General features: G+C 41.7%; 2 protein-coding genes across 2 annotated transcripts; one reads left to right on the top strand and one right to left on the bottom strand.

Annotated features, from left to right (window-relative positions):
* Nucleotides 1-35742: 35742 nt before the first annotated feature.
* On the bottom strand, nt 35743-41530 carry LOC124170829 (serine/threonine-protein kinase pim-1-like). Its single transcript, XM_046549812.1, has 7 exons — nt 41275-41530; nt 40995-41107; nt 40519-40566; nt 40167-40430; nt 39719-39818; nt 38227-38403; nt 35743-37635 (listed from the first exon to the last, which is right to left on the bottom strand). Exons 1-7 carry the CDS (start codon nt 41342-41344, stop codon nt 37412-37414), a joined length of 996 nt encoding a protein of 331 aa, XP_046405768.1. The 5' UTR covers nt 41345-41530; the 3' UTR covers nt 35743-37411.
* Nucleotides 41531-57019: 15489 nt separating this feature from the next.
* Nucleotides 57020-65798, top strand: LOC124171231 (uncharacterized protein K02A2.6-like). Its single transcript, XM_046550373.1, has 2 exons — nt 57020-57119; nt 62305-65798. Exons 1-2 carry the CDS (start codon nt 57020-57022, stop codon nt 65796-65798), a joined length of 3594 nt encoding a protein of 1197 aa, XP_046406329.1.
* Nucleotides 65799-72089: the final 6291 nt, after the last annotated feature.

The raw sequence follows: 72089 nt of genomic DNA, 5'->3' as shown, positions 1-72089 counted from the left end.
AACCGTCCTAAACTAAGAGCATTTTTTAAAAGTCCAATTATAAAATGAATTTCACACAAAAAAGCAAATTATAGAATATTAGACCATAAATTACGGCTGACTACAAAAATCACAAACACAGTAACATGTTCCTAGGTACAAAATGGGCTTGTGTGCCTTGCTACAAGAGGTAGTCATTTTTAATGTCGGCTGAATTTACTGTTGAATATTACGTGTAAAATAGCGAATAAGTAGCTAATCATAATAACCATTGTATATCGAATTCACCTATGCTACTATAGCCACTGTTGGAATGATCAATTTTTGGTAAAAGACTTCAATATGCAACCAAAACGTTTTACTTTCCAGCGTCAAAAACTTCGAACTAGCGTCTTCTTTGTAAACATAATCCAAATGAACTCAATTTGACCTATGCTACTATATAGTGCTTCTTTCACGTAATAGCTTACTTTAAATCCCCTAGGTCGTAGCACTTGCCGATAGTTTCAAGTGTTCCTAGGCACACTATGCCCTAGGCACACCACCCTCCCCTACCCATTATATGTCATTTGTAGATATTTTGTACCGTTTGAATAAATCATCAATCGGTAGAATGCATGACCTTCGTTAGTTGTCGACGCACAGAAAATGCTACAAGATTAAGGCTGAAAAAGCAGTCCTTGCAACCAGCCAATTTATCAACATAGGTATATTTTGCGATTTGTTGCGAAATATTTTATGGAAACAGTGAAACGCATCAATCTGCAACAATGCTAAGGGTATGAAATGTTTCGAGTGATGCAGGTGTGCGCGTGGATTGAGACACGGCGTGGACTGAAAAGGCCAGCCCATGAAGCCAATCTTCCCCCCGTGGTCCATTTTGTGCTCTGCCGAGGAATGCAAGGCAAGGATAAGCCTCAGTTCTACCAACGAATCGCTCGAGCTGAAGGAAAGAGAGCCCTGTGTTTACCAGTGCTGCGCACCTCGGTGCGAAGACCACTTCAGCCGAGAATTTGAAACGGAAATATAATACGATCGCTTAAGTTTGTATTTTTCCATAAATTACTAAAGGATGAATAAACGTTGATCAACTATACCATGTGTTTTCTTAATCATCCAAGCGAATAAAGTATTTACTGAATTTTGGGAAGCAATGCCAAAAAATAGGTATGCCGTTATATCAGAAATTTTAGTTTTGCGCTTGGATGAATTTCCTTTAATTTTTTATACTCATGTAAAATCGTAAGCAATACCGTTTCGCTTAAAACGGGCTACCTCTCTCTTCTGGAGTTCTGGCGTCATATCCTATCACCGGTTATCTCAGCGTCGTCTGCGTACGTGCTAAACTTGTGTTTGGCGGCAGTGCGTTTGGATTGAGTGAATATCGAAGATAATTTCTCGCAGTTGAAGAGGTGGTATACACCCAGCGAAGGAAAGGGTGATATTTTGTTCCTCCGCGGAGAAAAATGAGAGCGTGCACGCCGGACAAGGAAATTTTCGCATTTCCCAGTAACGACCACTTGAAATGTTCTGCTTAGGATGGCAAAATCGGCTTCATAAACTTTACGCTGTTTTCTGATCATTTCAATTCAGGTGCATGATTTATGCGAAGAGACTTTATAAATGAATGAAAGTATTTGCAAGCGTGATAGTATATGCTAGTATTGGCTTTGAATGAAATATATTTGGAGGCCGTGGATTTTACATGGAGTCAGAAGAAAATAAGCCGGGAATTCCTTGCGAAATACCAAATTTTTCATTGCATATTACAAAGTTATGACGCTGAAATGTAAAACAGAGCTTCGGGCGTTGTTAATACCCGTATTTAAAACTTTATGCTTGAAGATAAGAAAAAATAACTATTTCATATATAATTTCCATCGAGTAGCATCGAACTCTTAAACTAATATTTATTTACCCAGCACCTATAATCAACACTTTACCTCTGCTAATGACAAATGTTCATGTGTTTTATAGAAAAGAACGGAAAACTACGATTGGTTTAAGGTGAATATCGTTTTCTGCAAAATGTAAGCAGTGGAATAAAAACTTTGCATAAGAATGTCCAACATCAAAGATTATCGTTGGGGTTTTCAGCGTCAGGATAAGCTTCCTATCCTCTTATTGATGGTGAACTTAAAAACACTATAAGAATTCTTAAACTTGAATTCCGAAGCCAGAGGCCGTTCGTCAATAACCAGGAATTGCCAGCAGTTCTGTTTAAAGTGAAAGTCCGGGTATGCCTCGCAAAATATCCCAGACTTCTCCTGAAAATTTTTTACTTAGGAACTGTAATTAAAAATTATTAAGTTTTACAAATAAAATTTCTATATTTTAACATTATCTATGGTACCTGTTATAATAAGTATTATGAACTTTTTGTTTTCATTGGAGTGTTAATTAGAGTCACATAATTTTTAACGGTCCGTTCTAAAGTCGCGCCATTTATTTAAGAACGAGGTCGAAGCTGAAACGCGGAAAATCATTTATCCTTTTTGTAAAGAAACCAGGGGCTAAATTATGACAATAACAGACAATTCTGCGGTAGCCCACCTTGACATCTTCATAACTCTTCTAGAATAATCTATTTGCCACTTGGACTCCCACCAATCGGAAAAGCAACAACTGGACAAATATTCGAAAAGAATCCATTTTCTGATATAAAAAATCAGAGAAAAATATCATTATCTCTTTCACAGTATTTTAATGGAGCGTATACGGCAGATTATAGGAGATGTGTTCTCCTAGCGAGGATTTTCGATTCCAAGATATTGATGCGAAAAAAGCCATAAACGCTAATTATTATCTAATAAATACTGTAATTAAAGCTGAAAACTAAGTTTTATCACGCACAGTGGCATAACCTGCCAATTATATTAGTTTTCGACGCTATTCCTTGCCAATGCAAGAACTCTGCATATATTGCTGCAAGAAGTTGCTCTTAGAAACTTAACTTAAGCGGGAAAACGGCTACACCTACGACCTCGTAAAATGTAATATGTCACCTACCACGCTGAACTTGATTGCAAGACTTGCAAAAGTAGAAATGTGTGTCCATTCGCACTGAAAGTAAAAAATCGAAATCGAAAGTAAAAAAGGGGATCTGAGGGGATCCAAATGAGCGTCATTAATTTGGCACTATAATGCATTGAGCTTTTATTGCTATTACTGACCCGTACGCCTACGTGAAGGAATCATAGGAAATATTTTTACGTTTTTTAATGTCAACCTTTGGGATCAGGTATAATTTAATAATGTTACGAGCATATGGATATGTGCGATATAAGTCAGTAAATAATTTTATAATCACGTATCATTATATTTTTATTGTATATTTACTCAAATATATTTTAATCTAGTTTCAGATATGGTGAACGGTGTTTCCCGTTTGATAGCAATTTCCTTAGAGGATCAATTATCCGTGAGTATAAAATAAGATATATTTTATACCCAAACAAGGTTGCAAAATGTCAATGTAGATTCATGACCAGGTTAATATTTTATAGGCATATAAACCATATTTAATTTATCATATGTGCATGGTTATTTCCTTTGCAGTTGTCAATAAAATGCTCTCTTTAGAAGTTTCAGCTTTTGCACATAAGGCATATATTCTACGGATAATTAAAATGAATAATGCAATGCAAATGTTAGCGCAAGATAGTGCGAGTAGATAAGGTTTAGAAAATACTACGAGACAGCTAGTGCAAGTGTCATTACAAAGATGAGCTACTCAAATCCTGTGCTTGCCTTCACTAGAGAAATGAAACAGGCTTCCTTATCTGATTTAATCTCGAATTTTTGTCCAAGGATTCCAGCCTTTCTTTTCCATATTGATCACCTGTATTCATTAATTTATGATCAAAGACACGAGGCAGTGAATAGCGCAACCTTTTTCCAGTGGTATCATATTCCGGTGGAATTAAGTGAAGAGGAATATTTTGCCCTTTCATGAAAGAAGGGACAATTTAATAGTCATCCACCAATTTTAGCCGTGAAAAATTCAGTGAAGACGACATGATAATTGGATTTAAGACATAAGCTTTTTCTCGATTGTTGGTCGCTCTATCTCCTCCTTCATGTATAAGTGAAGAGACTGTAAGGATATTTGCCTGTGCTTCCCTCACCTATGATCAGAAAGTCTTTGAGTTTTAGTATAAATATTCGCCTAAAATTTAGATAAAATTCGCCTATTCTAATCCCACCTCCATGTTGCCAAATATTTTCACTGGAATGGAATGGCTTTACTGTAGTATAATTTGCTAGTATGCGTGACGTCATTTGGACCGTGTGGTGGGCATGTGGGAGTCCAATTGCATACTGCATGCTGGTGATTGATCACCCCCTGCCAAACACCCTAGAGGTGGCTCGCACGGTATTATGTAGATGCAGATACGTAAGCGTATCTACGAATTCATTACATATTCGATTGGAAATGTATGGGAACTTGCTTGATATCCTGTGATAAGTGACTCCTCCGCATGCTCTTCGTGGCTGGCCTGGATGCCCATGAGCGAGCAACGAAACGGCCAGCTGCCGTTGTCCGCCGCCGCCACCACCTGTCCGTCCCAATGGCTGCAATGGACGCGCTAGAACGGAGGCGCGTGGGGATGGATACCCATCCCGACCATAATGCACGCACGCATTCTTCGGAAACTGGTAGTGCGATAGCATGCGCGAGTGTGGAATACATATTCGGAGGGACAAGATCAACGGTGACTGTAGTAAGGTTAGGTTAAGTAAATTTTAATGTGCACACTTCATGGTCGCAGCGGAGAAAGCAAGGATAGAGGCCTTTGAAATGTGGTGCTGCAGAAGAATGATGAAAATCAAATGGATCGACCGAGTTAGTAACGAGGAAGTCCTAAGAAGGGTAGGAGAGAAGAGAAGCCTCATGAAAACCGTAATAAGAAGACGGAACAACCTTATAGGCCACATCTTGAGACATGATGGCCTGATGAAGACAATCGTCGAAGGACAAGTGGAAGGCAAGAATGGAAAAGGAAGACCCCGAACAAAATATATGGAACAAGTAAAGAGAGATGTGAAAGAGAAGAAATACGTATGTGTGAAAAGATTAGCTGATAGGAGAACTGAGTGGAGAGCTGCGTCAAACCAATCCTAGGATTGTTGACCAGTGATGATGATGATGATGGTAAAACGCTCCGAAAGCCGCGATTTTGCTAAGTATCGTGCATTGAAATATAAAAGGATATTTGGACTGTTAGTGGTTAAGTGAAGACACGGAAAAAAATAATAATTGACAAAAAAAAACAGTTTCTATGACTTTTTAAGATAATAAAAGGACATAAATATATCTTCTTTCAACAATAAAATCGGTTTTATTCACGTTAATATTTAGGACACCTATCCTAGATGAAGAAGAAATATTTATCGACCGTGAAAAACTGCCACGAGTATTAGAGACGATTAATAACTGAGCAAAATATTATCGAATTGACGTTCCGTATTGGCAGCCGAACGCACTCATTCGGAAGCACGAATGTCGGATGCAGTAGTCGCATTAGCATGAGACATCCCACGATAGAATGCCGGCGATAAAAAACTGCTAAAACACTAATGTCGATGTTATGTTATAATGTTTCAGCTAACACCATGTTGCAACCCAGAATCCAAGGCCAAATTCCTGCTGTCCTCGTTAAAGACGCATTTACTTTCGACAGCAGCGTATTTCACTGATTAATCCCGTTCATTGAAATTGACAGCAGGGATACCCCGTCCAATCTTCATAAATTGCACTATAATTTCAATGATTTCAATTTATTTCCCCGGATGCTGTGTATTTCTCCGTTTATTGTACCATATAATTATATTTGATTTGGACTCCAGCTGATTGTAATTTCAGAATTTGTCGAGGACGATCACCAGTCTCATGCTTTCAACCATTCGCACATTATTCGTGAAATTATCATTATTAATATTAATATTTATTGTATTCTTGCTAGCTTTAGACGAGGTACGGGTTATTATTCTGAGTTTTAAAAAAATCTGACTATTCGATCTCTGCATAAAATTGCTATTTTTTGTATGATAAGGAACAGTTTTTTCGGTAATCCGATATTTTTGAGACTTTGTTGCATTGAGTGAGGCACTATAACTGTGGAAGAGATAATAATTGGTGTTTTGTGTGGTTCCTCTGATTTCCATAATCTCGCAATTTCCTCTTTAATTTCTTCATATTTTTTGTTTGTTTTGGTCGTAAAGATTTTCGTGATATCGTGTGTATTAGGTGCCGTAATATCTATGGAGATGTTGTTTTATTGTTTTTATCGTGCAGCAGATTGTGTCTTTTTGGAATAAGTAGGTGCATCCACCTATGATGAGCTGTATCTTTTCGGAGGTATTATGACATTTTCTGTATCTGTCATTCGATACTTTTGGGTTTTTTATTATATATTTTTCATAATTTTTTGTTTCTGGAAAGATATAATTTTAAGTCTTAAATTTTAAGTCTTAAGTCATTATGGATGTTTGGGTAATATTTAGATTTTTCTCAGTACTTATTTGCCTTCACCGAAATCAAATGGCCATTAATAATATTTCGGGTGGCAGTTGTTCATGCTTAAAACAAACCGGGACAGCAACTTTTTGGTATGCGGCTTTACAGCAGCTATGCGGCTGAGCTTTAAGCCCATTTTTTCCAGTATTTAATTGCGTATTTTCATGACAAGTATGAAATACAATAAAAATAATGATGAATTAAAATCACTTCAAGTATTACACAGGGATAAAGGCTGCCAACGTCTGCCGCGACCAAATATCAAGTGCAAGTCGGCATCTCAATGGTCGTAGGTTTAAATGCTAAAGTGCCTACTTATCGCGGTCAGACCATTAGCGACGGTAGTAGGCAGCTTAAACGCTAGTCATTTCCTCAAACCGAGGGGGGGACGCACCTGGCTTCCTCCTGTGCGAGTCTATTGGTGAATGAAATGCAATATTGTACTTTTTACATAGGCTAACTTCATAACTTCAGCAAATGGAAAATTACTTGTCATTCATTAATACATCGTCATAATGTTTGCTTTGTAGCTCGTAAATAATGAAACATTTCCATCGCATGGACTTGAGCATCTTAGCATATAACTCGGGTGATTCCTAATGAATTACACGCCCAAAACAGTAAAACAAAAATATAGCTACATAAAACAATAACGCTACACGTAAAAATAAAAAGCCAAAACGTCGATTACCAGAAACGGCTGAACATCGAAAACATAAGTGATAGCAGTTACCATATTTAGCGTAGCGTGAATTATACTCTCTGGCCGGCAATTGTTTCACGTGATGTTCTCGGATCAGATAAGTTTTCGCGTAAGTTTATGAGGACAATATAACAGCTATTCAAAGCCCTTTTTTTGATCCTTGATGAAGCGGGCAAACCTAAGGACTACCGCTCAATATCAATGCTCATATAACCATAGCTTCCTTTTTGGGCATTTATCCTGGACTGTAGGTAAAACCTGGGTTAATAATCATTTATAAACACTACCACTGGGCATTAACCCGGTCAAAATCAGCAGGTGGTGTTTATATTATCAATTGTGTCTTATACTTCCTACGCTTGCAATAAGTTTCTTTGAAGGAAATATTTACGTGGACAGTGCCAAATGCTAACTGCGTGTGTACTCAATAGACGCATAGAGGCATCATCCAACGGTGAGTGGATCTCGCTAATTTGACCATGAACTCATGAGACATAATTAACTCTTAATGAGTATGATGAACGGGAAGGAAAATGTACGCAAGGAGGCGAGGGAGGGAGGGAGGATGGGCGGTCTGCGCTCATTATATTGGACATGTAGCAGAGCTGTGTGTAAATGTGTGCAAATGAATTAGTACATTATATGGTTAAGGCTTGCGTTCCAGCAACATTTGGTGCGTATGAAATATTGGAATTAATAAGGTTATCTAATGTGAAACACTACGAGAGACGTGAAGCGTGTTCTTCCTGTCACCATCATCTATTTACCTTGGTATTACGCATTCAAATCTGCATCAGCTATCGTCATTATCAGCGGTTAATAACCTTAAAGTTTGTTTCACACAGCGCTACACAATTTTATTTTATTGGCTGAACAATTCATATTTACCTTATCCTCACAATACTTTCTATCAAGTCACCTCTTTCATATATCTTATCCGATTTCTAGCCGTCTTCTTTTCGTGCGACGATTGTTTTCGTCAGACAACCAAAGGCTCGCACAAGGAAAATTAAATTAGAATTATTACTCGATAGCCCGATGCACAACTATGAAACCTGGGGTCAAAATATTTATGACATTACATTGGTTCACATTCGGTCGGAATTTTGTCAGCATTATTAGCGGAAGATTATAGGAACCTTTCACGTACCGCTGTGGATAAGGTAATGAGCATAGTCGCATTTTATTGACTCATTGAGCGACGAGATGACGAATGCTATTTTCTCTCATTGATTATTGATACTAGTTGGATGAATCAATGTTATATCAGTATTTGATCTGTCAATACGGTTCGTTAAAATGTATTTATAATAATATTTGGCCTGGAAACTAATACGCTTCATTGATAAATGCGCGTTTTTAGGATTTGGGTTCTATCCATTTTCAAAGAAAGGCTTTTTAATTATTACCCCCGAGAGATCTTACATCAGTAAATTATATTTATTATCATGGTGTGCGATTACAATTTATCTGAAGTTTTTTTCCTCATTTTTCTCTTCCTCCTATTTTTTTCTGTATATTCTCATCGCTCATTTGGGAAATTTTTGTTTCGGTGTATTTTCTTTTGCTTTTCCTGAATTTTGCAAATAGAATTGTGCCAGGTGTGTTTTTATTTTCGCCGTTTGAGCGGAATTTGTTTTTTGTGATTGTGTTTGCTCTTATGGGGAAACACAGGACATTCATAAACTTCCATTAATTCATTCATGTTTCTGTCGCTGCACTCCGTGAGGCACCATTCAGATGTTACATCGAAGGCATTCCTCCCGGATTTTTGGGTCACCTAAAAAATCACCCGTTGCGCCATTGTCATTTCTTGGATTTTGGTGCAGATGCGAGTGGGTGGAACTTTGATGGCCCTTTGAACGGGGCCCGCGTGTGAGGCTCCCATGACTGCCGCCGGACAGCTAGGGACTGGGCTTCTGTTCACGGACCGGCAACCATCGTCCTCCGAGCTGAGAGTGTCGTGGGCGAACTACGCATCTGCACACTGCTGGCCTCTACTGGCACATTCAGTCGCACTGGTGGTCACGTGACTTTTGATTGGTACTCATTAAGGGCTAAGGCTCTGATTGCTGTCAGTCTTTTCGTCTCGACAGACTGATCATACAGAGAGACATATTCAATGTAATAAGTCCTGAAATAACCCCTTGACAATATCCGCCCTGATGACGATGGCTGTCCAAACGTTGCGATCGCGTCACCAACATTCAAGTTCCTTGCGGGATGCGATTGACTCTAATCGGAATTATTCCGATGGGTTTACACCTCGAGTTGTAGATCCCGATAGGTAGCAACGGAATTGGATTCTATTGTGTTCGAAAATGTTCACTCCAACGACAAAGAGATCAGGACTCTTAGGTGGGTCCTCTGAAGGATAGGAGCCCGACGACGCCTCTTGGGTAGGGATAGGATCGGAAGGGAAGGGACGGGGTAAAACACCTTGCCACTATATGTATGAGCGGAAAGGGCCCACTCACTAACTAGCGAAACCCAGCATCAGCCATTAATGTGCCAACGATTTTGGAGGATTTTCCTATGAAAGAGAAAAACCCATTAATCAAATCGTAAACTCCAACGACAATCTGAGCACTCGCCGTGAATCGTCGGAGTGAACATTTTGAAGCGCCACGAATTCCGGTTGCGTTGTAACCAATCGTAAAGAACCGCTCGGAAATTTCCGCCCAGTGTCGAGCAGGCCGCTCCCGACCCGGTGGCAGTCCCAAGAGCTTTTTGCATTTGCACGACGAGAAATCATCCTCTCATTCTTTTTGCGAGCTGTAGAAAATGGGCGAAAACGAAGCTATGGCGAAAGCCACAGTAAGGCAAGCAAATTTATTTTTATAGCCAATGTACGGCTCTAAAATGTCCTTGGAATAAATTGGTTGGGATTCCGCCATTAAGTATTTCGTGGCATTAAAATAAAAAGACAGACGACGGGAATCAGAATAAAACTGTGAATGAGGAGCGCTCCAAAGGCATCGTTGACCTGCGTGATCCATATCATCAGATCCATACAAACTGGCAGAAATTGCTGAGTCACTGGAATGACGCGGGACTTCGTAAAGGAGACTTGAAAGAACCCTATCACACTCTCCATCCAAATATTTCTTCTCTCTAGCTTCACTCTCTATTTTTTGTTTACTTTTTTTTGAGCCAGGCTCGCAATCTGCCGTTGCTTTAGTGAAATCGGTCAATCGGTCTTCGCTCAGCGTTAAATATATTCCTTTAGTGAATTGAGGTACTCAATTTGAGGTGTTTTACAGATTAGTAATGGTAGAGGCACAGAAAATGTAGCTCACTTATCCCCATGGTCGTACCCAGAAGCGAAAATAAATTTAGTTCACAACAAAAGTTATGAACAAAGTTTCCTTTTGAAGAAAAATGGTATTAGTATAAGACATGGAATAAAAATAAAAATTATTTTTCTTCAAGCAAATCATCATGAAAACTAATAAATTGCTGTCATCATTTCCTTTAAATTTTGATTTCATTAACCTTCTCCGTGCAAAAAAGTTAGAACTTGAACGACCAGGGCTAGTTTTGTCCCCCCCCCCCAGTTTTGATTCTGGGTACGCCCATGATGCTTATCCCTATGGAGATTTTGAAGGAAGTGCGCTTTTCTTCTATTTATTCAAATGTATCCTTTTGGCAACATTCATTAGCCAAAAATATAATTTTAGCGAGTAAAATCTCGTCACTTGAAAACAGTAAATATTATGGGCATTGCCAGCATCTAAATTCTCGTGACAAGCCGATACACTGTAAGGTATTATAATGACAGTAAAAAAATACTATAGCTAACTTTTTCAGCCATTAACCTAGAATGTCGCTGATAGGTCTTTTAGATATATACATATGAGAAAATTAGAATAACGGATGGAAAGAATGAATTGCATTCTAGCCTTTATGAATCCGGTGATTACGTCCTAAAACACTCAAGAGTGGCTGATATCTCCATTCAACCTTTCAATTTAATGCTGTTTTAACCATGTTGCGGTGAATGATGGGAACGCTATTACGGTGAACGTTTTGCCACATGCTTTTCGCAGAATGACCTACCTCTCCAATTTCAAGGGAATCACCAACGTATTTTTGGCTAAGTTTGCACCTACGGGAGGACAATAACTGTGGAATGCAACCGCAATGCCATCGTGAGGGATAACAGAATGGCATTAGTCTATTTATGGAATGCTTGATTCTTTAATTCCAAACTATTTTCATGTAGATGAAGCGCATGCACTAGTTTGCCTTGGGGGTATGTCATACCTCTCTACTATAATCAATCGTCTATAATCAAACTACTATATTCAATCGTCAGCCAAGCGATAACCGTAACTGAGACCAGCGTTGAATCTGTGTGGTGTTTAATTAAATGTCCAAAATTCAAAACTATTTTATTATGTTCGTATTACAGACCACCTAACTCAGATATAACGTCAATGCTGGATTTTCAAAATCAAATAAACAGCGTAGCATCCAAGTATCCTGAAAGAAACTTGATTTTGGGTGGAGATTTCAACGTACCTTCTATAGATTGGGAGACTTATAGCTTCATTCCTGGTGGGAGGGATAAAGTGATCTGCGAGGCTTTATTACACACTTTTACATCTAATTCATTGTTTCAAATAGCATCCGCACCAAACAGAGGAGAAAATATTCTTGATTTATTAGCGACAAATATACCACATCAGGTAATAAACGTTGGCACTGTCGAAGGAATAAGTGACCATAGGGTAGTAACTTTAAAGTTTTCTCTAAATACCGCTGTAAACTTTAAAAAAGAGCGTAAAGTTTTCATTTTTAAAAAAGCTGATTTTGATGGGTTTAAGAGTCATCTGAAAAATGCTTTCCCCGAGTTTCAAGAATCAGTATTAAAGTTAAATGTAGAGAATACTTGGAAAGCTTTCCTTTCGCTCGTAACTTCGGGAATAAATAGCTACATCCCTAGTAAAATAGTAAAAGAAGGCAGCGAACCGAGATGGTACGACGCGGAAGTGAGAAAATCATTGAGGCGACAGAGAGCGTGTCATGCTAAAATGAAAAAAGTCAGCACGGATTTATCCGCTAATGAACGCGAGCTAATAATTAAAAAATATAGGATGACTAAAGCCGCCAGGAATGCGTTCACGAATTTTAAAAGAAAAACACTAGTAGAGCAGTTACAGGATAACCGTAAAGCATTTTGGTATTATGTTAGGGAAGTTCAAGGTAAACGATCTACCGTATGTTCGCTGAGAAACGACAATGGAGATGTGTTGACAAGCAGTTACGATAAAGCCAATTTATTAAATTCCTACTTTAAGAGCGTGTTCACGGAGCCTTCCGAAAACTCACCCGAGACCGATGACAATCCCTGTATAATAAGATGCCAGCTATTGACATTAGTACGCTCGGAATAGAAAATAAATTGAAATCGCTTAGTCCAAATAAATCACCTGGTCCAGACGAAATCCCTTCTCGCGTATATAAAGAACTAGCCTCAGAAATTGCCCATTACCTGCAGTTAATATTCAGTAAATCCATCAAGCAACACGAAGTACCTAATGACTGGAAAATCGCTAATGTAACGCCAATATTTAAAAGTGGAGACAAGGAACAGCCATCTAATTACAGGCCGATATCTTTAACGTCCATCTCTTGCAAAGTCCTTGAACACATCGTAGTCAGCTCGATAATGAAACACCTAGACGCGCAAAACTTATTAATGGGAACTCAACATGGATTCAGGAAAGTAGATCGTGCGAAACTCAGTTAGCACTTTTCGCCCACGATATTTTAGTCTCCGGGGAAGACAACATTCCAGTAGACGCGATTTTTCTTGATTTCAAAAAGGCATTTGATAAAGTACCCCACGGAAAGTTAATAATAAAACTGAAATCTTATGGTCTAGACGAAGATGTCATTTCCTGGATTAGAGAATTCTTGAGCGACCGCGTCCAAAGAGTAGTATTAGTCGGTGCAGTCTCCAATGAGGTTAGAGTCACTTCTGGCGTTCCTCAGGGTAGTGTCGTTGGCCCACTCCTATTCCTTATTTATATAAACGACATTGGCGAAGTAGTACACAGTAAGTTACGATTATTTGCAGACGACGCTGTAGTTTACAGAGAAATCCGTTCCAGCAAAGATATAGATGAACTAACGAATGACCTTGCTGCTATCCAAGCTTGGTGCGATGCTTGGCAGTTAGAATTAAATTTGGAAAAATGCGTCGTAATGAATTTCTGGAAGAAGAATAACTCCCTACAGCGTAACTATATCATTCGGGGCACGCAGTTAAAGGCAGTTGAATCCGTGAAATATCTAGGGGTTGGACTCAATAATGATCTATCGTGGAATAAACATATTCGAGAAATAACCGGTCAAGCTAATCGTAAAATGGGTTTTGTTAAAAGAATATTAGGAAAGTGCGACGACAAAGTGAGAGAAATTAGCTACTTTTCCCTCGTTAGGCCACATCTGGAATACGCTGCCAGTGTTTGGGACCCTCATGAAAAAGGCTTAATAACAGAGTTAGAACGCGTGCAAAGAAGAGCTGCCAGGTATGTGAAAGGTCGTTACGATAGTCTTGTTAGTGTAACTGACCTCTTAGATAAACTCGGATGGGAATCTCTGTCGGACCGTAGATTGAAAAATAGACTAAACCTTTTAGATAAATTCAAGAGCAGTGTCTTTTCTGACGAAGTTAACCATATCTTGCGGACGCCAACGTACTACGGAAGATCAGATCATATAAATAAAATAAGAGAGATAGATTGCAGAACAGACAGATTCCGAATGTCATTTTTTCCACGATCAATAAGAGATTATAACGGCAGCAATAGAACTCGTAAATAGATTGCATGACTTGTAGTGTAGCCTACTAACCTATGTAAAACTTAATGCATGTTTCTGAATTTCTATTCTATATTCTATTTCAAACAGCATATAGTAGTATAGTTTGTTATTATACGGGACGTTGCTTGGACGGTGTGGTGTGCATGTGGGAGTCCAAATGCATGCTGCATGCTGGTGATTGATCACCCCCTGCCAAACACCCTAGAGGTGGCTCGCAGGGTATTATGTAGATGTATAACGCATCTTGGGTGTAATAGGCGTAGATAATAGATCCAGCTTTTAGATATTCATAAAAAAATTATAAATATTTTTTCAACATTAAAGCTTGTTATATATAAAGCTTTCTTTGGAGAACCACGCCAGAGATAACCGTCTTTTCAATTTTACCATAAATGACTCGGCCTCCACAATGCACCCCGCTCCTTTTAACCGCCACTGCAGGGTACAAAAAGACTTCGTTTATTAAAGGGAGACGTGACCCAATATTTATGATGAGATCTCTGTTTAATTAGTTCAATTTTTCCTCCCAAAATGTGTTACATTCAGTCATAGTCGTTGGTGGAGACAGGCCGACATTCCATTTTCGGCTTTGGATCCGTGTGCTCAATATCAACAAATAAGGACAACACAGATCATAGATCTATGACGCAGACCCACCCAGATCAAAAAAAAAATGTCACACACATGGAACTTGTAACCATCAACGTTTTACAGAACGCTTCGCTAGTCGACCAACCGAGGTTCTTAGCACGCGTACCGCTGAATAACCATTTCATAAGATATTCTTGCTTCCTCAGAGCTACTAGTTTGCCTGTAAGTCTCAGCTGAAACTTTTTTAATCCCACTCATAAGAGTGTTAGGGTCCTTTCCGTCACATTTTCCTTTGGCATATCACCAAGAGTGGATGCAGTAATATTTAAATACGTGCCCAATATCCCCACGCTGCAATCACTACCGCACTGAGAGAACAGGTTTGGATGCTACACCCTAAACCCTTTTGGGCGGGGAGGTTTGGATGCGCCATCAAGAATCATGCGACGTCAGAACTAACTCTTTGGATGTGAGAACCAAAGTCAAAGAATGTCACACCAAACACGTCCAGTCAACGTCCTTTGGATGGGAGAACCAAAGTTATGGTTAGTGCACTCTACCGGTTTAGGTGCGAAATCTAAATCCATTGTTACGCGCTCTGGTGGCAATCTCATGAAGCTCTCTAGCACCCGCAGTTCTGTGTTCAGCCGTAGACACGTGTGGACTTGTTGTGGGTAAAACGGGCGAACTCTGCTGCCGCTTGTGCTTCGTTGCTCTTGCTGCTCGAGATTATGGACGAGGGGACGGCGAATTTCTTATCGAAGGCTGGACTTGGAGCCTATATCCATGTGTTCGCTGGTAAGTTGCGAGTTGTTTATTCTCACGGCCATTTTGTGTTTATTCTCACCGCCATGTTGCATTAATTCTCATGCCCGCACTACCACCCTTTGCTTATGAGTTCTTCAGATTCCTATTGTTATCTCTATGTGCTTATTAAAACAAAGTTCAAACTCTCAGATCACATTTTGTCGGAAGTGCTGCTGTGCTTATTAACATTGACCTTTATTTATTGAGGTTAAATTGTCTCACGTTTCTTGTATTTCTCGATGATATTTATAATATGTTGTGATTGTATTTTAATAATATTTTATGTTATTGGCATAGAATTTGATGGTGATATTAATTCACTGTGTTTTGTGCACTTTTTATGATATTATAACCGTGGATTCATCGAGAGCCTTGCGGAGTAATCATCGAGAGCGTTGGCACGGAGGTTATTGACGAGGAAAGGAGAATGAACAAGAAGAGATTGAGAAAAATTGTGTTTTTGGAGTGAATCTTATGTAACTGTGTGTTTATATATTGGAAATAAATGTTCTTTCTAGTGTTCTACAAATGGGAATATTTATTTTTCACCCACGTGCATTACAATATGTTGAATTATGTGATAATAGATAGGTATTATGACAACTGCAGAGCTAGGTTTTCTCATTTTTTAGTTGCACTGTCCTAGTGGCCTATTTAGGAAAGGGTTGAAAAAGAACAATATTAAAATTTAGTGGGCTGAATAGGAGGGAGGAAGGGGTAGGCGCCCAATCCTTTGGGCAGGTGATCTAAACTTTTCATTCGGCCTCCAAACATTGTTCTGATGAGCTACCCAACGCTTTGGTTCTCACACCCAAAGTACTCGTCCATCTTCTTTGGATGTAGCAACCAAAGGAGTAGTTGGAACATCCAACTCCTCATCACCCATTCCCTTTGGGTGACACAACCAAATGTATGGACAAGTCCTTTCCTTCACCTCAGCTTTGGGTGTGACACCCAAACCTACGAATCTCATATCCAAAGTGTTTTTTCAGTGCGGTGATTATCTGTGATGGTACAGGTGACTGACCGGTGGGCCATCACCGTTAATCACTCACAGGCTCTTATCAAGCACATGAATTTAACTATTGCCCACCTCCTGTGCTGTTCTTTCATCGGTTTTTCCGTCATTAGACCGACCCTTTTACTCTTCTGCCTCCAGTTGCCAAGTTGCTAAAATACGCGAAGTAGTTCATCGACGTATTTTAACAATTTGCATTTTTTTAAACCAGCAAACGACTGGTCTCTCTCCATCCTTTCATGAGCGACCAATCCTTCCTCTTATCCCTCTCTCATCTCCTCACTCCACCCTCATTGCTTCAACGCGGAGCTTTGCTCACACTGTTGGGCTCATACACTCCACTCAACTATGCCATTGAGAGTCACATATTATATGCGCGAAGCTACATCATTTACCTGGAACTGCTCCCACGGTCATAATGGTTTTCATTTGTGATGATGATTCCAGGGATCCAATTCTATCGTGTCAGGCGAAACATGATGGAACTCCTTCATGATGTATCAAAAAGGAAAGAAAATGGCAGGTTCAACAATTTATTAAATACTGCGACCGGTTTCAATGCATAGCATCATCATCAGGCATAATTTGCTAGATGTGAAATTTTTGTGAGTATTACCCAGCATATCTTTTTAAGTAATATAGAAATGCGTATGATATTAATAGTCTTGTGAACATATTATTAGAAGTCATTTTGAGTTAGGAAAGTAAAGTAATTAATTTTCCTCTGGAGCCAATACTTTGGCAAATATCAATAATTTGATAAAGCAAGAAGGTTGTAAAAATGGCATAACTAGCTTCGTGTTAAAATATTGCGGAGATTGTTCCAGGGGTATGCTTTTTGATAGCTCTTGTAATGTGAGTATTCATGTGGAAGATCGATTGGACTCAGGAAAGTGAAGTTTACCTCCAAGGAAATAATGCTCCATGTCGTATCGCCCTCGCGAATCCTAAAGTAAGCAGCAAGAAAACCAAGCGGAAGTCTGCAATGCAGTCCGATCAGGTGGAGGTCATCATTGAGAACGATATTTTGGGAAAATGACCAGTCGTAATTTTTTGTGGTACTGTTAGTGACCCGTTCACTTTCATCGGTCTTGCGCCATTCAATCACGCAAGCCGTTCACTTTGATTGCAAGCATAATTTCGCCCGGAGACCCCCCCATTTACTTGACGGATGGAAGAAATCGCTGACGAGGTGATTGCACAGACCAGATTTCCTTGCTATGCCCGCGATATTCCGGTCCAATATTCAATCGAGCGATCTTTTGGTAAAAATAGACTCAATTGGAATGCAATCGTTTTGGTGATGAAAATGGTGATGGGATGGGGAAGGGTGCAGCCGTGGCGGCGGCTTCCGCTTTCTGGCATACCACGAGATGGCGGCGACGGCGCGTCCGGGGTTGGAATGAGAGCCGAATTCCGCGGAAGGAATCTTGTTTGGCGAGTTCTGTTGTACCCCAACCTTTGAGCAAGATCAAGGAGATGGAATAATTGAGCTGCATGGCGAAGACGTGGGAACAAGTCGAAACCTTGCGAATACTCCCCTCTTGAAGGTTTTTCACCTGAGAAAGCCTAAATCTACACGATGCCCTTCGAGCCACATCTCGGGTGTTTGGCAGGGGGTGATCAATCACCAGCATATGCAAGACGATCCCAAAATGCACATCACACGGTCACAAATATATTACGCGTGCTACTTACAAAGTTAACGTTCACATTCGTGAAAAGGCAAAGCTTGCCATAGGTAAGTAATCCCTACGGCAAATCCATGCCCTTTTAGAACAATGGAAAAATATAAACATGCAATGAGTCATCTTAGCGAGTGACGCCATTAATTTCATTTATAGAGACAGCGTTGCTAACATTAACATTGAGAGGAAAGAATGATTTATGATTGCCCTCTCACATTATTAATCAAGTAATTATTTTTTCCTGCATCCTGATATCTCATCCAGCATCATTGCTGTTCCCTAACTTTATTAGGCGTCAAATCATTTACATTCACTTTCATCTTATTTATTTCATGTCTACGCGCTCCTGCTAAAACAGCCTCTTGATGAACTTTTGCATCGTCAATTATAGCAGTGAAACAGTAAACCACTATCTACCCTAGCTTTGGACAAGGAATAGGAAGGAAGGAAGTCAAACACTCGGCCTACGGATTTAGAGAAAATCCAGCCGACGACAATGCCAGAAAATCATGATCATGGTACAGCATATCACTTCTTGGACTCTATTCAACTTGTAACCGCCTCTCGACCATCTATTTTGTATTAATTTTGACATATCTTAATTGTCCGATATTTACTCGTCATGTTGAGATAACTTCGTCCAAATTGACACTTGTTGCTTGTAGAGGTCTCATATTTCCATGGATTTATCGGCTGAAACGATGCCCTCAGCACCTAAGAACTTCTAATAAATGCCAAATATGTGAATCTAGTGTGGTTACAATGCAGCAACAGAGTGTCATTCCTTAAAAAATCTCTCTAGCAAGCGTCCAGTGCATTTCGTGGCTTGACAATATCAAGATATGCTCGCGAGTACTAAACACACGCCATCGCTCGGAATTTTTCCCCAGGGTAAGGAACTAACCTCCCTTCCTTGAATGCGTGAATGTCACAGACCACTGGCTTAGTCCGGGGTGAGCAATACCGTTGCCTATCCAAACTAAGTAACGGGTTGATATACTGAGTGGGTTAGTGCGCAAATTAAATGATATTAACCCCCATGTTACATTACTTGTCTTTCAAACAAGTTCTATTAAATGAATTACATTCTCTTAGTACAATTCCTACGGTTGGTCAAGCACCATCCTCTCTGGAACGCACGGAATGCTGTGAAGTGCAAAACAAGTGGGTTCGAAGATGGTGTGAGGGAGTCAGTTTGAGGAATACTCGTTGAATATGAGAGGGTTCATTGCTGTGAGTGGAAGCAAGAGATTCGAGGGGGATGCGACCGCCGCCTCCCCTCCTCCATCGCCATGGCAACGACCAATCAAACGTGCGCAGCCTTCACCTGTCCTTGGCTCCGATGTGGAGCGCACTCGACACCGCCCCGTGTCATCGTCCTCGAACACGCCTCCCTCCCGGCTGCAATCCGCCCCCGGCTGAAATTCGCCCCCGACTGCAATCCGCCCCCGGTTGCAATACGCCCCCGACTGCACCCCGCCCCCAACTGCAATCCACCGCAGATAATGCCTACGCCGAAGACGCCAGGAAGCGGCGGGAAGAATGTGGGCTATGTGTCATATTAATGCTCAGCTTTTACCTACTCCTTTTATACCTATTGTTAGAGACATGAAAGCAGTTCGTTTAGCAGGTATCAATTTACATAGTGAATAAATTCTATACTCCAAATTATTTTCAACTTAATTGGTATTATTTTCAAACAATTTTACATTATTTTATTGCATCGTCGACAAAGAGTTTGCTATGGATCACTTGTATTATCATTCTTTCATCTTCTTCTTCTCCCTTGCAATGCAGTCGTTACTCTATCATCCAGTCCTACTCCAGTGTATACTTAACCCTTCTTATCTCCTTCTTTGTCCGCCAGCTCATGCACTTCCCGATCCCCGATGGGATGAAGGAAGGGGCTGAGACGAGTCGTCGCTTGAGAGGGACGTAGCCTTTCAGCGGGAGTCGACCCTATGCCCCTCCCTCCTGATACCTAATTGCTGATCACTACATTTCGAAGGATGCAGTTTATTCATAGGCTCTCATATCGATAGTCGATTCCCACAAAGTAGAATTCCAACGTCTGCAGGGCTCACCTTAGATGTCGATATTACGGACCTTTTAATTTCGCCCGCCAATTTTCGATGCCCAATGTGCCCTTTTACCCTCATTGACCTTGATTATTTGCATTTCTTTTATTTTTGGAGGCCACGATCATCCACGACCGTCAATCGTCTTCATGGCGGTGGAAGAGATGGTTGATAATCGGTATTTGATGTCAAAAATGTGCCACACGCGAATCGAAGGGAATCGAGTGACAAACGTAATGGCCGATTGCAGACAGCTGAAATAAATTCGTCAATGCTTGCAATTCAAATTCACTCTAATTTATGGCCGGAAAAATTGATAATGAACTGGAATATTTCACAATAATTCGGGGTATTGCATGCAATAAAATAAAATACGTTCCTACATCCAACGCCAAATATGCTTTGACTACACAATGCATTATACATTTCATGTATCGACGCTGGTTCCCATCTCTCGGATTAGCGTTTGGAATGGAGTGGTGCGTGCACGAGAGATGCAGTCGGCTGGGGAGATGAGGGCGAAGATCCACGCCGGGGGTGTAGTGGCCGCCGACGAGGAATGCGCCCCCTTCCGATGGCATTCGGGGGGGGGGGGGGGCAGCAGAGCAAGTCGGAGGGCGCTCGCAAGGGTCGTCCCACCTGCCGGAGTCCCGCCTTTTCCCGCCAAAACGCCAACCTTTCTCTGCGCTCCCTCGGCCGGCAATGGCCACGTGAATCGCCTGCCTCTCATGCATTCCCACGGAGAGCAGAGGCTGGCCGAGGAGACGCGAACGGAACGCCACTCAATGTCAGTCGTGCATCGGATCGAAGATCGATCTGGTGCTATCCGGGCGAAAATACAATACTGGATGAAGGTCTCTCGGGCTTCCAACAGGGTGAGGGAATGCATCGAAACCGACGTTTCGAAGGAATGATTCCCAGAGAACGAGGAACATGATGGACCTCGAAACGTCGAAAATGATGAATTCTCTCGTCTGGCTGGAAACAGGGAAAGACCTCATCCCCAAACCCCCCGCGTTTGCCTTTTTCATAGTCATTAAGGCATAGCACCATTCACTATGCCTCGGAAGCGTATTTCTAATTTTATGCGTTCTCTTTCGGCGGCGGGGAAGTGCATTTCTTTTTATGGAAAGTCGTCATTTGGTTAAAATAATAGACTAAAAAGTTAAAATAATAGAATAAAATTGACAGATAACTAGGAAATGAGTGCTCAACGAAACCGAGAAAAATAGTTGGAATGATATAATACATCATGGAACATCAACTTTCAAAATATGTCGCTGTGTATTTACTTTTTCGCTTTCTTTTGGAAGCTGAATTATCTTGGGAAGCAACTTTTAAATGCCTGCCTTCTTCCACCCTGGTTTTTAAAGTCCGTCTCACGCTCGAGGGTGGTTACGGCCCTTATCTCGGCGCTCGCATGTCAGATATTCCTTGATGCAAGTTTTCCCTCCCTTCCATGCATGCAGTGCTCAAAATTATACCTCTTGTTTAATTCGAGAGCGCCCCTTTTGAAATTAGGAAGTCTCCTTTGTATTTGGCAGAAATAGCTCAAATGTGATAAGGAAGGAGTGACACTGCGGGAATTATATTCTTTTAAGAATTTCTTGGTCTTCATTTTTTCTGGAATATACATAGATTGTGAAATTTTATCTCTTCACTTGATCCGTGAGGACGTTTTGCGTCTATATAAAAAAACATATTATGCATTTTTGCTAAATATTTTTTTAAGAAAGTAAAATATTATGAGGAAAAAAGCTTGTCGTTTCTTTTTGGAGTAGTTCGACCTAACTTTGAACTAATCTACATGCGTGTCCATCAGTCGCGAAATCCAATACTTCTCCGTAGATTTTTTATCCAACTCGAAATAATTTTCATGGAACGGAAATGTGACAAATGCTAAAAGCGTCTGTTTCAACCACTGGTAAGATCACATGGAAATGTCTCCCGAGGCAATCATGAGGAACGTGACTTCCCAACGTGTCTTTTGTGTGCCTTTATCAGCGTTCATTGTGTCTGCGCTGAACATCACGCATTTTGCGAGGGGAGTAGCTATTTTTGGATTCCCGCAACCCTTCTATCTCGGCAGACAGACCTCGAGGCCTGGACGACTACATAGTTAGGCATCACTCATTGTGAACTAACCGAGGACTGAAGTAAAAGATGATACTCGTGCGCGCTTCTCCTGCGCGATTCATCTTCTCTAAAATTTTACCAGTTGAGCAATATCTGTATTGGGGTTTATATTCTCCCCTAACTTCTTCTCGTTCCAAGCTTCAGCTTATTTCATTGTACCAAGCAAAATAAATTTACGGCCATTGCGCTACTTATAAAGTACTTATGTTAAAAAAAATCAAGCGCTAATAATGCTTTAGTCGCTTGCGAATTTGTAAATTTATTCTATCATAATTTAGTAAATTATTTTCATTTTTTTAAATTTCAATGCGTTTTTTTCTTGGCTCAATAAAAGGAAACTTGGAATTTCTTCGGTAACTACAGCGATTCAAAGGAATGAAAGATATATTAATGCAAACCCAACATTTTATCTATTTAAGGGCATTAAGAATTTATTTAGTGGCACTATTTCCTAGATAATTACCGCTACCATTGACGTATAACTGCTTTGATGAATACGCTTACCCATCGCTGATGTATGTTATTGAGTGGATCCGTCAATTTTCTCATCAACTTCCTGAAACTGACCAGAGGGGTTTGGAAATTTTATATTTAAATTAATTGTTCCTCATATCGTTGGGAAGTCATTCAAAATGAACAAATTACCATGTGGTAAATTTATTACTGTCCTTCGACTCTGCGTAGCTCGTCATCACTGGTCAGCAATCCTGAGATTGGTTTGACGCAGCTCTCCACTCAATTCTCTTGTCAGCTAATCTTTTTACAGCCAGCCATAAATTTGTAGGTTTTCTATGGTATTCTTCGCGACTTCAAATGCATAATAAATTAATTGCTCTGGGCTCCTCGCGGTCATTTTTGAAAACCGGTTTTGGATGTGCTTTCGCGACTTCTTGATCCAAAACAAAGACTTTTTGCGTAAGGTATTGACAAAACTTTTTCTTATCAAAGGCATCAGCTAACGATGTTTAAAATGAAAATTTTGGCACTATGAATATTAATAAGTCAATCCCTATCATTTTTATTTTCCACCTTTCCCAGGTAATTGAGACGACCGTTGTGTCATTTTTACGTAACTAACATGACTTGAAATAAGTAACAGAAGTTTTTACTAATATCTCATACATTTGTTCAATTGTGCGCCTGCGTTTGATTTACATCATCATCCTTATGATATAACCACCATTTCACCAGGTTTTGTCAAAACGACGTATGGGTTCTGGCGGTAATTCATGCTCCTTTACTTGAGTTATGCCGCCATAAGAGTAAGCATGAAAGTGCTGAATTTCGAAGCCAGTTTTCAGAAAATCGAGTATGAAAACGTTATTTTTTGACATCAGACGATGAAGTACAGTTGTAAGAGTATATTAGGAAATTTTTATGAAACTTACACGTGCATCGTTGTTTGTGCCGGCCTTATTAAAATTCGAGCGAAGCAGCAGGATCAATCAGGTAATACAGGATGGACTTAGCCAAGTCCCTTGGGCTGCTCATTGATTTCCATGCCCATCCATGAACCCGAGGACCGGATGTGCGAACGGTAACATGGTAGAGTTGTATGGGCGTCCACTGGCGTTCGCTTCGTGGCCTTGCTTTTCCCGCCCATCCCCCCCACCACACCCCAGACAGCCTCGTCCGGCGGACAATGTCCCCATCCTTGGCCGTGAGAAAATAATCCCGAGGAAAACTCTTCCATTCAACTGCCGGAGAGGCGCTTGCTATCATGATAAGGGGACCGCGTCTAATGGTCCTTCGACGCCAGATAGCGCACGCGGCGGACGTGTTAATAGTGGTGGGAGACTGGGCGCATGTGGCGGGAAGCGCCACGCTGAGAAAAATGTTGACGCTCTCCGTGGCTGCCGTGTAACATATGGCTAGGCTGAAGTGGCCCGCCGCCTCGTGAACTCTCCCTTGACCGTGCTAGAAACGCTTGGGGGAAGGCGTGCCAGTACGCAAGAGTGGACCTTGAATGTTATTATTACCATCGTAAAGAAGTTCGTTGTCCTTTGATAAGGGACTTGATCTTTTGTGCTGCTCCCTTTCATCATCTCTCATGCTTCGCTTTCCACGAAGGTCAACTGGGAGAGGTTAGGGTAGAGCTCGCCCCGGAGTAAGCCGATACGTGACTCAAATGCTCATCTGCCGCCTGCCGAAATAGACGGCGTTGGCCGAACGAGGAAATCTTAAGAGAAAAGGTGCTAATGTGTAAAAGTGTACATCGAATTTTACAGCGCTTGAAGTGAAGTTCATTAATTTTTCAAAACTGCGGGGTGAGGCGAAATGAGACGATGCACGATGCGGACTGCGCATTCGCCATCTTCCGTTAAACATGGCTTATCTGGAATCGCTAAGTGGAAGACGCCGTCATGTACTTTGATTTAGTGGACCTCGATTTTTATAGCGCGTGGCGTGAGATTCATTGCCCTTTTGCGAAAGGGGAAGCACAAACGATTTGCTTGCGCCGCTCCATTTCACGTCTCATTTTGCACAAGGTTTACAGAGGGGAAGGTCGAGCTCGTCCCGAGCAAATATGTGATACCTGGATCACGTTTTTTCCATCTGTCGGTAAATATTGCTCTCCATAAGCGCAATAGTGTACCTTGGATGTTACAGCGCCGAGAGAGAAATTTATCTTTCATTTGCAGTAGTCAACTTCAAATTATTTGTTATGCTACTTCTTTTCAACAATCAGTCTGCGTTCAGTGGTAACTATTTTGCTTGGAAATGAGAGGGCATAACTTGCCCCGAACTAAGGCGACGCGAGATCGACACGACACATGCACCGTTTACCAATAAAAAAGGTCTCTTCTGTAATCTATGCTGTAACGAGTTGGGGACTTTATCTAATTTGCAGGAATGCACAGGACCTTGGATTTCATATGGTTTGGTGAGACGCTCACTGCCCTTCCGCACAAGACAAGGCATCAATGTTATTTTCTATACTGCTCCCTCATGTTGTGAACCATATTGAAGGCTTGTTTATTTGATTATTTATATGGATCACCTCGTTGACATTCAGTATTTGTCGTTTGCATCGGGGGTGGGGGGAGGGACAAAAATGGCAACGGACGACCACAAGCAACTCTGTCCTGATTAGGGGTAAGCTGCTCTCGCGGGACTCGAACCCGCGACTTTAGTTTGGGTGGCGAGGAGTGTAACGCCACCGAGACCGGTTTAGAAAGTAATTAGTAGTGCGGAGTCCAAAATGAAAAGACGCGCAATAATTGCACATTCCACAGTAGTCATTTTTCTATTTCTTCGTAGGAATCCCCTTTTGACCATCACATTATTCCCAATTATTCAGTACTGACCTAATCTCATCAATTGAATTTGGCATTTATGATGCATGTTATAACTCTGTTTTTTTGTTTCCTGCCGTAAAATCTTGTTGCAGCTATGACTATTGCCACTCCTTGCCGACCAGCAAAAATTCCCCAAATAAATGGTTTCCGAACTTATTCACTCGGTACATGGGCGTACCCAGCGAGGGGCAGGAGGGAGCAGCGGCCACACCCCCCTCCCTCCCCGGAAGAAAAAATCGCAAAAGTCTTTAAGGAAAATCAGGACTGGATTGAAACGAAAGTTTTCAACAAATTTTCTTCAAACCCACGAAAAATAAAATAAATATAATACATGTAACCAATATGAAAAATATTTCTTTTTCAAGCAAATTATTTTAAAATTAATGAAGCACTGTTTTAATTTTCTTAAATGTTGGTTTCATTCACCTCTTCCGTGCTTTAATGTTACAGTTCAAACTGACATGGCTTGCCCCCCCTCCTTTTGCTCCTGGGTACGCCCCTGACTCGTCAGCTCGTCCCATTTCAGCTGCCCCGCAGCGTGCACAAATCGAAGAAAGCATGAACACGCTCAACCGCTGCGATTTTTGTCTTTGTACGTTCTCGGATCTTTATTGATTATTCGATGTCAATTTATCTGATCAGAGAATGGACCAATGATGTTTCTCTCGATGATTTGTATGGAGCACGAGAATGGCGTTATGCCCTTCAGTGAACTGCCTTTTCCTCAGAATCTGGATAATTTTATATGATATTCATTATCCCTATGACCCCTCAATTGAGAAGGCCATTCATGGAATTTGACTCCGAGGAAAGACCATGGAACTTGTGACTGGGGGGAAGAGGCGGTTGCACGACATTGAAGAACGTCACATGTTCGGGATGGTTTTTCATAATAATGCGGAATGAATGGTGGACAGTTGCTTCGTGGCATGGCTTCATCAGCGTAATCTGTGCGCTATAATAATGGCGAGTCATTTGCGGCGGAGGTGGAGGGAAGGCGCTCGTCTCCGGAGAAAGCTCGCGTGTGGCTGCGTGGCCACCACCGAAGGTCGCTCGCTCCACATCCCCTTCACTTTCTGCCCTCTCATTCGCCGGTCGACGCAACCTTCGCGAGCATTTGATGGGAAGCTCAGAGCAAGTACCGCTACACCCTCGGCGACCATCTCACGTGCTTTCGCTTCAGCATGAAGATTTTGGAAGCAGGGGTGGTGATCGAAAATAAACGAAAGTCAAAACCAGTAAAAATTCAATAGTTGCGTTCCCGGGAGTGAAATTTAGAAACAAAGCGAAAAAGAAGCTAAACTCAGGGTCGAAACCAAATCGGAGTCAAAAGTACTCGGGGTCGAAACTAAACAAAGACTCTGGGACGGAATGAAACACAGGTTATGTTTCGCACCAAAGAGACGACGTTCTTCACCTTCGAACAGTTTAGTTTCGACGCACACACCGAGTACGAAGTATGGTTGAATGAAGTAGAGGCTCAGCAAACTGCCACTAGATGCATGGGGCACTCATATTTTTACCGCAAACGGGAGAACGATGAACGCAAAATGGCCGTTCGATTTTTAAGCTCAACGGTTTTACCTCTCTGTATACTGTCATGAAATTGATCGAAACTATTCACTCTTTTCCCCCTCCACTCAACTTCCGGGATCAAACCTAAACTATGAGCAGTGGAGTTTCGATTAATTTTATTTCGTTCCAGGGAGTAAAGTTTCGTCCCGGGTCGGAACTAAACTCCTTGTTGATTTTAATTGCGTGTGGGAAAGAAGCAAAACCTCGGCCTCGCATTTTCTTTTCCCTTCTGGTCGATACGAAACATATTCGTTTCCTTTCACTTGCCATCCCCACTTGGAAGCCCTCCATTTCTACGCCTTTGTGATAGACTCATTAAACGGGTGATTATGGTCATCCAAACTCAATTGATAAAATAATATTGTAGCTCCGATAGGAGGTGGGTTTCAAATTATGACTTTTTTTTGTTTTTGGATGTCATTAAATTCCAAAGATAGAAATGTCTCTTGATTGACGATGATCATCTCTGATCCATGCTTGCCTAAGGTCTTTGATTAAACGTCATTATTGACGGCCTTCGATGGTTGGTAATCATGGATTTCCAATCGATAATGAAAGGACTGGTTATGATTGGCTGACCATCGAAATATATTTATAGACAAAAATCCATGTCAGCAGGAGTAGTTGTAGGATATTTTTCAATGAAATATCAAACACTCCTAATAAACATTAATTTTGGTATGTAGTTAAGAGGCGAATGGAGCCAACATTACGGACCATTTGCATCCTCTAATGAGATGTGATAGTTTTCTAGCCTGCCATGCGACGGCGCCACGTCACACCTCCTTATCCGATTGGCATAACTCCTGGTAAGTCACTCCTTACAATTCTATGGCTGTTAGTGAGGATTCCAAATATCGCGCAGCCATCTGCTTGACGGCTTGAACCACCCCGCCTTGCCACCGTCCCTGCCCTGCCTGGCTCATGCAATGCCCAACCCCCGAGATGCTTGGCCGAGTAGGTAGTGCAATGAACTGGCCACCGCGTGGTACGCCACCCATTCGTTGGGACGCCCTCCCCGGCTCCGCTTCCCTGACTTCTCCTTCTTCTGGGAATTGAGGCGGCGGTGGTGGGTATGCAGGGATGAATATACGCATGCAGCATTTTACTTCATTTCCACTTCTCTATCCGAGGGAACCACGACGAAGAGAAACATTGCGTCCGTCATGAGCATCATTTATCCTGCCGATGTTGCTGCTCGCTCTTCAGTCCATTTTCAAATGTGTCCAGAGCGCAGAGCTATCCATTGCTCCCTGTTTGCAACGCATTATTATTACAACTACATGAGCCGGAGTATCCATTTGCTTTGCAGTCATGAACTAGTTTGCTATCACGAAGTCCATCGCCCTTCAGTACCTACCAAATATTTGAAAACTATTACGCTCCCATTAAATGTTGGCGTGTTGGTTCGAAGCGTTTACCACTTGCGGATTGCCACTCGATGCCAGCACCATTTAACGTCACTTAACAGCCAGAAACATACTCATTGAACGGATCGAATGAAAAAATGCACGAGCGTTGCTGCGCGAACGGCGAGTCATCGCCCCCACACAGATGCTTTCTCCGAACGGTGATGCGTCTCCTGGGGAAGTCATTCCATCGCGGTCCCGTTCACGACATTCCTGTTCCGGTTGTCGATCAAAATACGGCCGAAGGGAAGGTAACCGTGATTTCTCATTCCTTGCGATGCATTATACTGGCCACTCTGATGTTTAATTCGCTATTTTTATGGGGTCAACCGCTATTTGGCATTCTGGTTGATTAACCTTGGGGAAAAATCAGTGTTCGAAACGCAGTCTGGTAAATGCCAACAATCTCAATGTTATGCAGGTTTTGGAAACTTTTGAGTGACATGTCGCTGCAACTCCTCTTCAAATTATACACATGAAACATAGCAATCTTTCATTTAACTAATTTTAATAACTTCCATTTAATCGTGCCACGTATTATAGAAGATGCTATTCAAATTATGTCAATGCAAAAGTGTCCTGCAATGGATAAAGTCCACTTACAAATGAACCCGGTGCGATTATTTCCATACATCAAACAGCTAGCTGAGAATATCGGATGTATCTTTACCTCAGATGTCTCCAAAGATGAGAAGAACCTATGATTAGAAGTGAAAATGATATTGATAGCTCAGCTAATTGGGACTGAAGGTTGAGCTAGAGATATCAGACGGTGTATGAAATCAGTAATTAAAATGTTAATATACGTCGGATTCTGAATCAAATACTCAAATAATAATACTGTTATCTCCATCATTGAATTCACATCTTAGACGAAGGCTCGTGTAGGCAAGGATCAGTTATCGCATTTCCTCGCGGACTACAATCAAATTGGACAAAAGATTATCCTCCTTCCTCTGGGGGAGAATGTGTTGTGAGAGATGAATTTCACTGTCAATTATATGAGTAATTTCTTATTTATCCTTTTGGAAATACGATGAAATTACCATGAAAATCATCATTAATTCTGATACTTTTTTTGCTTTTGGGACATGCATTTTAAAATACTCCATTTTTATTTATACATGAGGTACAACACTAAAAACATGAAACGCATGTTAATAAATCTCTGACTTTGCGCAACTGGCAATCTATGGGCTATTTAGTTAGCCCGTCCATTATACTATTTTTCTAGCTACCCGCTTTCATATTTCAAATAGCAGAATAATGAAGTCTTCCAACGAATCGTTCATTGTCTTCATTCACAAAATAATATAAAGAATTAAGTTTTGGATCTCGGAACATATTACTTTGGTGGGCGGCGTAATCATCATTCGTTATTGCAATCAAAGGTTTAAAATAATTCATGCATTTGCAGTATTCAGCGAATACATTGGTTACCTTCCTTTTCGGAGAGAATCGTCTGGAGGGATTGGGGGGGGGGGGCGTCCGTTAATTACGGGAGGTGATTTCGGCGATTTTTGTGCTTCCTCTCCCCCCTTAGTGAGATATCGTGAGATTTGGCTCGACCCTCTCCCTCTAATATCACGTGAGAATGTTCAAAATACGCATTTTCAGTGTAAATACGTTAATATATGCTTCATTGCGTTGGATTTATTTCATAAAAACAATTTGTTTAGTTTTTATTAAATATTAGTAAAACGTAGTATTTAAGGTGATTAAGATCGCAATTTTACCCTTCTTGTTGCGAAAAATAAAATTACGTGATACTTGCCAGAACCCCTCGCGTGAGATTGGGTGAGAATCGGCTTGACCCCCTCCCCCTAAATTCCTCACGTAATAAATGAATGCCCCCCTATTTCTTTCTGCGCAAAGAAGCGATAACTTCCAATCGCCATAAGTTATCTATATCTCCTCGATTACTTAAAATATTTTATTTTTAAGATATTCACGCTTTAGGGGGGCTGGAAATGTGACTGCGCCTCTAGCCACGTTGAGTTCAGTTTCTCACTAAATTTTATTCGCCCCTTCACGCCTGATCCACCATTTGAGTAAACGGAATAACCATATTCCCATTCATCGAGACGGCACTTAGCAGCCATGGAGCATATCTTTTCAAACGTCCAGATCCCTGAATCTGTCATCGCAGTTCAACCCGAAAATTATCAGCGGAAGACAAGTATTTTTTCCTCCGAATGGCATGAGGGACCCTCCGAGTTGACAGCGAGCTCAGCATCACAAAACAATTTCCGCTTGTCACATCCCTCCCGCCCATATTTCTCGCCCCTAACGCTATCTCCACAATTGCTTCTGCCGCCTTATCGCCTGGGTTGAACCCGCGCGTCCCCTATCGTCTCAGTCGGAGCCGCGGCCTTTCTTTTCCACTCCCCCATTCTATCTTTCCCACTTGACCCTTCAATTCTTCATATTTTTCGGAATTAATCAACCTCCATATCGCTGTTGAGTCTTCGCAAGTAGGCGTGGGGTAGCAGACAAGTTTTCGTACCATTATCCAAATTATCCTTTTTTACCGAGACAATGAGCCTAATCTACGCCGAAAATGATACTTATGTAAGCTAAATACTTTAGGACAAATTCAAAAGCTGTTAAGACAATGAGGGCGACTAAATCTTAAACTTTGCATTAAAATGGTATGTGACACCGTATTTATATGTATGAAGGAAAAGGTAAATAATTTGAATTTTTCATTAGTACCTTTACACACTGGTGTAAAAACACGGACCATGCATTCATCTCTGTAGACTTATATTCCTGAATGGAGTGTAATGAAACTTCTGTATGTATTTGAAGAAAGAAGGTCAATGTTTGGAGATTTTTTCGTCATTCATTTGTTTCGGGCATGAGCGTAAGTGGTAAAACTATAAAATATTCGTTGGAAATCTGTTTTCCGTACGCATCGATACTAAAATTAACAATGCTTCGTAATGACCCCGGTGTCGAAGAGGACTGATCCTAACTCAAAACACTTCACTCACCGTCTTCATGACCCATCGACGATCACCGAAACGGAAATTTAGCATTAACTTTAGTAAGTTGACAGAAGTTTTGTTCAACGATTCCTTTCCAGCCTTCAAATTTGGTAGGGTGTAAACGAGTTTATTATTTTTCGCTTGCACATTACTCTCCCCATTGCGAAACAGCTTGAGACTTTTTTACCTTATCTCTAAAATAATTTTCTGCTTTCCGCCAGGGGCGGATCCAGGATTTCTTTCTGGAGGGGCACAAGCAAGGCCGTATCCAGGATTTTGTTCTGGGGGGGGGGGGGGCACAAGGATACCTCGTAATACAAAACGAACGCAATGATAATGGGACCGTATTAAAAATCTTGCATATTTTTAAGGGTTGGGGGGGGGGGGGGCACATGCCCCCGTGTCCCCCTCCTAGATCCGCCTATGCTTTCCTTCTCACCATCACCCCTAGCACGAACAGCAACAGTGATCACGTTATTTGACGCAAGTGGGAGTCCTGACAGTAGAGGTGGCAATTGTATTATCTGGTATACTTAGCCAAAATGTTTTCCCTTAATCAATATCTCACATTTACCCTTGCTGTTCTTGGGTAAAAGGCATTCCATTGTGGCCATTTAGTAGTTAAGCCGTGTATCTTCTGAATCCTTGTCCCAGTATCCAGCCGATCATTAAAATAGAAAACACGAGAAGGATGATGAGCGAAGGAGGGTAAAACGAAACTTTTAGATATGATAAAGGCAGGCCATTCCTCACATGCTGTAGCCGTTTTACACGGGGCACGAAATTGCGCGTCATCTGATCGCATGTTTCCGTCAATCGAGTGTACATTGGCGGAAGCTATCCGGTTCCTTCATCTGTAGCGACGATTGATCGCCTGTGCGGTGCAAATGGCCTCAAAATTTGCCGGTGAGTGCTCCGACTACGGTTTTGCCTCTTAAGGTCTGGTGGTGGTCGGTCAGGTGTGGCCAATCCCGTTTGAAAGCGCGGCTGGTAAATAAACTCATTTCCACTGCATCAGCGAGCGGCGATTGCAGACACTTGACGTATTTGGAAATGTCTTAAATAAAAAGCCCCTCACCAAATTTGTGAGTGTTACTCCAACTCCACTCCATTTTCACTCATCAAATGCAAAAGTAAACGTGTGGATATGAATGATCTAGTTGGTGACGGAACTAGCTGAAGACTCATAAATACGAAACAGTAATTCGTAAAACTCTCGCGATCCATATATGACTCCCAATGATTTCCTTCTAGGATTTCATGGGAAAAACCGAGCAGGGAAAAATCTCGTCTATAATGGAAAAAAGGTAAAAAAAAATTGCAAATTTCCACGCTTTAAAGAGAGTTGAAAAAAGTGTAAAATCTGTCATTGTGTTTTCTCGATAGTTTGAAGATGCTTTTTGATGTTCAGCATAAATCATCATTGAATGGATTGCTATAACTAAAAAGCATATCCACTCATTGGTATTCTTCGTAGCTATATTACAGTTGCTGTATTCTAAATCACGTAGTATTTTACCCTTCAAATAATGAATACTTGTCAACAGGTGCTACTTTAGTTGACCCTTCTGCTGGATTTTCTCTATTTCCTATAACGCGTCATGCAAAATCCAGAATATGATTCGCTCTACGCTTTAGCGTCAAGTCTGAGAGGAATATAAAATCTAAGCCTTTTCAATCCATGATAAACCAAACGCGTTAAACTGAAGCAATATTTTATCGATCTACCTCTGAATCAAAGTTAAGTTTCCACCCTAGCATTCGTCGTTGTATTCGCCTGCCATTGTTTTATTTGCACCTTCACGAAAGCCTTCTAACGGCTGAAAGCCATTGTACGAAGGACAAAAATTTCAAGATTTTCTACGATAGTCATGGGTAACATCTTGAGAAAACCAGCGTCCAACTAAAATCAAAATGAAGGCACTGAGTTACGATAAATAAATAAAATAACTTCGAGAGCAATGTTTTCAGCGTGCGTTGTTTTAAATAGGAGATTTAACACTTAAATTTTCAAAAATTATTATCCGTTCCTCAGACTGATAGCTAAAGTGATACGTTTTCAGGGACCAAAAGATTGATCGCTCGACCAATCATTTTCTGAATCACGATCTTATTTCCACCGTCCCTTTATCCATCGCTCACTCCACCACTTTCCCTATTTACAACTGTCACCCAATCAAAACCCAAGGGTGGCGTTGCAATCGATTTTAGCGGTCGTGCGTTCTCATTAGTTGAAAGATGGCACCAGCGTTGGCTTCGACGACGGAAAAAGGGACGTGCCAAATAATGGGATTTCCATCCCTTGAGCCGTCGCGTGAAATTGTCATCTTTCAGGCATAATTGGAACCATCGCTTGGAAGGGACGGAAAAAATGTTCGCGTCATCTCCGGAGCTTAAGGAAATACCATTCTTCTCTCTCTCTCAAAATTTTGACCATTCTTGTCCCGCAGGCAAAATATGTTCATTCAAAGGTCGAGAGCCGCCTTTTCGATAACGCCCCTCGCACACATGCTAAGAGGTTCCATTGTAACACTGAACATATCGTCCGGCGAATTCCATTTCTCATGGCACTAGAAAAGCCTAACCTCGAAGCAATGTGTTGCAGCTCCGTCGGGGGGAATGTTATTTCTCGGGATGTTCCGGGTTGCCCCGGGGGCGTGGCGCGCCGCCCGCCTACTTTCACTCACCGGAGACACTTTCTAACTGGCGAGGAGAAAACAGCACGCCACGGCCGGGAAAATGTAAACAATAACATAACACCCGTTAGTCCAACGATGACGACGCCATTACTGATTAGATCATTACGCCCTACACCAGCCGAGTTTTCTCCTTTATTATTTGCCATTCAATTCACATCAACCCTTGTTTTATCATTGTTACAAATAAGGAATGTAACTCTGTTGTGCACACATTTCACGGTTATTCAATAGTGAAGAAGCATGCTGTCAAATATTTTGGAAGGTTGACGTGATTGTGCGAGGAAAAGTGGTGCAAGGTGCGAAAATGGCGATAGGCATGGGGCAGAGAAAGTGCAGGAAAGGGGTTGGAGCTTGCGCCATCAAAACAAGAGAGAAAGGGAAGACCCTTCCCGGAGACTCAAATCGCATTTTTCCTCCAATTCACCATACATCATTTATCAATATATCATTTATCTGCGCATAAAGCAGCTGGAAGTGGTTCGCCCTTTTCGAGTACTTCTGATGCGCCACATTTCAAAAATGGCACGTGTTAGCCGACTCACTCGTCACATCCTTTTCCTGCGAGTAATGGCAAACAATGTGTCATCCCCCGAGGCGCTGTTGATTCCAAGGCGGTGATTAGGGAACTTCCCTCATCACGGTGCCAAGTGTAACAACCTCTAGAGAAATATGCTTCCGTTTTGACAATTGCTTTCGGTAAAAGCCAGTCTTCGTGGGAGAAAATGTTTTTTTGAAACAGCATCCCAGAATAAGAAGAAAAAGTGTAGGAGATTAAAGCGATTTAGTATGGAGCCTGCTCAAATGTAGGACTTGAGGCAATGGAACTATACCTATCTACATTTAATTTGTTTATTCATTTATCTGTTGCACTGATACCATTCCCAAACTTGCATTGAGTAGGTGTAATATTCGTCATGATAATGATTACCTCAGAAACACACCTGATAGTTGAATCAACAGTTACCAATGAGGCGTTACGTAACCTTTATTGACTAATTTGAACGAAAAGTGCTCGAAGCCATAAATATTGTCCTCGCTTGAATTGAATAAGAAATTAAGTACCATATTACGACTCTTGTATCCAAACTTCTATAATACCAATGAATCAAAACGATATCTACCAAGAACACTGCTGAACCGCCTTACATGCAATCAAAACCACTGTGGCAACAAAGAATATTTTCGTATACGCACCCCTAACATTTTTTATCCCTGCTGGATGCATGAAGAAATTAACGAAACACATTACAGATATCAGGTCGAAATCGATGGCAGATCAAGTAATTACTCAGGTGACGCTAAAATTGAAATTGTACCCTCTCAGCTTAACGCTCTGTGGATTAGATATACACTAGGGCATTAAGTATTATGGAAACGTTTGATAAAGATGGAGGGCAGAAATAAAAACATATTTAGTAGATATAAATACGTAACGTTTAATGAGTCTTATGTGAGAATATTCTGACACATAATTATATGACTTCATCACTATACACCAGGCAGATCAACTGTATTTATATTGGAAAAACCAAACTGCAACAATTTATGCAATCTCTCACTGCAATTTTCAATTTTCATAAAAAAATACAACTCTTTCACTCCCCTAGCTGAATATTCACAGATTATGGACACCATCTATAAAGGCGAGAGATATGGGACAAACAGCCCAAAAGTACTCTTGCCATACATGAGTTGCATTGTATGTGCCCGGAAGCCGTATCTCAGGCTACCATCAACAAAAATAAGTTAAATCATAATCACAATACATTTGGAGGAACTTAAGTTATCATTCACATGAAAGGAATTACAAAGACACCATCAAAGTGGCCTAAATTGACATACAAATGGATACAACATATTCACAGCATTCCCATGTTGCGTAACGTGGTAGCAATGTGGCCATGGGGGACACAGAATTCCAGTCTTAAACATTGTGCAGTATTTGTTCCTTCACAATTTTAATATAAAATAGAAATGCACTTTAATACTCTCCAAATGAACACCAACACTTAGCTCAAATAACTTACTATCCTTTTGCTGTCCAAACCAAATCAGTCAGTATAACTCATAAATTAAGGAAAAAGTATAAAAACTTTGGAAATACACTAATTACACGCTCCTGTGCACCATAGTTGATAAATAATGCAAATATGTTAAGACTATTACCCCAGATAACCAAACTATCAACCCTGACTTGAAATTGTCCAGGGTCTAGCCGATGTACCAAAACATGAGGAGTAATAAGAAGTAAATTCTGATTAAATTATCAACACTGAGAGCATGAAATCTGAGTGAATACATAAGTTATAATCATAAAAAAAACAGCAGAGAAAAAGTTGGCATTCACCAAACACAAACATTCTTGCTATTATAGAGGCGATAGCTATTATGCAAACAGCAAAACCTCTCTGTCTAAAAGGCACTTGACCCACATAAAAACATACACAACAATGTTCCAAGTGCCACATTACGCTGCTGCTGTTCAAATTGAACATCAAATGCATAAGGAATCAACGGATTTATATAAAGATTGTATGTCATATTAGGCCCCTTGCTCCTTCAGTGAACTCGTAGGGCCACAGATACGTGTCTATGCCAAATGGTGGTCTTTCCCTTACCACCACATGCGAGTACGAACACAATATCCGCTTGAACAAAGGATAAGTCTTGGAGATCAGTCGTAGCAAAGGTGCCATCGCCCTGTGCCCAAGCAAGAACCGCCATGACACGGATGCAAAGCCTTCACTGTCCATTCACGTGATCCTCTTCCTCCAGCCCCAACAGGGCGAGGACGTCGGCGGAAGACAAGGTCCAGCCTCGTCTCCCCTTCCCCTAACGCCTCCCTGCTGCATCGGTACAAATAAATAACACTCAGTCATTCTCTCCCGCACACAAACATAACAATGCAGACACTCTTCTCACGCCCCCCCTGCCACGCGGCAGGGCCGGGCCGAGGGCTTGGCAAGGCGCCCGCGCCCCGCGAATACTGATAGCCGCTCTTCGTGATATGAGCCGTGTTCAGCGGACAGGGGGAGTCCCCCTTCCGGGCAAGTCAATGTCCATGATGAGGCGCCGCGGCGGCCCATCATACGTACGACGAGGAGGAGGAGGAGAGTGAGGAGGAGGCGGAGGAGGGGGCGGGGGAGGAGGCGGGGGAGTCTGGCAGGGGGGCGGGCATGGCCAGCGACACGGCCTCCGCCTCCTCGTCGGGCAGGGGACACGACAGCCACGAGTGACTCAGGATCTCCTCGAGCGTGGGCCTGTCCCCGGGCTGAATGGACAGGCATCTCCGGATCAGATCGCGGCACTCTGCGAGAAGAAAACGAGGGGTCATGAATGCAGTCCAACCTACATGCACCGAATATATTTCTTGGGAAATTTTTAAAATGTTACCTTAATTATTGGCTCAAGAAAGTTACTGTAATTGGCCAACTTCATATGAAAAAAATTCCACAATACGGTCATGCATCTTTAATAAAACAATGGATATATTCATTTCAAAATTTTAGTAATAAATCCAAACGATCTTTGCAGGGAAGTCTATCAAACCCTTAACTCCCAAGTGAGGGTTATGAGTAGACTATGCTGGCAGGCGTAAGATTGTGGCCCTTATTGCCTGGAACGAAATCGACCACATAGACTCCTATCCCTAATTATGCATCAATTTTCCTTTGAAAATGGCTGTGTTCCCAATCCAAACCCATAGTGAGAAAGATTGAAATTGGTTAAAATGACATGCTGAAATTCGTTTCTAGCGTACGTGGGAGGATATAGACACATATGTGATGGAACATTCTTTCAATTAGGTCAAATTTTTTGCAGCATCCATATGCTCTAGCTGCGCAAGCCAAGGGTCCAGGGGATGTGTGACTTGGGAATGCCATTAGAAAGGATCCTCACCTGCGGTTAACCTGGTGCGGAAGTAAAGCTCGGCACGGATAATCTCGTCATCCTCCTCAAAGGGAACGTCACCACACACCATTCCGTACAAGAGGACACCCAGCGACCAAACAGCCGCACTCCTCCCGTGGTACCTGCTGTACCGGATCCACTCAGGCGGAGCATATACGCGGGTTCCTGTTAAACAAGAAAATGAATCATAAGACACATGAAATTACCAATCCATCCTACTTAATCTATAGTGGAAAACGGTTGAAGAAGTGAATGACCATTGAAACGGAATGAAAAGTCTTGGTAATACGGGATGGACACACAATGTTGCAACATTTTTGCAACAAACAATTGCGGGAATCAACACGCAAAAAAATTAGAGAACTTCAACTCAAAATGAAACGGTTAGTGCACTTTCAAACTTTTTTAGATGCAGGAATAGTAGTTATTGAGGTATTAGCGGGCATACAAACTACCAAGGGACGAGCCATATTGCGTACTTCGATGTATGCTCCCATAATAACATCGATGAGTAGGACCTACTCCAACCCCAGGCAACAAGCAAATACATCGCATTCCATGGATTTGTGAGGTAGGCCAGACTACTACGCGAGAATATTATTGATTTGCAAGCCCGCGGCATGACGAAAATGGAATGCAAGGAACGTGAACTTCGAGACTCATTCCCCCACCGGCCAACATTGCCATGAAGACAGACCATAGATATAGATAGACATAACACGGAGAGTTAAACTAAGGCCAAACAAAAGTTTTAGAATGACTACATCGAAAAAGCCTATTACTCTAGAGGACCGATGCAATATGGTAGGAATTAAATCTACTCTCTGCTCATCAGATGTGTCTTCCCTAAACAAAGAACCCCTACATCAATTAATCCTGAAATATTACCCATTAGCAACTTAAAGTATGAACCTCACCTAATTGTATACTATCACGAAATAAAAAATATCTATATGTATAATAAAAATTATTCATTAGAAAAACATGAAAAATATCACACATTGATTAAACCGAAATTAACAACCCCGTAATTATGTATCGCAGACGACTGAATGGAGTGCATTTACCCCTCAAAAAGGACGTGGGAGAAAAATATCGCGAAGATTATGCGATAAATAGGAAACGCGTGGCGTGAGGGATGAAGCAGGGCCCGAAGATCGATCGGAAGTGGCAAGAGAGAGAGAGGTCTTGACTGGCCGCCGCATGAGGGGTGAAACTGGGGTGGGAAAGAGGGGCGCCAGGAGGCGCGTCTCGGAAAACGGGTCACGGAGGCCTCATGTCTGACATCCTCCCCTCGGCTGCCGGGCTCCCCGATCAATAATACCCGCCCGCGTCTAGCCGTCTCGCCTCACTCTTCCTAGACCCCCACAGGACCCCCCGGCTCAAATGTTGTCACAATCGGAGCGAACTATGTAGGACAACACCTAGAGTCCCGCCCCGATGAGCTCGCGACAAAACATGGGCGCGAAAACAAACTCACCGTCGAAGTCTGTGTAGAGGCTGTCCCTCAGGAAGGCTGCGGAGCCGAAGTCGATCAGCTTGAGGGAACTGGTCTTTAAATCCACCAAAATATTTTCATCCTGAAAGATAACGAAGTACATGAGTCCATGCTGAACGTTGAAAACGACAAAAATTCCAAAACTAAATTCTAACACTTTCTAGCTAAGGTAAAGATAAAGTCACTGGATTCATCAGGAAAAGGCGGAAGACCATTCACGTATTTCCTCCACCTTTATCGTGAAAACGATGTGACTAACAATTACAATTGGTAGTAAATAGAGTTATGGTAAGCAAAGCACTCTCTGCAATTCCAAATGTTAACATTTCTCGATGACCGCGCGTGTCAAACTTGAGTAATTTCACGCGCGGTTTACACTGAGGAATTGCTGAATAGTAAAATAACTCCTTATAATGGGAGATATATTTACCTTAATATCTCTATGGATGACACCAGCCTTATGACATGACATAACAGTCTCCACAACTTGTTTGAAGAAGGCGCGGGCAACGCTCTCTTTCAATGTCCCCTTCTCCGTGATAAAATCAAACAGATCTTTGACAGGTTCAGGCCTCTCCATAACAATAATACAGGAGTTCTGACGCTCGTAGTAGTCCAACAGCTTGATAACTCCAGGAATGTGGGCCACTTTCCTTAACAGGTACACCTCCATGGGCACACGCTGGTTCCCGACCTTAAGAATGAAGAAATTCCGTGAATCACCATCCCGACAAAGAATGGAAAGATCAAAGCATTGCATAAGTATGAGAAAGCCTACTTACCACTGTCCAGTCCACTATTTTACTCTTGTTAACCTGCTTGATTGCGACCTACAGAAGAAAGAATAACAAACGTCAGAGATAAGTATAGGGAAAAAATTACAAATAACATAGAGCCAACGTTGATAGCAACAAAACACGGAGCTAATGAGAGTGACAGCGTGACAAAGAATTTGCAATAAAAATAGATAAATGTATGGAACGCACAACTGAGTGAATACACCAGTCCTACGAAAAATATAAAATGCGAGGCCGGCGTTATGAATCTAAAGCAAAATGAATGAAAAGCTAGGAATCGGAACACCTATTTCCCCACACCAGACTAGCAGGCTACATCAAATACAGACAAAAAACGGGGTAATTATTGGTCACAGGCTCGAGTACCGACTAATTAGAAAGCTTTTCTCCGATTATTCTCCCCAAAAATCAAAAGACTGAGCAAGCACACAAGGTAGAAAAGGACATCGAGCAAAACTTACCGAAAGGCCATCTCTTTGCCGGATACCAGCGTACACAATGCCGAAGCCCCCTTTACCGAGGACGTTGCCCACGCGATACACACGCTCAAACGGCTCACGATGCTGGGACATAGCTGGAATGAGGAACAACATCATAAGAAAATGTTTCTCGAACCACTTACTTTCAATGGTAATCCAATTTTTCTTGCCGAACTCCTCACTAGATATATCGCACAGCATATAGTAAGCACTGTCACACAATAAGAGCCGACTAATTCATCGGCACATCCGTTAAACTCACCTAGCCGCTCTTTCTCCTGATGGAAATCGGAACTTAAGTTCATGTTGCTTGGAACCTTTCTCGCTAACATTGTAACAGGACCAAAACAGCACTGAGTAAACACAACAGCCGCTTCTCTCAGAGAATTCCCATGTATAAACCTCTGAAAATTTTAAAATACTTCACAGAGAACTTTAACAACAAGCCACCGGGAAAAACAGGTCACTGACGCACTCGACTCTAAACACGACGACCAGTAGGATCGTACTACGGGCGACTCACTCGTGCACCTCATATATAAACGCGCCACACACCGCTCCCCCTCCCCCTCACTCAGACGTTGTATTCCTCCGCTTGGCGGGTTAACCCCGCGTAGGACAGCTGACAATTATAAGGTATACAAGAACTACTTTTTGAAAGACAATGACTTGCATCGATAGAAAATAAAACATATTTATAACAACAATATTAAATATAAATGCAGGGTCATTAACAATTAATGATTAAACGCGAAATAACGAATGGACTATTTTCATGAGTGGCGGATGCGGATTCCTTCGGTTCGGTTTTCCTGGTGTAGTGGATTCGTTGGAATACGTCACGGGTTCTGGTATGAAAATCATTTCAGCGGTAGCGCTCCCCTGCGACATCTCTTGAGCACTTTGGCAACTCAGCATCGCGGGGTTTTCGAAAGTCTATGCAGCGTCTCCTCTTTTAAATAAAGCAAAAATGCGACTCTAAAATCTATACGGCATTCAAAGTGTTGCTATTAAAATATTACCAGTTTATGGTGGGTAAGGATGCTCATAATAGTAAAAGGTAAAATATGCTTGAATAATAATAAAATGTATTTAAAAAATTAGTTTCATCATGCGAGTCTCGGCTTTCGGGCGTTCCTCCGCGTTGAGTTGTCCGTAGGTGACGACAGTTTCTTCAGACATCCTGCTGGCGTCTTCTGACCTGAAGACGCCAACAGGATGGTCAGAGAAACTGTCGTCACCTATGGACGACTCAACGCGGAGGAACCCCCAAAGGCCAAGACTCACATGGAGAATTTGCAGTAATTATTGAATGTTCACCCGAAGAAGGTATAAACCATTTTACATTGCAGTTACAAGATGCTGCAGCTCGATTCTAATAATGTCATATGGCCGTCACAAACGGATATTGTCAATTATTGACGGCTACGACGCTGGAGCGATTCTGAAGCTTTTTAGTGACGACACTCTGACTACATCTACATGATACCCTTTGAGCCACCTCTGGGGTGTTTGGCAGGGGGTGATAAATCACCAGCATGCAGCATGCAATTGGACTCCCACATGCACACCACACGGTCCAAATTACGTCACGCATACTAACAAATTATACTACCACATGCTGTTAGAAATAATAATAACATTCAGAAACGTACATTAAGTTATACATAAGTTAGTAGGCTACACTACAAGTCATCTAATGTATTTGTGAGTTCCAGCGCTGCCGTTATAATCTCTTATTGATCGTGGAAAAAAAGACATTCTGAATCTGTCTGTTCTGCAGTCTATCTCTCTTATTTTATTTATACTAACTGATCTGCCGCAGTATGTTGGCGCACGTAAGATATGGTAAATTTCGTTCGAAAAGACACTGCTCTTGAATTTATCTAAAATGTTTATTATATTTTTTCAACTCACGGTCTGACAGAGATTCCCATTCGAGTTTATCTAAGAGGTCGATTACACTTACAAGACTGTCGTAACGACTTTTCACGTACCTGGAAGCTCCTCTCTGCACGCGTTCTACCTTTGTTATTAAGCCTTTTTCGTGAGGGTCCAAAACACTGGCAGCGTATTCTAAATGGGGTCTATGAGGGAGAAGTAGCTAATTTCTCTCACTTTGTCGTCGGTGAAAGTATTAACGGCCAAGAGGGCCCGTGGTAGCTTCGTCGCGGCAATGCGCTAAAAATGTTTCAGTATGAATTAACGTTATGATTGTTTATTATTAGTATTGTATACGTTAATTATGATGATAGCTTTTTTATGTTGTCCCTTCCCATAGATAAAATGTATTATAAATAAACAAAAGAAATGCATAAAGTTAAACTTACATCCGCGTAATTTGAATTAATGATTTATGTGCCGATTATACCTTCACGTCGATTGCGATTGAATTTGGTGATAAATTAAACCTTGCGTAAATTCTATCGCGTCAATGAGACCCGGTGAAAGCTAAATCGCGGTAGTGCACCTCGGTTTTTAACGATGAATTTCTGCCATCAATGCGAGGTTGTAGTGCTTCATGAATGTATTATTATCAATGACAGTGACAAAAGAAAATGTATCGCACTTCACCGTTAAGTGCTATAATTTGCTATCTTATTTATGTGTTAATACACCGAGGCATATGTTTTTGGAAATACACGTCAATCAAGGAGACTTTCCGTGAGTGATGTCAAGAACAAAGATGAAAGATTTTTTTTTTAAATTGGACACTAAGGTGGGAATACGTTTGACGGGTTTTGTCCATATATGGCCGGGTTCGAGAGGAAAAAATCATTATAATAATTAGAAATACGGACACGTCGAATTTAGCTTAAAAAAATTTCACCATTACATTCAATGTCGATTTAGCCTAGTGGTAGCGTACCGCTTTCTGTAGGAGCTGACCAAATTGAACTACTTCCCACCCTTTATGCAAGAAAATATTCCTTAAATAAATCAAATAAAGATTAAAAACTGTCAAAATATTGGTATAAAATTTTCAAGACACATTGTTAAGTACTCTTTGACCACTTAAATGGAAAGAAAAGCTCCATTTTGTAAAAATATATTTAAAACTTATTCATTTCGAAATGCACACATTTTCATTCATAATAATACAATTCTGACACGTTTTTGATTGAGACGAAGTTGTCTATCACACAAAGCTATCAGTACTATTTGACGGGCTAGAAGTAGCATTGCTTTGAAATTCACTATTAAGGTTAATGGATGTTATATCACTCGTTCAGCATCGTAATATTTTTTGGGATGGCCGAAGTGGTCAAATATTTGCATGCATTTTTAACTCTATTTAATTACGAAACAAAAAGACCGATGCACTTGCCTCCGAACGTTTTTGGGTGCAGAGTGAGAGTGGCGAAAGTGAGCTGTTGGAATGCGGCGGATGGGGAAGGAATTACCAAAGCGCTCTACCAGTTTATTTCTCCTTTCTGAAGTATATTTTCCTCGTAAGCTATTCTATTCGTTATTTTTCCATCCAACACAACTTCCTTACTCTCCAATTGACCCAAATATTGGTTTTAGTTCAACACGGCATTGCAATATCTCCCCTCATTTTATCTTTCCGCGTCGCCTTTCGTTGTTACAACAAAATATTCAATCTGAATATTTCCCTTCGGTTAAACTAGCACATTATAAATTTCTAATTAGTTCAGTTACACTACTATGTTCATCGTAATAATTAAAAAAAAATCTTGCTGCTTGTCTTTGTATTCTATCTTTATCGCGGCAACACTAACCACCAGCGTACCTACTATCATGGAGTAAGAATAGAATATTCTTACTCTATGGTACTATTTATTATAGTGATGGCAATACCTTTGAGCCCACGTGCTCGAGTCGTCATCAGGTGAAAAAAAATTACCAAGATAGATCGTAAAAAGTTAAGGCCTTCGGAGAGTCAGGGAAATTATGGTGATTTGGAAATTATGGTCATAAGTGTAAATCGGAAATTTCGCACTCCCAAATGCACCTCCTCTACGTAATCACCCCCCCCCCCCCCCCCCCCCCCCGATTTTCAGCCCTGGAGGAAGTCGAGAGAATGAGACGGGATTAACAGGTGACGTCAGACTTCCCGAGGCCCTGTCCGTGAAAGTACAGGACTTACGTGGTTGGTTGCGAGTAACTCGAGATGTGAGCACCAAAATACTTGCGGGAAAATTAGGGTTTTTCTGTCGCCAAGTTTCCATCAGGATCGGCAGCAGACGCGTCTCTACGAGCCTATCGCCTCAAAGCCAGTTTACGACGAAATATACTAGATTCTGACCCTGGGCCATTTTCAACATCGTGGTAAAACCGTTTTCATACCCACGCGTACGTTCATGAACACAATTGGTAATTCGATGTATGCGTAGTTTTTCTTGTATGCGATGACTTTGTGGTGCATGTAGATTTGGGTGTAAATATTGCCGTGGGCAAATATTGAATGGTGTATGCTCAGTGAGAGTGCCACGTAATTGTAAGTCCCATCGAGATAACTCTATGTAGCTTGGTGCATGCTGGGGAGAAATACTCACCCCATGCCAAACACCCTAGAGGTGGCTCCCTGTGCTTCATGCACATGCATTATAAAGTTGTGATTGATGTACCTGCTAGAAAGTCTCTGATTTCACCCGTTGATACCGCTAATCGCTATTAGGACTCTTTGGCATTCCATTTTCTCGCTTTCCTGTATGATCTCTACAGGAAAAATCGGGGGTCGGGGGAGACTATGTCGCAGAGGTGCATTTGGGGGGTAAACTTTTGTGGGCGCCTTGGTTATTATTATTCTTTATTTTTCCACAAGATTTACTTGGAAGTCTGCCAGTGTCGGGCCTTGCCAAGACGCTGCCTCAAGTTACAATTCATTTTAAAACAATCTAACTGTTCTACATGTACCCAGTATTACAAATTTTTGAATGTTATATATTGTGTTTCTTTTTATTTTTAATTATTCAATTCCAAAATTAAGTGATGAATGTATTTTTCCTGTTGATGATATTACTATGGGGATGATGATGACCACGTCCTGTTTCCAGATAGTTTTTATTTGTGTTGCGAGGTCTTGATATTTTTGTTTCTTTTCCTCGTATTTCTTCTTAAGGTTGTGGTCAGCCGGAACTGCTATTTCAGTTATAAAGGTCTGCTTTTCTTTTTTTAATCCAGATTATGTCCGGTCTGTTATGCTGAACAGGTTTGTCTGTGCAAATTGTGTTGTCCCAGTGTAATTTGTAATTTTCATTTTCCAGCACTGTAGCAGGGGTGAACAGGTAATATGGTTCATGATCCATTTTAATCCGGTAACATATGCTATCTCTAAATAAATAATTTTGCATATATTATTGTGTCTTTTGGTGTATTCATTACCAACTAGATTAGTACATTCGCTAATTATGTGTTCTATCGTCTCACTCTTTGCATTACATTTACGGCATAGGCCATTTAGTATGCTTCCGTCTTTGATTATATATTTCCTATAATTCTTCGTACCAATTACTCTGTCCTGAATAGCTACCATTGTCCCCTCCGTTTCTTTATATAGCTCACCTCTTTTTAACCAGGCATTTGATAGTGAGGTGTCTACGCATTCCTGATGAAGGAATTTGTGATGTATTTATTATTATTATTACTACAGAAATTTTGCGCTGTATGTTTGATATGCGTAGAGAATTGGCTTTCAGAGGTTTATCAATTACTTTTTTCGTTTGTAAAGTTGGCGAAATAAAAACTTTCATTGGAGAGTCATATTACAGATTGCCATCTTTTAAATATTACTGGAAATTAAAGGGGGCATAGGCGTCCGACAGTGTTTCCACCATTTCTCTATATCCCACGCCAGCTCTTATTCTTTCTCATGGGTCTTCTACTTCCTTATTGGAGTCTTCTACCACGCATTCTTCTTGACCTGCCCCAACTACTTAACCATAGGCCTTCCTTGACGAACTTTATCTTCATCCTATGTCTCTGTTTTGTTTTCCACGTGATGATTGTGACTGTATAGAATTCCACCATGTTTCTCTTCGGAGAATCATAGAAAAACATTTGGATCACTACTGCTGTTGGGCATGACAATTGCAGCCTATGATGGAAAAGAAAATCATGTTGTAACTTTACATTATATTTACTCAAGTGCCCCCTTCACAAATTCTTATTTTCAATCCAAAAATGTGCTTTTCATTCTATAGTTCATAAGTAATCTGAGTTAAAAATTATTGAATTACATGTGTGCGTTCACTCTTCACTCCACGCAATAGAGAAGGTTTCAGTAGAAGACACATTCCGCAAAAATTTATGAAAGCATATTTTTTCATATTTAGATTTTATTTCCAAGTCTTAAACTGCTACTGATTGGCTGGTGCGGGATGAGCGATGCTGCTTAGAGGTGCGAATTATGGTTGTTTGGTGGAGGGGCGGCTGTATCTTTAATTTCAGCGGCGCCTCGGTGGCATGCAATGCCTCACGACTATACTGCATTGTAGGGTTGATACGCGCAGGCCAGGAAAAAAAAGGCTTTTAGATATTCGTCAATTATTTTTAAAAGTTGTATGCAGAGTCGGTGAAATAAAAATCTTATTGGAGGGTCAAATTACAGATTATCATCTTTTTAAATATATTCAGAAATTTCAGGGGGTGAAAGCCCCCTCAATCGCCCCTCCGCCAAGGGTCCCCAATTGCGTGGAGCCTGCAGGAACCCCCAAATATTTTCGTAGCGCGAGATGGCCCAAAGAAAGGAAATGGCCCCACATACACTGAGTGTGTGGACTTCACAAACTTGTGGCTAAGTTCGGCTTGAGCCCTGCACTGCTTCGGATTGAAACACGTAAGTGAATGGCTGGTGTGAATTAAAAGTTGATTCAAAATTCTACATACTCTTGGTTTCTCGCACCACGGCATTGCTATGAAAACAACGCGATAAAAATACAATGAAGTATGGTGAATTTTTGTGGACAACATTAGAGGAGTTATGGCTGTAAAATCTGCAAGTGAATAATAGAGAAAGGGTCAGTCACTACGTCAATATTTTATTCATAAACTTTGACATAAACCATGAATTTTTTATTCAAATTTCGCTTTTTATGAAGTATAGTCACATTTTGAGGATTTGAAGGAGCTTGGGGTGGTCAATACGGGGAGAAATATCATTAAAGAGAGCGTAATTAAACAACTTTAATTTTTCCGCCTCGTCAACAAAACACCACTTAAACTCGTCTATCATTGAGCTGGCACATATTTCATAGTTTTAGTTATGCTATACTATATCAAGTGATTGTATGTGACTGGCGTAGCCCGTCACCAAGCACGATGTCATTTAGAGACGAATTCAGTGAAGTGACGGATGAATAGGCGTATCTAGGGGGCACGGGGGCACCCCCCCCCCCCCCCAGACTCTTAAAAAATATGCAAGACTTTTAATGCGGTCCCTTTATCATTGCGCTCGTTTTTTATTACGAGGTAATCTTGTGCCCCGCCCCCAGAACAAAATCCTGGATACGGCCTTGCTTGTGCCCCCCCAGAAATAAATCCTGGATCCGCCCCTGAACGGATGCGACGTATGTTTGACATGCATCGGATAGCGTATATTTCATGAATACCACGGAGGCACGTTAATATTCTAGATTATGTGATACAAGAATCATTTTTGTCGTTGTATTTAATAGCTGCACTGCCAGAAGGAATTGCAGGCTTTAAATCTAAGTAATATATGCCATATTCCGTGGTCAGAATTGGATGTAACTGCTAATATGCTGAAATGAAATTTAGAAAGAAATTCTCCAAAATCCATTCAGAATAAGAATATCTCCCAAACCGGTTGTTTGGTTGGCTAGGCAACCATAGCCAGGGAGTTGAATGTGTTTTAACCTGTCCGAGAACGTGGTAAGAGTTAGAAAGCGTACTTGACCTAATCAACTCCTGATCCCAAATTCGTAAGCAGTGAAGGACGCCGAAGCGCGGGACAGAGGCTAGCTCGGATGATCGAGGTGATCAAGCATGGAGGCAAATGAGAGTGGAGATCAAAGGATGAGATCTCGATGCGCAGTGCGTACTTGGTAGCCCCTGAGCGGACGTCGCTTGTAGCCACGGGAGTCTCTTTTGGAGAAGTACCAGCACACGAGGGTATTGCTTGAAAGTGCCATTATTTACTTGGGAATTTACTCCATTCAAGGTCTATGCTTGTCCCAGTCCGAATCGCTTCGCCTCCACTCAAAATATCCCTCCACAGGCATTTTACCCTCCACTCGCTGGAGTTCTGCGCATTCAGGGGTCACCAAGTTTTGACCGAACTGAAGTAAAAGGTTAACTAAATAAAGGATAGTGTTGAAAGCAACCGCCGATCATAACAATCTTCGTTGTGATGATGATGGAAGTTTTTTAAGAACGGAAATAATGGAAAAAATATTAAACTTTGACCTTTGATTTGATGGAGCACTTACTTTGTCAGCTAGAGAAAAAGATAGGCCGCTAATATACCATCTGGTGAGATGTATATGAGATGAGATGATGTGAGATGAGACACCGTCTAGCTTGATGGCCAACGCTTCATTGCTGTGGTTATTCGGCGATACTTGACCGCGTGATGTACCGGTGGGCACAGTGACTCGCCCCAACCAGCCAGGTGTCAGTGGACTTCATTTTTGCGCATTTATTTGCGTTGTCAGTGTGGTTTTTGTGATAAAGGGCTATCACAAGTAGCGTATGTCGAATTTATTTGAATACTTTTTTATGCAAAAGTAATGTAAATAATTTGTTTTTGGCATTTTGTCATTTGTGCATTATTATTTATTGATATTTTCCCTTTTTTACAATAATTTCCAACTTTTTACAAATACGAAATTGATATATTTTCTAGTGTATAATTAAAATATATAATATTAATTGATGTTTCTTTTCTCGTTTTGCCAGTATTAAGGGGATTAGAGGGAGGTGAAGACATAGGTTAAGCTCCTAGAAGGGTGACTTGATGAGGCAGTGTGTATGTAGTTAGGATACCGGCTTCTTACTCCTAAATTTCTTGGAGAAGTGACTTATTAGCGCCTTCCAGCCTGTAATTTTTTTTATCGGATAGGAAATGAACCCATTCAGTGACGGAAGTTTGTGGGCGTTGCGGATTTCCTTGATAAGCTATTGAGACTGAGAAGGAGGCGGGTGGATTTATTTTGGAATGTTTCTTATATATTACGGACCATTCCATTGTTGGCATGCTTGCAGTGGCTCCAGGCGAATGATGCTGGCACGGAGTCTGCTTCCAGAGCTGCGGGAGTGGTGTGGAGTGGTTGAGGGGAAGGTGGCTGAGTGCTATTCCTTAGGGAATAGAGTGATTTAGATACGGTTTTAGGGTTAATTTGGTGACCAAAATTACGCCGAGGAGTTTTTGGGAAGTTGCTCTTGGTATTTGCACTTTTATGAATGGAATGTACAAAGTTTCAAGTTCAATTTTGTAATGCCTAGTCATGTCTACCATTTTATGAAACATTCTAGTCCCTTCCTGTATCGCAAACCCGACCCAGTGGCGGATACAGATGGGGGGCGCAGGGGGCGCGCGCCCCCCCTTTGCGGGGCCACCCGTATTGCCAAACATAGCAGAACCATAATTGTAACTTTTTTATATCATAAGATGGCATTGTCTTGAATGTGTGTATAATCACTTTAGTTAAAAATTTCTGAAGCTCTGCATGTGACTTGATTATTTTTTATTGCGATAAAAGTAAAGGTGACTCAAGATGTCTTTTGCGCCCCCCCCCCCTTGAGTTTTCTCTGTATCCGCCACTGACCCGACCAAATGCTCTCCAGCTTCCGGGCAGAGTTCTATGAGTGGAGATAGATATACAATCGAATGCGTATTAAATGCCGCAGCCAAGACAAGCGATTCCCATTCATTGCGCATCATGAGCGATTGAACACTCCCCTGGACTCGCTCCTCTCGAATACTGCTTTGGTCCTTAAAATGGAACTCTGGCTCTTTGGTCAATGAGTCAGCACTTCTACATGATACTTACTCTGTGAGCCACCACGGGAGTTTGGAAGAGAGTATTTATCCCGAAAATACTGCGAAACTCCATGTGGGTGATACCAAAATGGCACAGTAATACGAAGACAATTATATTTGGAGCTGCAGTCAGTGTGATTGTTAATATTTTTTATTTTATATTCAGCCATAGTATTTATTATTTCTTAATTAAAATATCAAACAAATTTACCGTAATTTCCTTTCAAGTCTTTAGTAATAATATGAAAGTGCTTTGAAAGTAAGATTTAGGAGTATCGTGGGGTTATATTTACAATTTTATCTTGTTTATGAGGTAATAAATTTACATTGAAAATTAAATTGATGTTGAATTCTACCATTGAAAATGTGTGCTATTCCAATAGCTTTGATAGCTGTTAATATCTTTAAAACTTATTTCTAGTGATAACCATCTACAGGAAAAGTGCTTTACACATTTATCATTATCGTTTAACTGCATTATGCATATCAAAAGTTTTCGTAGTCCACTGATTATCCTGAAACTTAGTTCGTTGGGGGAGGAGCAGGTCGCAGTAGAATCCGCGACACGTGCCTACACGTGATGCAGTGAAATATGAACGTGAGCATTTTCGATCGATCCATGACCCAGTGAAGGGGCTCAAACCTTTCCTGCAGATATTAAGGGCATTTCAATGGTAAATATGTACAATATTATGACATTTCGAATTTACGTCCCCCTGGAACTAAAAAAAATTCCACTCCATTGTTGTGAGCTCAGGTGCAAAAAAAGACGCAATTACGTTTCGCGAGCGCTCTATCGGGAGTGTGGATTGTGATTTGTGGCCGCGCCCCACTTACGCCTCGCCGCTCCCCCTCCTCTCCTGCACCCGGCGGGGAGCGGCACGGCCCGCCGTCGTGTAGATGGGCCATTCATGGCCTGCCGTCAACTCTCTCGCCTTGCTCCTCTACGGCGGCCGCTCCCCCCGCACCCGCTCCCTCTGCACCCGCTGCTCGCCACTTGGCCGCCTCCGGCAGCAATACGTTTCGCGAGCTAGCCAGACGGGCCGTATCGATCCACCTCCCCCCCCTCCCCTCCCCTCACACGCCGTGTTTTGATCTCTCGTCAAGGGTTCTCCCCCAATTCCACAACTGCTCTCGAATAGATCGGGGAGTATGTAAACATGGGGGCGGCTTGTTGCAAGATTCCCTTGGGAAGGAAATCGCGGAATATCTGACAGAAGTTAATCGGAGGGGGATCTCGTGCTTTCCCATACGAATTAATTGAATAAAGTTTTCTCGGATTTCGAGCCGCATGAGGGTGGTCATTTTTTTCGAACGTTTCAAGGTCTGACACACCCCTCGTCATCAGGTAATGATAACGAGGAAAGTGGACATTGTTGGATTTAGAGACTCTCCCTGATGACGCGGTACGTGTCGGACATCGAAACGCTGGAGAGAATGGACACCCTCATTCCGCTGAAAATCCGAAAAAAACCTTATTCAAGTGATCGGAGTTTGCATGCCAGGAATTGATGAGTCGGTTGTAAGCGACGCCTATGTGAGATCGAGATCTTTGGTGTGATCGATTGATGAACGGGATCACTTCGACGAACGACAAAATCTTTCTGGTGCTTCGTAACCGAAGTCATTCGTCGATCATTCGCGATCGAAGTCAGTGTGCCGGTCATTCGCCATGTAAGTCGTTGTTCGATCATTCGCAATCGCAGCATGTGCCGGTCGATCGTGATCGAGAAAAGACTTCCTGCCATTTACAACCGAAAACGGTCATTTGCAAATGAAATTCTCCATTGAACGCTACTCATCGGACAATCGTGGCTGTTTCTGTTACGGGATTTAGTGAAAATTATAGAGTTCTATTCAGAATATTTATAGGATAATACAAACAGGTAGGTATAGGACAATACATTTAGGAAGTGACCGACATCGGTCATGATAAACATTGGTGTTGACCGACGATCGATCACTAGCGATGACAGTATCACGTCAATACGTAAACGGATATTTCGTAACCGACATCCCGTAACCGATTGACTCTTGTGAGTGAATGATGAACGACAAAATTTTTCAAAACTCCATGTGGGTGATGCCAAAATGGCACGGTAAGGCAATTGTATATTTGGAACTACAATCAAAGTGATAATTAAGATTTTTACTTTTATGTTCGAGTATGGTATTTATTATTTGCAATTCAAAGCATTTTTATCGTGATAGCCTATATCACCTTGCACAATGATTTTCGAAAGAAGATATAGGAGTATCATGGAGTTTTCTTTACAATTTTAACGGTGAATCAGCCGACTTGGCCATCACGAGCACGATTGCTAGAGCGGTTCGGCTTGAGAGTGACTCCTCTTAGAACTTCTCTCCAGGTTCGACGGCAAGGATAAAATAAGGAGACGTTTTGCCGAAGGTTCGGAAAGGTGCAGGAATACATTTTTCCTCCGAAAAATAAAGGACTCTAGCAAATGCAATGCTAAGTCGATCATAGGCTGTCTTGCAGCACGCTCAAACAATTTTGTATTCTTGAACAGAACCACGGATTGGGTTACTAGTACCTACCTTCCGCCACACGCCTGTTAATGCGGCCAACGAGGTACGTACTGCCTATTAATGCATGCAAGAAAAGAGAATTTCATACTCAAAATCTTGAACGCCTGAAATTCAAATATGAACTCATATTGCATTATTAGAGGCTTAGATATGATGTCTGGTGATTGTAATTTCTAAGAGTTATGTTTTCAAAGTACATTTTTCATACTTGAGCAAGTATGTAGTGATAAAATCTATGTAAAGTGTTTGAGTATTCTACTTAGGTTTTTACCCATCTGATGAGGTGCATTAATTCAACAGAATCACCGCTCTACATATCACGCCGTTGATATTGTCCTTCATTATCTCTCATTAAAGTGCCCCTCTCTTGCTTTCTAAGCACCACCTATATCAACTATGGGAGGCTACGCGCTAGGCTTAGGTTGTTTGAGCTACTTAAAAAAGACATCTTTCCGTGCGGCACAGAAAACTCCGTACTAGACCCGCACTCTGGCCCTAGGATAGGACCGATAAAATTTGATTTTACCGAACGGATAGGTATAAGATTCGAACGGCGAAAGGCTTAAATAAATGCCTGGTCGATCTTAGGCAGACAATTCTCTCAAACCGGCTGTGTGAAGGCTTTTTATTTTCGTGCAGGTTAACGATTGCCACCCTTGCTCTTCCCTCCTCGTGTTTATTAAGACGGTATTTGCGAGAGTGTGGAGATGTATGTACTTCGGTAATGTGAAAAATCACATTTCACTCTCGGATGCTTTTGCACCTGAGATTTGATTATTAATTCACATTTCCCGATAGAATAATTGGGATGGTATGCTGATTTAGCTGAGAGGAAGTGGCCGTCCTTTCGGAAATAACTAATATCTGAAAGGAGTTGAAAAGCATTGACCAGTAATTTATACTGATCATTGACCATTTTTACGAATCGGTCAAAAGGAGATTGCCTGACATGCCGCTATTTAAAAAAAATGTGTGGTTTCATGGTATGCATAATAAATAACAAAATTATTGAATTGGAATTGAAACTTTTAAAACATGATAGTGTACATCTGAAATTTGAATATCATCTCATATTACGTGATTATATGCTTGAATAGGATACCTACAAATAGCTACTTAATTTATCGATCCTTACACATTCAAAGTACATTTTTCATTCTAATTATTAAAGCCTAGGATTTGTAAATAGTATTTCTACCTCTGAAAAACATCTTTACAAGGTTTTGAAGCACAGAAGATTAGTAATTCTTCCTTATCACCTGTCGTCATCGTGCCTCAAAATGTGGCCACTAAGTTGTCGCGTATTCTCCTAAAGGGTTTTGGTAAACTTCTCTTTTCTCCCACCCACACTTCTTAGCGCTTCCTCATTACTTACTCGAGCCCATATTCCTTGTCCCATATTTTGTCGTTAGTTCTTGATCGCCTTATTCCTCGTTTCGCAAGCGCCGCAAGATAACACGTATTGGCATCGCTTGCAATGTGAATAGGAGTACGGGAGAATATGAATTCGATGCTTGCCTCATAAAATAGGCTTTTTATTTGACGATCGGATAAATGGGCAAGCTGTCACTCCCTCAAGCATTCTCCGTCACTTTTAGATTTATGAACCTATTAGAAGCCATCATCTTACCAAAATGACTGCCTTTCCTCATCTAGTTATATCCGATCATATCCAGAGTTTGATATTTGCACATCAGTTCGTATTTTCGCATCACTTATAATTTACGAGGCACTCTGCATGTATGAATTTTCCGGGATGAAATTCATGCCTTCCTCGTGCATGATCATGGCTTTTGATTGGCTCTCTATACGTAGGTCAGAGGTCTGAGATATCAGTGAGCTGTGTTCTAATCTTCAGAGTTGACTTAAAATACTTTATCTTTTAATGACGCTTAAACTTGAAAATTTCCTCCCATTTACTCCCAACACCATACGCTTCGGTAAAATTCCCAGTAATTACAATCCTAATTGCTCCACTGATGAATGTATTTCTGCACAAGGAAGTTTGAGGACCACCTCAACGGTGTTTGTTAGGTAATAGTTTTTCCCCGTACAACTGCTGCCTTGATTCATCGCTCTGGAATACAATTCTTTGCGGAAACCTTGGTCAACCCTATTTGCAACAAGAATTATATTTATCTAGAAAATATTATTCAAAATAGACGAGACTCGAACCTGGATCTCCCGATTGCTGGAAGTGGATGAAATTTGTAATAATTATAAATCAATCAATTACTACAAGTGAATTATTTCTTCTAGGTGAATTTCGCCCTTGGTGCAAATTGCTTTGTATTCGTGCGCTTGACTGCGTATGAAGTTCTTTAGTACATGCAGTACCCCGAAATTTATTTTTTTATTGTGATAACGCCACGCTACGTGATTCTCTGTATAAGATGGCATGTACCCTCAGCTGTGAGGTAAGCCTTGCCAGAAAAAAATTCCAAAGCCGGTCCCCACAGACGTCTAAAATATATTAATTTAATTTTAAAATCAGTATTCATGTCAGCCTTGTATTTATATTCTTCTTAGAAATGACAAATAGTCTTATTCAATCTACTCTGCGTAAAACCTATATTTTTCCTTTCATTCACGAGATTTTTTCCAATCAAAGCCTTGCAGTGACCTGAAACTTCGATTTTTCTCCGCTTAAATACACCTTGAATTCATTCTCTCTGTTCTATACCCTGTAATATATCTCCTCATCCATCCATATTGACATAACACCTTGCGAGTCACAGCACTTTAATTAGCCCTTTTTCACTCCCGCTTCGCTCGGGTTCTCCTCTGCATGCTTGTCTGTCGTCCCTTGCTTATACTAGACTGTTGTAGTGAGCGATGGAGGAAGTTCCGCCTGTAAGCGAATGGCGCTCACCAAAACGATGCCGCAAAAAAGCGAAAAAAATTCCCTCTGACGCATTCTCTCCAATGAAAATTTGACACGCGCGCTCCGAATGAACATTGTAAATAACTGACGTAGTTCACGGATTCATAGTAGAGCTTTTCCGTTTGTAGGACGTAGGAGGATGGGCGGCTTCAGAGGACGCATCACTCCCGGAGGTTTAAGAGGGCACCTCACCCCTCCCTCACACCATCGACCGGTCAGGTTTTGTCTTTTTCCGCGACGAAATATTCTTTCAAAACTTAGCTATCATCTCGAAGATTTCAGGATGTATAGGGCTGAAACTTTCAACATTCGCCTGCATCTAAAGTTAAAAATAATTACATCTGCGGTGAAAATGATTATACTTGAAGTACAGCCAAATTTTGGCAAGTGTCAACTCCATTCACTCTGAAAGTTTGAGTATACTTGCTTAAGTTTGAAGCAAATTATTCGTCACGTAAAAGGATGAGGGGATGATGCGAACCTCTTAACGCATTTTTTTCTGCTCCAATAGTTTCTACCGTGAACTATCGCCCAAATTATTACGCACAAGCACGAGCAATTCACAATTTTTTTTACGATTACCAACGTAAAAGCGGTGACGGCTTGATGGGCAGCGTTTCGCTCCTGACCGAAGGGTGCTTTGATCAAATGCCGAGTGAAGCCTTTATGACGCCATCAGAATTCTTCCCGTCGACAGTGGCTCAAGGTAAGGAGCTGACTCGTTGACCCTGAATGTGAACAATTCACACGCCCGTGACTTAGATCGGGGTGAGCTCTATCTTTGCGTACCCTAATCCACCCTTTCGTTAAAGCAATGGGCAATTGCTAGTGGCAGATTCAGGGGGCCCAAAGAGTTCATAACCACCTCCCTAAATTTTATCAAAATTTTATTAGTTTAATAGTTTTTTATCCTTGTGAAGGAGTATTGGTGTAAGCAAAGACATGGCTGCAAATCTCAGTCGCGAGAGAAACATGAGATGTGTATTCATCGCAGAGATTAATCTAAGTTTGATGGGTATTGTTTATGTTAATGTTTATTCTTAATCAATAATATTAGTAACTGGTCAACAATAGTTGATCTCGACAATCAAATCAAACATCCTCCTGAAATGCATAGATGCAAATGGCGCAAAGCAGTTATTCGTGTTTTTGAGTGTTTCACCAATTTTAAGAAACTAAAAAAATTAGCAATATACTTCAGGGTAGGGGTAATAACATATATGTTTTCGGCGTGTCTATTGTTTCCTAAAATTTTTAATTTCATTTTGAAAATTTCAAACTTATGTAAAAGTTTAGTTTTCGGCTAAAAATAAAAAAAATCAGGATAGCAAATGGTAGTAAAGTAAGTATTTACATTTTAAAATCAAGAAAACGATTTTACAAAAAAAAACTGGAGATATGGTTAAAAAACCAAAAATCGTGTTTCAATTTTTTTGGGGTTAATACCTAAAACTTCGGGGAAACATAATTTTGGATGCACCTTAATTGTATATTTTTTATTTTTCAAAATATCTGGGGGCACTTTTCACGTTCTTAATCTCATAGACCCTTTCGTAGCTAAGACAAAATCGTTTTTATGATAAAGCCTGAATAATACGATCATTTTCCCGTCCCTATCGAGTGATATCTGCTATGATTGCTCCAACGATCGCCGTTGAAAAATAGATATTTCACGCTCTCATCTTCCGCGATGGCTCTTTAGCCACAGGATTCTTTCTTTTACTCTTGACCACAGGATTAATTAGGACGATGGGTGTGTTCTCTGATGGAGTGGAAATTAGTGAGATCGCTTAACGAGGGAAGCGATGGAAATAAGAATGAAGAAGAGGAACTTTAACCGAGATTCAGGCTCTAATCAGTGCCTCCTGGAATAGTATCCTGAAAGGAATGCCAACGGGAAAGCGTGAAATCTTACTCCTAAGTATTTTACTGCCAATGTATTGTTACAGTTCCACAGTATCTCATTGCCATTGTTATTTCTTTTCTTACTCTACTTCCTGTCGCTTATATGCACGAAATATGCCTCGTCGATTCTTGGATCATTCAGATGTTATTCTTATTACTTCGGCCTTGAGAATACGCATTTGGGTAGTTGGATTTACGGCCAATAAGCTGCTGCTATGCTCCCCTTTGCTTTGCAGGAATAATGGAACGTGGATGCAGAGCATAGGTTGACGCAGCGAATTTTCACAAATACTCACAAAAAATTAACGAAAGTTAAAAATATCGTTTTTGCTCCCGCGATTGACGTTTTCGCATAATTTACGTCTTCTTCCATCATTAGTCTACTCTCTGATGGATTATCCTATTTATGAGAACATCACACCGATTCCTATGGAATTATGCTTACGTGCTTGTGCTCGCAACCGTAATGCCTTGAGTCCCTCGAGGAATATCGTAAAATACTCCTGTAAGCATAGGAATTGGCAGTAAGTCGGTGGAATGGAATATTCTGCTGCCAAAACGGAAATACTGGCAAATGAGTTTGCGTTTTTAGTTAGTGCATATTGTAAAACTGAATTATCAATGTCGATTTCTCTCTTCGTACAGATGGGCCGCTAGGGTCCCGTAAGGCAGCTTTGTTCCTCCGACGTCCTTGAAGAACTGCGCTCCACGAATCCTTGTGTCCTCATCAGGAAAAGCTCATCAAACCAGCTGCAGTCTTGCCGGGTGACGTGGAGACAAATGAATGGAGTTCGACCCCTGTGGCGCCGTTTGTCGGAGCGCCTCGTACCGACTGCGGCAGCGGCTCGATTAATTTTTTTTTCAGTTGTAAATTTGTGAATTACTCACTTTTCTCATTTTTTCTGAAACGATTCTACAGAAAAATTTCGCGTTTAAATATTTCACGATACAAAAATATTGAAATAGCCTGCATTCAAGAATGAAACACGACCACGGAAGAATAAAATATGAATATTTAAGAACTTACTATAAAAAGCTATCAGAAAAATGTACTCGCTTCATGTGGCTGAAATTATTCTATTGTTATCCCATTCATTTAATGCAGGACTTTAATTTCATTTGCAATAGTCACTCATAGTAAATGCTTCAGTTAGACAATCTTTAGCCGATTGTTTATTCTGCATTTGTTATGCAAGAGTTAAGCATTAATTCTGATAGTATTTTTGTTGCGACCAGTTATAACAATATTCTCCTTTTTTCTAGCAATGCATGCTCTGATACAATATCAATGAGTGCGAAGCTACATTGATGTTGTCACTTTATATTTGGGATACAATTTAGGAAAATTATAATTATTTGCATGACTTCAATTAACATTTTCTGGTTATGCAAACATTTTCCTTGATAATGCACTGTAGTGGTGAGAGCTCTTTTAACTGTGTTCTCTTTTGATATATACACTGACAGATTAACAAGAATGGAGAATTTTAGGCAACACGTGCAAGGGATAGAGGGGAGACAGCGTGCTCAAATATTTTATCTAGATATTTTAATTTTCAACGTCAAACTCAAATGAAAATACTCACATTCCATGCTGATAAATAAATCGACGAAGGAAATGGGGGAAAACCAGGGTGGGAAGTCAGAGGACGGGGGAGTGGTCATTTAGGAATGAATTGTCCGAGAATCGATGTTTTTCTCCATTTTTCCTTTCTCGTCTCTCTTTGTTTTTTAAGAATGCTAATTCAAAGGTAAATAAGTTTTGGAGAAGCCTTTTCGGGTAAGGTGAAATATCTGAGGCCATGTTTCAGGCAGTCCCGAGTTACGCGAGACAATCGGAGGGGACGCTAATCAGCAACTTGGAGTCGCTAACCCTTGCTGCCCTCTCCCCTCGGATATAATGGGTGCAGGGGATGCTCACGATACACTTTTATGCACAACAAATTTCATAATCTCATTCACACTAAATAACATGCTCTCAACACACGAAATTAAATACTCTCGTTTGCACTTAATTACGTGCTAACAGTCACACTAAAACATAGGTACCTTCAATCATGCTAAATAACATCATTCACACTAAAGTAATATCCTCATTTACACTAGCTCTCATTCCATGGCATCAATCGCAGGCATACATAACAACTCTTTCATCCGCTCTCAATCTCAAATTGTCATTCATACTAAACAACATTATCCCAACACACGAAATTAAATACTCTCGTTCACACTTAATTACCTACATTCTAATATTCATACTAAAACCAAGCAATCGCATTCACACTAAAAAAATCCCCTCATTTACGCTAAATGGCATATTGTCATTCGCATTAAATAATATAATCACCCACATTTACACTAAATTAATAATTTCATTCGCACTGGATGAAACATATTCATCCTATCTCACTTAATTCCGTAATCTAATACACATTTAAGAGAACACATGAATTTAGCAGTAATTTGAATTGTAATATGGGTGTATCATATAATTTTATTGTATTTGTAAAGACCCTCATTCACGTTAAAGTACAATTTTTCCACATGGCGCAGACATTAAAAATAGACATTAAAAAAAAATGTTATCTACCACAAAATACCTTTCCCATGGGCTAAAACCTAGTCGCGGTGGAAAGGCTTGCGCGTTCCTATGACCCCTAGAGCTGCACTGGCGGGATTAATTCTAAATTATTCCCGGTAGGGCCACCCATGCCAGATAGGTCGAAGGGTAGGAGCCAGACGAAAGGTAGTCCACGTGATGGTGTCACGTAAAAAACACTGTTGGAATGGAAGTGGGAAACCCTACCAACTATCTCTTCCCTGAACACATGGAGTACAACCAAATGAGCCTCGGAATCTCATCGCCCGGGACCCGTCCGCAAAGGGCGGGTGTCGGGCACGGCAGCGAGGTCGGCAAGGTCCTCGGGGTCGTCAACATGCGAAATCCTTGCAGAGACTTATCATCATCATCATCAGCAGCAGCAATGAAGAAAGAAGATGAGAAGACGAAGAAGATGGAGAAGAAGAAGTCGGCTATAAATGTAGGGACGTGGAATGTGAGGACAATGATGAGGGCGGGGAAGTTAAAAAATATCAAAAGGGAAATGGATAAAGGGAGGATAGATATCTTAGGATTATGTGAGGTGAGGTGGAGGGTTGGGGGGGACTATTGGAGTGATGGTTATAGGGTTATATAAAGTGGAGGGGAGGAAAGCCAGCGAGGGGTAGCTTTAGTATTAAACGGTAAGATGGGTAAGCGTGTGGTAGGCATAGACCAGGTAAGCGATAGGATTCTGGTGGTAGAAATTGAGGCGCGGCCCACCAACCTGGTGGTTGTGGCGGGTTCGTCGCGGAGGCCCCATTTAATGACAACCCCGGATAGACAGCGGGCGCCGAGGTCGCGGAGCTGCGGGAGCGACGGATATAAAAGGCCGTGTCTTGCGGCAGACGGGGGGTTATTTTGCTGTAAAACCAGACAGTGTAAAGTTGCTTGGTGGCTACTGAATAAAGAGGCCGAAACCCGAAACGGAGTTTACTTATTTTTACGGCAACAACACATGGTGTCAGGTGTGTTATTATGTCGAATAAGCAAGTCGAAGGGATAGGAGGTCCTACCTGGTCCATACCCCAGCAGTTTTCCTTCGTGGCGGAAGATTGGCCAAGATGGAGTCGACGGTTCGAGAGGTACAGACGAGCTTCTGGACTCGCCAAAAAGCCAGAAGATGAGCAAGTCGACGCATTGATTTATGCAATGGGTGACGACGCGGACGATATACTATCATCCTTCAACCTATCGGCGGAAGAAGAAAAGAAGTACAGTATCGTGTTTGGAAAGTTTGAAGAGCATTTTGTCCCGAAGGTAAATATAATTTACGAACGTGCCCGTTTCAACAAGCGACTGCAAGGAGAGACCGAAACGGTGGAAGAATTCGTTCGTAATCTGCATATTCTCGCTAAAAACTGTAAATTTGGCACCCTGCGTGAAGAATTGGTGAGGGACCGTCTGGTAGTTGGTTTACGGAACGCCAAGTTGTCCGAAGCCCTACAATTGGATCCGGAGCTTACGCTGGAGAGAGCCGTTACAAAGGCGAGGCAAGCAGAAGACGTGCACAGGCAACAGACGCTGATAAGGAGTAACTCAGGGGAAGATAAAACAGTCCACTCGCAGGCACGAGGATCTGAGGTGGACGTGGTGCGGAAGAAGGCTCCACGGCACCAGAAGGCATCGACGTCAACAGCCGCCCTACCCGACCAAATGAAGGTGAGTGGTCGCAAATGTCCACGGTGCGGGAAAACGCCGCAGCACGCTTTCGCACGATGTCCGGCGCGTCAATCTGCGTGCGCCCTTTGTAAAAAGAAAGGACATTGGGCAGCAGTTTGCAGAACGAAGGCGGTTGCTGAAATTGACAAGCGGCTACCGGGTGAAGACGACCATTTCTTTTTGGGAAGCATTTCGACGGGAGAAGAACCATGGAGGGTCTCACTCGTCATCGGTAACCAAGAAATCCCCTTCAAAGTCGACACAGGCGCGGATGTCACTGTCATCGGCGCCGAATTATTTAAAACGTTGAAGGGAATACAACTCGAAAACACCACAACATTCCTCCGCGGCCCAAATCGAAGCAGATTGCAGGCCAAAGGAAAATTCCGGTCACTTCTACGTTGGAAGGATCGCGTGTACGAGGACGAGATTTTCGTGGTGAATGGAGTTGAAGATGCGCTCTTGGGACGTCCAGCTATATCATCCCTGGGAATTTTGACTTGGCTGCGAGAAATAACAACTGGCCATCCGGAAGAAAATTACCAGGAACTTTTTCGTGGGCTAGGAAGAATGCCGAAACCTTACGTCATTCGCATCAAGGATGAAGCCGTGCCCTATGCGGTATCTACACCGAGAAGAGTGCCCTTGCCATTGAGAGATAAGGTTGAGAAAGAAATCAAGAAAATGGTGGGGGAAGGAATAATAACGGCGGTAGAAGAGCCGACGGAGTGGTGCGCGCCCATGGTAGTAGTGCCTAAAGCAGACGGAGGAGTTCGAATATGTGTAGATTTCACTAAATTAAATAAATGCATTCGGAAAGAACAGCACGAACTGCCAACCGTGGATGAATGTCTAACACTGATGAAGGCTTCAGAAGCGAAAATTTTCACAAAATTGGATGCTTGCAGAGGATACTACCAAATACCACTAGAGAGGGAATGCCGTCCGCTGACTACTTTCATTACCCCTTTTGGAAGGTATTGTTTTAACCGGATGCCGATGGGATTATCTTCAGCTGGAGAGCATTTTCAAAGACGAATGTCTGAAGCATTGACGGGGTTAAAGGGAGTAGTCAACCTTATGGATGACATACTCGTATTTGCAGCGACGCAGCCGGAGCACGACGTGAGATTGAACGCCGTCCTCCAGCGTCTTAGAGAAAATGGGATCACGTTGAATCGCGAGAAATGCCGATTTCGGGTCGCAGAGACAAAATTCTTAGGTCATGTCATATCGGCCGAGGATGGAATCAAGCCAGATCCTGAAAAAATTACGGCAATAGAGAAATTGCCGCAGCCCGAAACGGTAGCAGAGATACGTCGATTTCTTGGAATTGTACATTATCATCTGAAATTTCTCCCTCACTTGGCGGATGTTACCCAACCGTTGAGAGAGCTGATGAGGGAAAAAGAGCCTTTGCCATGGGCTGCTACGCACACCAAAGCTTTCCAAGAAATCAAGCAAAGATTAACTAGTGCCCCATCATTAGCCATGTACGAGACAAATCGACCGACAAGAGTATTAGCCGACTCATCGTCATATGGATTGGGAGCTACACTAGAGCAGCGGCAGTCAGATGGTGATTGGAGAGCGGTATGTTTTGCGTCACGGACGTTGACAGATACCGAAAGACGCTACGCCCAATTGGAAAAGGAGGTATTAGCGCTTACCTGGGCGTGTGAAAAATTAGCAAATTATTTAGTAGGCAAGAAATTTCTTCTATGTACGGATCATAAACCACTCGTGGCACTATTGGGAACAAAACCCCTCAGCGAATTGTCCGCCAGAGTGCAGCGGTTCCGTATGCGCCTCATGCGTTTCGACTATGAGGTAATTTATGTTCCCGGAAAGAAATTGTATACGCCAGATGCTCTCTCACGATCACCAATCTCCAAAACCCCAAAAGAAGGCGATATTCTCACCGATGAAGACGTGGAATTGTACGTCGAAGCTGTGAAAGCGGATTTACCAATGAGCGACAAACTCATGAAGGAAGTGTTGAAAGCGCAACGAGAAGATGAAAGAACTCGACGAATAACTAAGTATGTGAAAGAAGGCTGGCCACGTAAAGAGAAACTGCTGTTGGAGGATACCAGCTTCTACCACGAACGAGCAAATCTTTCCCTCCTTGACGGGCTACTAGTCAAGGGGACCAGGGTTTACATCCCGGAATCATGGAGGAAAGAGATATTGAGCCGTATCCACGAAGGTCATCTAGGTATTTCAAAGTGCCGGAGGCGGATGCAGCAGTCGGTGTGGTGGCCAGGAGCATCCCATCAAATACTGGAAATGATAAGCAAGTGCCCGGAATGTCTCGAACGTCGTCCATCGCGAGTAGAGCCGTTGAGACCTACGGAGACACCGGCACGGCCCTGGCAGATGGTGGGAATGGATATTTTTCATAGCAGAGGGCGTGAGTACTTAGTCATCGTAGACTACTTTTCAAAATACCCTGAAGTCGCGTATTTGGAAAATACGCGGGCCACGAACGTGATAGCGAAAATAAAATCAATATTCGCACGTCACGGAATCCCACAAGTAGTCCGAACGGACAATGGGCCACCGTTTGGAGGAAGAGAGTTCCAGGAATTCGCGAACAAATACGGAATGGAGGTTGTAACTAGCAGTCCATACTACCCAAAGAGTAATGGACTAGCGGAAGCAGCGGTGAAAACGGTAAAAAACATACTGGCGAAAGAAAGAGACCCGTGGTTGGGGTTTCTTGCATACCGTGCATCACCCATGGAGTCGGGGTATTCCCCAGCGGAACTACTAATGGGACGTAAGCTGAGAACGACTTTGCCATTTCATCCTACGAAGTTGAATCCCAAATGGCCCAGCCTCACGGTCCTACGGGATAAGAATAAGGTCATCGCGGAGAGACAGAAGAGGAACTACGACCGACGACACCGGACGAAAGAACTACCCCTATTGCCTGCGGGAGCCACCGTTTGGGTGAGAGATCGTCGGGAGTATGGAACGGTTGTCGGAGAGTCGGGCCATCCCCGGTCCTATCTCATTGAGACGGGTAGTGGAGTCATCAGGAGGAATCGGGTGGCGCTGACATTAGCTGAACGGCAGCCGAGTATTTCGAGTGATTATGAAGCATTTTTTCCAGACCTCGAGTCTACAGCGAAGAGCCACAGCCCACCAGAGACGGGAGTATTCAGGACGAGATACGGACGACTTGTGCGTCCCCCTCAACGATACACTCCTTAGACCCGTTTCCCTGTTCCTTTCCCTGTTTTATTCAGTGTTTTTTCAGAAGGAGAGATGTGGCGGGTTCGTCGCGGAGGCCCCATTTAATGACAACCCCGGATAGACAGCGGGCGCCGAGGTCGCGGAGCTGCGGGAGCGACGGATATAAAAGGCCGTGTCTTGCGGCAGACGGGGGGTTATTTTGCTGTAAAACCAGACAGTGTAAAGTTGCTTGGTGGCTACTGAATAAAGAGGCCGAAACCCGAAACGGAGTTTACTTATTTTTACGGCAACAACACAGTGGTGGTCCAAGTTTACATGACCACTAGCAATCATAGGGAGGAAGAAGTAAATAAGGTGTATGAAGAGCTCGAGGAAATAATTAGAGACACACCGGGTAAGAAAAATCTGGTAGTGATGGGGGACTGGAACGCTTCAGTAGGGGAAGGGAGGGATGGAAACGAAATAGGAGATTTTGGTCTAGGAATACGGAACGACAGGGGAGAGAAAGCGGCAGAATTTTGTAGGAGAAACAAATTATTCATCACAAACACGTGGTTCAATCATCATAAAGGGCGAATGTACACATGGAAAAGTCCAGGGGATGTGGGGAGATATCAAATAGACTACATTATGGTAAGACAGAGGTTTAGGAATAGTGTGAAAAACTCGCGCAGCCTCCCTGCAGCGGATGCGGATTCGGACCACAATTTAGTGCTCATGAAATGCAACGTAAGATTCAAAAGACTTATGAAAGTTAGGAAGGCGAAGAAATGGAACGTAGAAGCCCTGAAGGGGAGTATGAGGAGAGAATATCAGGAACTGGTGGACATTAGTGTACGGGAGATTGAAAGTACTAAGACTGTTGAGGAAAGATGGGATAATATTAAAAACGGGAATAGTCAAAGCGGCGGAAAAGTCTATTGGTTACGTTAACATTGGAAGGATAAAGAAGCCGTGGATAACGGAGAACATAATAAGGGAAATGGAGGAGAGGAGGAAGTGGAAGAACGTGGACACAGAACATGGCAAAAGATTGTATAGGGAACTGAATAAACGATTACGGCGTGAAACTAAGGGGGCAAGGGAGGCTTGGTGGAAAAGACAGTGCGAGGAAATGGAAAAGTTCCAGAAGGATGGAGAAAGAGGCGCGTTGTACGCCAAAGTTAGTCGCTATCGGGCGGCAAAAGAGGACAAACCATGTCTAAAATTAAGGCTAAAGATGGGAGGATGCTAACCGAGCGAGAAGAGGTACAGAGTAGGTGGAAGGAATACGTGGAGGATCTGTATGACAGAAGAAACAAGCCGGAGAGATTGAGTTTAGAGGAGGAAAGTGCAGTGGAGGAGGATAATCTTGGACCGGGGATATTAGATTCGGAAATAGATAGAGCACTTCGTGATATGAAGGCTAGGAAAGCAGTAGGCGTGGACAATATCCCGTGTGAGCTTCTGAAGAATCTAGGGAAGGAAGGCAAGATAAGGTTTTTCGAAATAGTGCGCAGGATCTATGAGGAGGGATGCTGGCCGGAGGATTTCATGAAGACGGTTCTAATTCCGCTTCCGAAAAAGAAGAAAGCTGTGGAATGCGGAGATTATAGGACTATCAGCCTAATATCGCATGCGCCGAAAGTGGTGCTGAGGATATTGAACTGACGAATGGAGGCGAGAGCAAACGAGTATTTGGGCCAAGATCAGTTTGGTTTCAGGAGAGGGAAGTCAACTCGTGATGCAATAGCAATAATGAGGTCCCTCGAGGAGAGGAGGCTAGAATATGACCAGGACGTATATGCGTGTTTCGTGGATTTTGAAAAAGCGTCTGATAGGGTGAACTGGGAAAAGTTAATGGATATTCTCAAGAGAATAGGTGTAGATTGGAGGGATAGACGACTGATTCGTAATCTGTATATGGCCCAGACTGCACAAGTGAGGGTAGCGGACGGAGAATCTGGGTGGGCAAGCATTGGCCGAGGTGTGAGGCAAGGCTGTCCTCTATCGCCGCTGCTGTTAAACGTGTACGCTGAAGAGATGGTAAGGGATGCGTGGGATGAGTTAGAAGCTGGGATAAAAGTGGGAGGAATGATGTTCAAATCAGTGAGATTCGCGGATGATCAGGCGTTGATTAGCCAGTCAGCGAGGGGGCTTCAGGTTCTAGTGGATGCGTTACACGAGCGTTGCGAGGAGTATGGGATGAGGATTAATCACAAGAAAACTAAGGTAATGCGGTTTTGTAAAGCATCACGAGCGAGGAATGTGAGACTCAAGATAAAGGTGGGTGGTGAAAAACTTGAGCAGGTTGAGCAATTCAACTAATTAGGCAGTACGTTAGAGGAAAACGGATACAGTAGTAAGGACATCAGGAAGAGAATAGCATTAGCGAAGGAGGCGTTCATGAACAGGAAGGAGCTTCTGAGAGGATCGTTGTGTAAGAGTTTAAAGAAAAGGCTGGTGAAGAGTTTGATTTGGAGTGTAGCTCTCTACGGTGCGGAAACATGGACACTGAGGAAAGAAGACGAGAGAAGATTGGAGGCTTTCGAGATGTGGGTATGGAGAAGAATGGAGAGGGTGAAATGGACGGAGAAGAAAAGGAACGACGAAGTGCTGGACATGGTTGGTGAGGAGAGGCAGCTTCTAGATGAGATACGCAGGAGACAGAAGGTTTGGATGGAGTTAGTGCTTAGTGGTGAGGGGATGTTGAAAATGGTGCTGGAGGGTAGAATGTTAGGGAAACGAGTGAGGGGAAGGAAAAGAATAGGATTTCTAGATAGACTGAAAGAGAGTAGGCCTTACAGTGAATTAAAGAAGGCAGTGCTGGAAGGAAATGGATGCTCCCAGATCACTTCTTGAGTACTCCATGCAAACCTACCTTATTCGGTAGAACACTATCAACAAAAAAAACACAAAATACATGCACCAATAAGATTTCTAAAATTAAAAACGGGCGCATCATTGAACTTTATTATTAAAGACATGGGAAACTCTTTATTTGAAGAATACAAAATACATTGGTTGTTGATGGTGCAGAGAATGTAAATTGACAATTTTAACTTATTTATTTATTGAATTAACACATGAATGAAGTACATATTCATTGTTCGTAGTTGTAGGAAAGGGGTTGAAGTGTTTGGAATGTGTGGCGAAAAGAGGAGAGAAGGGGAGATAAGGAGATCCACATATTTATGGCCAAAAAGTTGAATTTCCGAAAGTCCTAAAAATGTGAGTATTTTACGTAATACGAAACGACGGGTCCAGGGGTTTCCACTAATCCATTATGCATCATTTTAAAAGATTAAATATCAAATTTCGCAAAATTTTGGAATACTATTACAAATCGGGGTCAACGAGCTCCACCATGCTCGATTCAGACTTTTCTACCTCATTGCTTTCAGAAGCCACGCAGCCTTAAGAAATGTATAAAATGAAAACTAAATTAATAAAATATTTTCATGGAATGAGTTAAGATATTCTGCTCAATCATAAATAATTCCGATCATAATTTCCCGAATCAGTAGATCACCTCAAGTAATGTGATAGTGTTTTTTACATACGCTCATGGTTATTGTGTGGACTTGTGATATTAGTGCAAGTGCTCCGAATAATTGGATGGTATTGGAAGGCGCCGTCACTGGGTTGGAGAGAAGGGCTCCTTCGCAGCCTGGGTTCATTCGCCACAGTGAAGGTTAAAATAAATTTGTTTCCAGTCTAAGACGACTATTGGTGCTTAATGTCCTTGCTCGGTGCGACGAAAAAGTTCTGGGGGTGATCATGACGAGGAGACTTCGACGTACCTTCCATTCCATAGATTGAGAGGTATTGCTTCATTCTTGGTGGGAGAGATAATGTGATTTGCGAGGCGTTATTGCACACTTTTACATCAAATGCATTGCTTCAAATAGCACCCGTACCTAACAGAGGAGAAAGTATTCTTGACTTGTAACGACAAATATACCTCACCAGGTAATAAAAGTGAGCGCCATCGAAGGAATAAGTGGCCTTGGGGTAGTAACTGCTAAGTTTTCTTTAAATACAGCTGAAAATTTAAAAAAAAGAACGTTGAGTTTTATTTTGAAAAGAGCTGAATTTGATGGGTTTAAGAGTCATCTGAAAAATGATTTCCCCGTGTTTCAAGAATCAATAATAAATTTAAGAGTAGATGCACTTGAAAAGTTTTTCTTTCACTCGTAACTTTGGGGATAAATAACTACATCCCAATAGTAAAACAAAAATTAGGCAGGGAACCGAGATGGTATATCGCGGAAGCGAAAAAATCACAGCGGCGACAGAGACCGTTCCATGCTAAAAGGAAAATAGTCAGCACGGATTTATCCGCTAATGAACTCGATTTATTACTTAAAAAATTTTGGTCGCCTAAAGCCGCCACGAAGAAAGCGTTCAGGAGTGCATTCACGAATTTTAAAAGAAAAACATTAGCAGGGCAGTTACGGGACAACCCAAAATCATTTTGGTCTTATGTTTGGGAGGTTCCAAGTAAAATATCTACCGTATGTTCACTGAGAAACGATAATGGAGATGTGTTGACAAACAGTTACCATAAAGCTAATTTATCAAATTCCTACTTCAAGAGCGTGTTCAATGAGCCTTCTGAGAACTCATTCGAGACATTTGACAATTTCTGCATACGTAAGATGACGCCTATTGACATTAGTACGCACGGAATAGAAAATATATTGAAATTGCTCAGTCCAAATAAATCACCTGGTCCGGACGAAATCCCTTCTCGCGTGTATAGAGAACTAGGCTCCGAAATTTCCCCCTTCTTGCAGATAATATTCAGTAAATCCATCAAGCAACACGAAGTACCTAATGATTGGAAAATTGCTAATGTAACGCCAGTATTTAAAAGTGGAGACGAGGAACAGCCATCTAATTACAGACCGATATCTTTAACGTCCATCTCATGCAATGTCCTTGAACACATCGTAGTCAGCTCGGCAATGAAACACCTAGACGAGCGAAACTTGTTAATGAGAACTAAACATGGATTCAGGAAAAATAGATCATGCGAAACCCAGTTAGCGCTTTTCGCACACGATATTTTAGTCTCCAGAGAGGACAACATTCCAGTAGACGCGATTAAAAAAAAACATTTGATAAAGTGTCCCACGGAAAGTTAATAATAAAACTGGAATCTTATGGCCTAGATGAATGTGTCATTTCCTGGATAAGAGAACTTTTGAGCGACCGCGTCCAAAGAGTAGTATTAGACGATGCAGTCTCCAACGAGGTTAGAGTAACTTCTGGTCTCCCTCGTATAAAATTAATGAATCCTGGCCGTCTGGGTGGGAGTCACACACGCTACCGTTACCCCACCTGACCTGTCTGCTGGAGGGTGCGATATTTTGGAATTATATACGGCTTGTGAAAAGTACCGCATGAAAATTAATTAATTACAGCCAAACTAAGGCCCATTCAACGGAACCACTACTAGTTCAGACATCTGTTCACCATTCCGAAGGCCATAAAAAATACGGCATTGAAAAAGGCGGAGCAAGGTACGTGATCTCCCCTTGTCAGTAGGTTTTCGCGGGGTTTTCACGCCCCCCTTCTTGTGTGGGCGTTTTCCTGCCGTGGTTTTTTTCGCTGAAGGATACTACACACTTATCCTCATGTTTTTTCCCATAAACAGGAATCTTTTTTACAAAAAATTTTACATATACTTTTTTATATTTTTGGCATCTCAAAAATAGTGTATATTGCATAACTTTTTTATTGTAAACGTTTATCTACCATTTTTTAATATGTTTGCATTGACGCTATCGAGGGGTTAGGTGGAAGAGGGGACTTCTTAGTCTCAACCTCGCCCGAATAAAGGCATCTTTTTATTATTATTATATTTTTTAATATTTTCACAGCATTTTTGCTGGTTTTAGGCGAGGTACGGGTATCACCAAGTACTCTCGTCTTATTACTCTGTGTTGAAAAATTTTCTGACAATTCGGGAAGTATTTAAAATTGCTGCTTTTTGTGTCGTAATAAACAAGTTTTTCGGCAGTCCAATAGTTTGAAGACCTTGATGGATTGAATGAGGCACTACTCCTGTGGCAGAGATAATGATAGGTATTATGTGTAGTTTATCTGATTTCCACAATCTCTTAATCTCATTTTTAAGTTCTTCATACTTTTCCATTTTGTTGGTGTAGGCTGTAGTGGTATTATCCAAATTTGGTACGGCAATGTCTATCAAGTACGTTTGCAACTAGCATGCAGTCATGATAGCTTCTCCCCAATACTGTTTTGGCAAATTCGCATCTAGCAGCATGCATCGAGCTGATTCAACTAGAGAACGATTCTTTC

The sequence above is a fragment of the Ischnura elegans genome, chromosome X, assembly GCF_921293095.1.
Source record: "Ischnura elegans chromosome X, ioIscEleg1.1, whole genome shotgun sequence".
Lineage (NCBI taxonomy): Eukaryota > Metazoa > Arthropoda > Insecta > Odonata > Coenagrionidae > Ischnura > Ischnura elegans.
Note: the sequence above shows the minus strand (reverse complement) of the source record. Positions and strands in the feature narration are given on the sequence as shown.

What these genes read in the sequence shown, in the direction of transcription:
- LOC124170829 (XM_046549812.1), bottom strand. Translation starts at nt 41,344, where the DNA reads ATGTTAGCGAGAAAGGTTCCAAGCAACATGAACTTAAGTTCCGATTTC. An exon ending in GGCAAAGAGATGGCCTTTCG is followed by an intron (nt 40,567 to 40,994) that starts GTAAGTTTTGCT and finishes TTTCTTCTGTAG; the next exon opens with GTCGCAATCAAGCAGGTTAA. An exon ending in TCATCCATAGAGATATTAAG is followed by an intron (nt 39,819 to 40,166) that starts GTAAATATATCT and finishes GTTATCTTTCAG; the next exon opens with GATGAAAATATTTTGGTGGA.
- LOC124171231 (XM_046550373.1), top strand. Translation starts at nt 57,020, where the DNA reads ATGGGCAGCGTTTCGCTCCTGACCGAAGGGTGCTTTGATCAAATGCCG. An exon ending in CCCGTCGACAGTGGCTCAAG is followed by an intron (nt 57,120 to 62,304) that starts GTAAGGAGCTGA and finishes CCCTGCGTGAAG; the next exon opens with AATTGGTGAGGGACCGTCTG.